This window comes from Thamnophis elegans, chromosome 13, assembly GCF_009769535.1.
Source record: "Thamnophis elegans isolate rThaEle1 chromosome 13, rThaEle1.pri, whole genome shotgun sequence".
NCBI classification, from domain to species: domain Eukaryota; kingdom Metazoa; phylum Chordata; class Lepidosauria; order Squamata; family Colubridae; genus Thamnophis; species Thamnophis elegans.
The window spans coordinates 766,879-829,710 of NC_045553.1; the positions used below are offsets into that span (position 1 = coordinate 766,879).

Below are 62,832 nucleotides of genomic sequence, written 5' to 3' on the forward strand. Positions count from 1 at the left end.
TGCAGGGCTGCGGAGAGGGAACGGGGCACAGCCGGCGAGCCCAGCCCCGTCACGGCCGGGCAGCCGAGCCTTTTCCAGCAAGCAGCCCACCTCGTGTCCCGACGTCTTTGCGGCCATTCCAGAACAGACACTGCCGCCTCCTTCCTCGCGCTCGTCCATCGGTCGGAGGGTCATCCATTCCACGGGATCCGTAAGACGCCAGGATCCCTGCCGGACTTCCTAGAATCGGGGACCAAAATTTCTTCATTTAAACACACACACACACACATTTGTTTTTTGTTTTTACTTTCAAGTTGCCAAAATCCAAAACTTTTTTTTTTATCCTTTGATTTTCATTTCTTCCTCTCTCGCATTTTTTTACAGTATTTTGTGTTTTTAATCTAAAAGGACGCTGTGTACTTGTGCCATCTGAGCAACAGAAAAGTTGTGTAGGCCTGTTTACTTTGGAGCAACTGGTGTGCCCCCCACCCCCCTCCCCTGCCAGGTCAAAAAGGCCCGTTTTAATCTTTCCGATTTCTGGTTCCCCTGAAATCTGCCTGGATTTGAGGAGGGGGGGGGAGGCAGCCTTGCTTTCCCACCCGCTGCCATTTCAAGGGACTGAAACCCCACCCACCCACCCACCCACCCCCACTTTCCCCAGAGCCTCCCTCTCTCAAATCTGGGGAGCCTTTATTCCAACATTGGTTGAGCTTTGGTTTAATCTTAATCATTGTGTCAAACTTTGGCATGTTGTGATTTGCTGATTTCTGGGTCCATGTTTCCTGCAGATGTTTGTTCTATTTATCATCCAGGTGTTACAAGGTTATAAAAAAATATATGATGAATTTGGACATTTAAGGACAAATGCACTAAATTTTGCAAGCTGTTGGGAAGCTCTTTGAAGTTATTTACGCGCACCTCCCTCCTTCCCCTCCTTCCCAACTTCCTTCCCTCCTTCCCTCCCTCCCTCCCTCTGCTCCAAGCTCAGGCTGACCTCCAAACCCTCAACGTCCCCCATGCTGGTGGCAAAAGGCCCTTCAGCTGCTAGAGAGCATCCAAACGGCCTCAAGTGCTCCCACGAGGCAGGCATGAGCCCGGGGCATTGGGGCAACTGAGACTTCCAGCCGTGGGCAGCCTTGGGAATGGAAGCCTGGAGTGTGTCCCGCTCTGCCACAGGACTTCCCAGTTGAGTGACAGGGGAGGGGGGCTTCCGGTGGCTCTCGCAGCTTCCTTGCTGGGTGCGGACGGGGGGGGGCTCTCCGTTCCTTCTGGTGGTCTCGGGGACCTTCCCATTCAAGCTGCCGCTCTGCAGGGGATTTTCCCCTCCCCCTCAAAGGGGCTCCGGACTTCACCAGCCCCTTTGATGGAATCTGGGGGGCACCAGGATGTTTAGAGGTAGCGGCTGCAACTGAGGGTGACTTTTCCATCAGGTAGAAGGGTTCCCCAGCTGCTTCCTTCTTCAGAACGCAAAAATACATCTCTAAATAGAAGGGTGAAATGCCTGCCTTCCTTCCTTCCTTCCTTCTTCCTTCCTTCCTTCCTTCCTTCCTTCCTTCCTCCTTCCTTCCTTCCTTCCTTCCTTCCTTCCTCCTTCCTTCCTTCCTTCCTTCCTCCCTCCCTCCCTCCCTCCCTCCCTCCTTCCTTCCTTCCTTCCTTCCTTCCTTCCTTCCTTCCTTCCTTCCTTCCTCTTGCCAAACACCCCACCCAGAGCTCTGCCTTCTTGAAGCTCCTGGTCTTGCTCAGAAGCGGCTCCTCGGCGCTCCCCACAGGGTGGGAGCCACGTGCCACGGTGCTGTGTACGGGTAGCTGGGAAGGGGAAAGATGGCAGCCTTGGGGGGGTGCCAGAGGACGGATCCCAAAGGCGAAACGCCAGAGGGGTTCTGGGAATGGGACGCTGTCAAAAGCCAAGAGACCTTTCAGGAAAGACCCTCATGGACACTGGAAGCCCCTCATACAGCTTTGAGCGTGGGGATGGCTGCAGAGAGATTTGGGCACTTTAAAGGCTAATTTGTGGATGAATATTTCTAAAAAAAAAACCTGTGGCTTTTGGTCAGCCGTGATTCCTCCTGAGCCTTCAAAGAGTTTCCAGTGGCTCAAACTCCTGTTAGCCTCTTTGCTCCAAGCATGATGTGCCTACCATGTTCTCTCTCTTCTCTGTCTCTCTCTGTCTGTCTCTCTCTCTCTCTCACACACACACATACCTGGCTTCATGACAGGGTTAAAGTCCCAACGGGAAGAGCTTCCTTTCTCCTCCACTGTCTTGGGTTAGGGTCCCTAAGATGGCCGTGAAACCCCCCTCCCCCCCAAAAAAAGCTTAGAAGGCAAACTTGGCGATGCGTCCCTCCGTCCCCGTGTGGGAAGAGAAGTCATGTGGATAGATAAGGAAATGTGGAGGAAGTGAGCTGGAGGTCCCAACGAGATAAGATAGTTGTAGAAAGATGATACGAAGGAGTGGGAAAGTTAGTGAACGTTGGCGGGGGTGGATTTTGTGTTTTTTGGGGGGGGACCTGGTTCCCTTGTGCTGGAGGTGGGTGAAGAGTTTTCAAAAGAGGGAAGGGCAATTTGCATCCCACCCACCCTCACTCCCGTTATTTATATACTGCCAAACTACGTTTTTCCAACTTGGCATCATCCGGTTTGCTGCTCCCAAGATTCCCAGCTGACGCCACAGAATTCTGGGACTTGTAGCCGAGAAGATGGGAAAAGCCATTATGTACATGGGATCAGCTTCAACCCGTGGGCATATTTTGTGTTTAACGTCCGCAGAAGGTTGGAGGCCAGGGAGGGGGGCAATTATGGCCCCTTTACAACCGGTGGACTTCAACTCCCAGAATGCCTGAGCTGGCCAGTCCACTGGCCACAAAGGGGGCATAGTTGCATATCCCTATGGGAGACGGAAGCAGCGAGATCCTCCTCTTTCCAAAACCTTCCTTCTGCCGCCACAGTTTCCCTGGTGTGATTCTTGCCCTTCCCCATGAGCAGTGTGGATGGAGGTCCCTCGGAAGCTCCTTGTGCCATTCATGTTTCATTTCACAGGACGCTGAGCCCGCAGCTTCTTGCTCCCTAGAACGTGGCCAGCCAGGGTCCCCCCGAGGGGATGTGCTGGTAGAAGACCTCCCCCACCCCCCATCATTGTGTCATGTCCAAATACTTGCCTCCAATTTCAAACAATTAAAACGAATTGCCAAACCCACACTCAACCAGCTGCTCTCTTCGTTTGCTTCCTTGTGTTAATAGCAATAGCAATAGCAATCGCAGTTAGACTTATATACCGCTTCATAGGGCTTTCAGCCCTCTCTAAGCGGTTTACAGAGTCAGCATATTGCCCCCAACAACAATCCGAGTCCTCATTTTACCCACCTCGGAAGGAGGGAAGGCTGAGTCAACCCTGAGCCGGTGAGATTTGAACAGCCGAACTGCAGAACTGCAGTCAGCTGAAGTAGCCTGCAGTGCTGCATTTAACCACTGCGCCACCTCGGCCCTACTTGAGTTCTGCCACCAGCTTGCTCTGAAAGAGGCTACTGGGAGTCATGGGGGTGACCGGTTGGTTCGCCAGGCCAATATAACTCAAGCCATCAAAAGGTGTTCAGAGCTGGCAGGGGGAGGCCTAGTTCCAGGGTGGGCTTATGCGATGGTGAAGAGTTGACTTTGGCCAAAGGTGAAGACACCAGTTTGGGCAAAAGGGGCCAAGATTGGCTTCCCGTATCTCAAGAAGGACAAGCTTGAGGACACCCTGTTAAGACTCCACTGCGACGCCAAAGTCTCCGGAGGGTGATGCTGTGTTCATCATCATCCTTTTGAGTAAGTCGGGCCAACGTGGGTCAAATCGATCCAACCGGGTCTCTTGTTGGCCTCCCGCCCTGCATGAAACCAGCTCGCCCCTTCAGGTTGAGTTGGTTGGAGCTCCCCTTCCTTGAACCACTCCCTGAGCCTGGAGGATGTGGGGACGATGGCTGTGGGGAAAGGTTCTCCGAGGTCGGAAAAATCCGACCAAGAGGGTGCAGGCGGTGCAGCCAGATTTGAGGCGCCAAGGGCCAATGGCAAGACGCCTGGGCGAGAAAGGAGATGGTGGTGGTGGTTTTTCATTCATTTGGGAGTGCAGAGCACTTAACCTGGAGAAGATCCAGGGCTGTGGGGGGACGGGACAGACTGCACGAGGGCTGGATCAGCACCCCAAATTTGTCCTGAACCGAACACTTAGAAGGTGTGATTGCAACTCATTTTCCACGCTTTGTGGAGGAGGGGAATCCCCCTATGTCCTGCAGACATTCATAAATCAAATTTTGAAAAAAACGGCATTGCTAAAAGGGCTCAGGTAGGTAGGAGAGCCGGTTCCACCACAAATGCGCGCACAACAAAAGCGCGCCTGACTAAACCGCGGTGTTTAAAGCGCGGTGACAAAACCGCGCGACGAATGAGCGACGAATTAGCCCTAAAGCGCGCCGACAAAAGCGCGCCGACAGAAGCGCGCTGTAACGTAACCCTAAACCTAACCCTAAACCTAACCGTAAATCTTACCTTAAATTAAATCGTGCTTCTGTCGGCGCGCTTTTTGTCGGCGCGCTGTTGTCGGCGCGCTTTTGACATCGCGGTTTCAGCACCGCGGTGTCGGCGCGCTTATGACGTTCGTGCTTTTGTCGGGTCACGGGAGAGCCAGAGGTATGACCTTGTGGTCTTTTTGAGCGAAGTGGTGTCGGCGACAGAACACGCTGTAAAGAGAGCAGGAGAAGAATTGGCAGAGAGCCGGTGTGGAAACCCTCTTGGAAGAAGATCTCATTCTGTCCTCCTGGAAGAGGCATAGGAACTCGGTGGGCTTACTTTCCAGGAAAACCGGCCGAGGTGAGACTGCCTCACCTGTCAAGGCAAAAGAAATTGGTCCTGCAAAAAATTGCACACCTGAGCCTCCTTTGTATGAAGTGATACTTGGTGGGTGACGCATCTGTTTCCCTTCCAGGCGTGGCAAGAAATCCCAACCCTCCTCTCCCAATTCAGGAGTTCTGCAGCGGTTCGCAAGGCCGGCACGGCTGAACGAGTTGCAGGCCAATTTCACAGCCCTTCTGTGTGTAAAGCTGATGCTTGCCCTACTTGCACCTACCAAATGCCTGGAGTATCCCCACGGCTTTGCCCCTCACCCCGAGACCCTTGCATGTCTTACCCAGCCGAGTTTCTCTCCTTACACCCAAGACTGGCCCGTCGCTATGATATCTCGGCCACTGGAACAGAACACAGAAACGTCCAGGTTTATTCTGACCAATTGGACACTACACAGTGGTGGCCCTTGGAGGCCTCAAGCAGGCATCTGGCCTTAGGCTGCCTTGGGCTGAGCCTCGACCTCTGTGAAGAGAGGTGTCGCCATCCAGATACTTCCCACCGAACCTCAGCTGGTAGTGCACCTCCTCAAAGCAGAGAAATCAACCCCAGAACCGCCTCCCCTCCTAAGCCCTGATCCGGTGCGAAGCCTTCTAACCACAGCTCTTCTTCTGCCACCCATACGCACGGCCTCCTTCCTCTCCCCCACAAAGGAAGCTGCATCATGTGTCCTCCAAACTGCTGCTTCTGATTTCGCATTCTCATGCTGCTCTGACACAGGGTTCCTGTTTCCTCTCGCAGCAGGTAAGACGGGCTTAAGCCAGAGTGGAATCTCTTGGCGTCTCTTTCTTGGAGTTGGGCTAGGAGAACCGGGCTGCTAGAAGATCCTGTGCTAAGAGTGGTTCCTGAGGTCTTCTCCTGCAGTTGAACCAAGCGGCTCTTTACGTTCCTGGCGACGTTTCCTTTGGGGGGGTAGCTGAGCTGTCTCGCTGTGGGGGAGCCCCTCAAGAGTAGGACATTGTAGTTAGCGGTGGATGATGGGGAGTAGAAGCAGCCTCAGGTTCTGGTGAGGATTAGGCTCCTGGAGGCAAACAGGGTTTGCTGAAGGTCTGATCCAGAACTTCGTTCCCAGAGATGGGGCTGGTGGAAAGTTGCTCTGGGCCCTCTGACTTCGTGAAGATAAGCAAGCCAACTTCACTGCGCTGCTCCCGTGCGTGGATCTATGCAAAGAACTTGTTGCTTTGAGATACAACTTAAAAGTTCTGAAGATCCCAATTGGTGGCAGCCGCTTGCTCGCTTTTTTGGGTGCTGTGGGGCACCATGGAAGTCAGTAAACGGGCACAACCACATCTCTGAAAAGATTGCAAGGCTGGATTGCAACTTGTGGTAAACCCGTAGGAAACTTTGAGTCAGTCCCGCTCCAGAAAGTTGAGATCCTGAGCTGTCTGTTGAGGCTTCCTTACGTGTTCTGTCCGTCATCTGTGTACAAGGCTGCCACCAAACATCCCCGTGGGGGTTTAATGTAACTATTGATATGACTGATCCTTCTCTCTGGTGAGCATCTCTCTTGACCCAAGCAAGAAAAGCTGCTCTCGTAAATGAGGATCTTGAAACTATGGGGGAAGGTGTAGCCCAAGCGCTCACTTCTCTGGCCTCCTTTAAGTTTACACCAGGGCCCATTTCGATAAAAGACTTTTTCCTACCCTAGATACATTGGGGTCGAGCCCCCTTCTTCCATGGTGTCTTAGCTGGGCTAGAGAGGCTTTCGTGAAGGAAAGAAATAGAGGTTGATTATTTGCAGTGGACACCTGATGACCTGCGTCTTTCCTCTCTCCCACTCCTGCATCAGGCAACATGGCTTCCTGGTGGACCTTCGTGGCCAGTGATTCTCTCAAGCTTCCTCCTGTCGGTGATTTCAAGAGTATCCAAGATGGCACCGGCACGAAGAACGTGGCGACTCCTGCCAACGTGGATGATTCAAAGTTGAAACAGCAGCTGAGGGAAGTAACGGATCCTCTCCGTTGCCCCATCAAGGAAGACGGGATCCAGAGAAGAAGCATGCCAAGGAGCCTCCTGCCCTTCCAACAGCTCCAGGCGTCTCCACGGAGCCTCTCAGGGAAGAGGCCACCTCCTTCCCCACGGAGATCGTGACCAAAATTGCATCCAAAGGTTCTCCAAAAAATGTGCTGGCAAAAAGCAAACCTCCGAAGTCTTCCCCCGAAAACGACCACAGTGTGGTCATGGCTGGTTGAAGTCACCTCCAAACCCTCTCAGGAGCCTGTTTCCACCCCGACATTGGAGAAAAAACTTGAGACTACTGGGCCTTCCTCCAAAGGACAGGAAGGCCTCTTCCGTTCTTCGTTGAAAAAGGTCACACCCACTTTGGCCTTCTCGGACGATCTGTCTACTGTGTCCTCTCAGGATCTGATGGATGATTCGAGGTTTTCCACAGCTATCCAGAAGCTCATCCCCAACACACCTAGGCCAGGCACAAAGTCGAAAATGAAACTTCCTCTCACAGCAGCTACATCTGCAATGCCACCACATCTGGATGAAATCTCATCCACATCTCAGACTTTGGTGGAGGACACGGAGTTTTCCACGGCCACCCAGAAGCCCAGCTTGGACTCAGGTAGGTCAGGCCTAAATCCAAGGGCAAAACCTTTCCTTGTCACAGGTACATCCGAGCCCCATAAAACACCGAAATACGGCTGGCTGGATGAAATGGAGTCGACCTCCTTGGCTTTTTCAACAAGGTCCCCAAGACGAAGCTTGCGTCTTACCACATCAGGTTCCTCAGCCACCACCCAAGGGACGTCTCCTCTCGCCGATGACGCCAGCCTTCTGATTGGAAAGTGTTTGCTGGCCATCCTTCTGCTGGCTTTGGTGGCCGCCATCTTCATTGTGTGCTCCGGCGTCCTGGCCATCGTGCTGTGGCGTCAGAAGAGAGCCTACCGACTGGGCCAGGCCAACCACACCGAGATGGTGTGTATCTCGTCCCTGCTATCTGCCGAAAAGGAGGAGGAGGAGGAAGAGGAGAGGAGGAGGAGGCCCAAAGTGAAGCGGGTACATCTTCTCGGGGAGACCGCATCTGAGACGGACGCGGACAACTTAACTCTGAACAGCTTCCTCCCAGAGCATTAATAGTGCGCTTTCTTGGTGCTAAAGACAACTTTGGCTCATCTCTTGGTCTTCTCCAAGAGTGTCACCTGAACTATATCTGTGGTACGTCCTTATCTTTTCATCTGGGTGGGCCCCTTGAACTGACTCATCCATTTGCTATAGAAACCCAACGTTTCTGCTCTTCAAACTCTTGTTTCTTGGAGAACTATTGTGGTTTGTTGAAAACAAGATTTAGCAACCTGCAGATCAGGTGTCTGGAAAGGGGCCCTTCTGAAATGTGTAAATTATTATTTTTTTAGTTAGATTTTTACTTAGTTTCCTCCCGGGAACTCAAGGCTGAGATCCTCCGTGCTTCCCCAGACTTTGCAGATCTTACTCAGCGAGGCCTCTGCCATTTCATTTCCTTTTTTGAAACCATCATGTCTAGAAAGTAATAACTGAACCTTGAAATCTCAGAACATGTCTACACATTTCTGCTTTTTTTGCATTTCACGACAGAACTAAGATTTCTAGAGTGTCTTTGAGATGGGGTTGTGTTTGAAATTGGGTTGACTGGAGGGGGGGGCGGCGGTCTTAGGTAATCCACCTTTAAAAATGATTAAATGTTTTGAAATGCAACAGTGGTCAGTAGCATCCCTGGAACCAATCAGCTGTTGCAGAAAACATCGTATTCTGGGCTCATCCCGGGTCCTCTTGTGGGAGGTTCAGAAACGATAAAGTCCCGTTTCCCTATTCCGGGCTCCTTGTGGGCTGGCTTGATTTTGCTCTCACCTCAATTTAAATGTTCTCTTCTCTCTTCCAGTTTTGCAACAAAACATAAAGGGAATGTTTCTCCCCTCCCCTCCCCTCCTCTTTTCTTCCCCATTGCTGTTTCATTCTTATCTCCATTAGTGAGGAAACCAATCTTATCCCACCTCAAGTATTTGTCTAACCCAGGGGGCAGCAACCTGTGGCTCTGGAGCCGCATGTGGCTCTTTCATCCCTCTGCTGCGGCTCCCTGTCGCTGGTCGGCTCCACCATTGATAGGGCTTTCGGTTAGGACAGGTAGGGGGAAAGGGACGCCGTGCTAGGAGGAGACTCTATGGTGGGGGAACCGGACTTCCGGTCGGCTCCACCATTGATAGGGCTTTCGGTTAGGACAGGTAGGGAGAAAAGGACGCCGTGCTAGGAGGAGACTCTATGGTGGGGGAACCAGACTTCCGGTCGGCTCCACCATTGATAGGGCTTTCGGTTAGGACAGGTAGGGGGAAAAGGACGCCGGGCTAGGAGGAGACTCTATGGTGGGGGAACCGGACTTCCGGTTGGCTCCAGAATTGAACGGGGGGCTTCCGGTTAGGACCTTTGTGGATCTTTGCGTGTTTAAGGTTGCCGACTCCTGGTCTAACCACACCAACTCAGGCTGCAGGGAAGGCCCATCCCATGGACTCCGATTCCATCGTCCCCTGACAAACTGCTCAGCCCCTCCTCACCCACCCTCCACTTTCTCCTTGTTTCCTGTTCCTGCTTCATAGTTTTCGATTTCTCTTCCTCATCCCCCAGACTCTCCGATGGGCACCACCTGCTTGCCACAAACTCTTTTTTTTTTGGCATTTAGTAGGACTTGTTTTACAGAAAAGTCCTTCGTTTTTCACTAGCTGGTTCCTCAATTTGAGATGCATTTTTTTTTTAAAACTTTAACTGTGCTAGTAGGGATGATCAATTAAACACATTGGAGACCATCGTAGGCAAAGAAAATAAGGACTTGTAAAAACAGTATGAATTAAGTGAGAACATTCAGAAAAAGACGGAAATAAAATGTCGCCAAAATCGCAGATGGGTTGTCTGTGGACTTCTCACTAAAACAGAGCGGAAAATGGGTGCCTAAACGAACAGGATTAGTTTCCCTTCATTGCAGAAAAGGAAACTGCAGGTTCTGAAGAAGCTCTCTAGAGCAGTGGTTCCCAAACTTGGCAACTTTTAAGACTTGTGGACTTCAACTCCCAGAATTCTCCAGCCAGCAGAGCTCTGCTGGCTGGAGAATTCTGGGAGTTGAAGTCCACAAGTCTTAAAGTTGCCAAGTTTGGGAACTACTGCTCTAGAGGTTCCTCCTCTGTGTGGGAGAGCGAGCATTGACGCCAACAGGCCCCTGAGTTCAAAGCAATGGCCGAACCTTTTAGCGTTAGAGATGGGCAGATTTTCTAAAGAAAAGCTCTGCTTGTTCCTTTTTCAAGATGCTTCTCTGCTGGGAATCTTGCAACATCAGCCCGAGAGGAAAAGATGTCGTTGGGCCCTTGGAGATGACTCACGCGGGGCCAGGCCTGCCTCTGATGCAAACCTGGGACGGAAACGGCCTTTGCAGAGCCCCCCCTCCCCTCCCCCCAGGAAGGTCTCGGCTGCTGCGGTTAAGGCAGGGTCTCGATTCTGCCAGATGCCCAGAGGGGCAGAAGCTGCTTTCAGGGAGAGAGAAAACTGCAGCTTTCAAAAGAGTCCCATCCCCCCCCCCCCGCCCAAGGAAGGGAGGAAGGAAGCTAGGAAGGGAGGGAGGGAGGAAGGGTGAAAATGGAGGAAAGAAGGAAAGAGAGGGGAGGGAGAGAGGGAGGAAGGAAAGAAAGAAGGGAGGGAGGAAGAGAGGGAGGAAGGGTGGAGGGAAGGAGAGGGAAGGGAGAGAGGAAAGAAGGGAGGGAGGGAGGAAGAAAAGAAGGGAGGGAGGAAGGGTAGAAGGAAGGAGAGGGAAGGGAGGGAGGAAAGAAGGAAGGGAGGAAGGGTGTAGGGAAGAAGAGGGAAGGGAGAGAGGAAAGAAGGAAGAGAGGGAGGAAGAAAAGAAGGGAGGGAGGAAGGGTAGAAGGAAGGAGAGGGAAGGGAGGGAGGAAAGAAGGAAGGGAGGGAGGAAGAAAAGGGAGGGAGGAAGGGTGGAGGGAAGAAGAGGGAAGGGAGAGAGGAAAGAAGGAAGGGAGGGAGGAAGAAAAGAAGGGAGGGAGGAAGGGTAGAAGGAAGGAGAGGGAAGGGAGGGAGGAAAGAAGGAAGGGAGGGAGGAAGAAAAGAAGGGAGGGAGGAAGGGTAGAAGGAAGGAGAGGGAAGGGAGGGAGGAAAGAAGGAAGGGAGGGAGGAAGAAAAGAAGGGAGGGAGGAAGGGTAGAAGGAAGGAGAGGGAAGGGAGAGAGGAAAGAAGGAAGGGGAGGGAAGGGAGGGAGGAAAGAAGGAAGGGAGGAAGGAAGGGAAGGAGGGAAGGAAAGGAGGGAGGGAGGACCGTGGAAGAGTCCTGGGGTCACCTGGTTCCTTTTTCTGACATTCTGGCAAGCAAAATCAATGGGGAAGCTGGATTCCTTTAACAACCGTGTTTCTAACTTAACAACTGCAGTGATTCACTGAATGTGGCAAGAAAAGTCGTAAAACGGGGCAAAATTCACTTAACAAATTTCTCACCCAGCAACATGCATTTTGGGTTGTAAGTCAAGAATTCTCTGTATTCCTCTCCTCTTTCTGTAGCTTTTGGCCTGCAAGGCTTTTTCCTGGCCATCCAGATCTTGGCCTTAATTTTATTTATTTATTCAATTGATAATTGCTTCCTGCAATTAGGCTTTCTGGAGCCACCCTTTTCGGCCAGCTTTTAAAACTCTGGATTAGATTTGATGAAGAAAAGGACTTTTGGCTCCTGATGAGTTGTTGGTTTGGAATAGAATCCTGCAAAACTGGAATATTCATCTGTGCTGACCGACTCCAGAAGGTCGTACTGCAAACGTTTTTTTTTTTCCTGTTGTGCCATCAGAGATTGGAAGGTTTTTGGCTTGGATTGAGAAATGCTCAGAGGTTTTTACAGGCAAATCTTTTATTGTGCAATTCTCTTCTTTGCCTTGCCTCTGTCCTGGGCATAACCCTTCACTTGCAAACTTGTTAGAAATGCCATGTGTCTCATCCACGTCTGGATTTTTTAATATATTCCAATTATTGTTTTTTAAAGGACAAGGTAAATATATATTTTGTAAGCACGGAAAGATTCCCAGATGGGTTGCTCAGATTTTGCATCACCAGGCTGTGGCTTCCCAGACTGAAAGTGCTCCTGAGGGTTGTGATGCCTCCTCGACTACTAACATTTTGGGAGAAGCTTTTGAAGAACACGCAAAGCTTCCTTGGACCAACAATAAAGTAAATAGCAACGCTCCTTGTTGCCACTACAGGAAGACCATCAGACGCAGCCAAAAGTCCAGCATCACTTTGATTGGTCTCTCAATCCCTATTTATATCCTATTTATTCATATTGCAGATGTTAATATATTTTAAGCTGGATGCATCTATAGATGTGGATGCACACAAAACGCATCAAGTGTGCATCAGATTAGGTGCACGTTGGACACTGGGCTGAATGCAATAGCAATAGCAGTTAGACTTATATACCGCTTCATAGAACTTTCAGCCCTCTCTAAGCGGTTTACAGAGTCAGCATATCGCCCCCAACAATCCATAGATAGATAGATAGATAGATAGATAGATAGATAGATAGATAGATAGATAGATAGATAGATAGATAGATAGATAGATAGATAGACAGACAGACAGACAGACAGACAGAGATATAGAGGTAGGTAGGTAGATAGATAGATAGATAGATAGATAGATAGATAGATAGATAGATAGATAGATTGCAATAGCAATAGCAGTTAGACTTATATACCGCTTCATAGGGCTTTCAGCCCTCTCTAAGCGGTTTACAGAGTCAGCATATTGCCCCCAACAACAATCCGGGTCCTCATTTCACCCACCTCGGAAGGATGGAAGGCTGAGCCAACCTTGAGCCGGTGAGATTAGAACCGCTGAACTGCAGATAGCAGTTCAGCTAAAGTGGCCTGCAATACTGCACTCTATCTACTGCGCCACCTCGGCAATGAGGACCTAGTCATCTGTAGGACCGAAACCTGCAGGAATGGCCTTCCGGTGTTATTCCCAGCTGGAGCAAAGTTGGCAAGGGGCTGGCATGGGGGGAATCTAACCGTCATAAATCCCTGGAATTTGATCCACTGCCTGTCCGGGAAAGCCCATCAACAGCCTCCTCCTGCCTGCCTGCCTGCTCTCTTTGCCCCAAATACTGACTGCCGTTGCAGTTGCGAGCCTTTGCTCTGTCTTGACAATCCAAGGATCCCACTGGGCTCCATGTCCCATGTTTCCCTCGGCAGCTCCTGTCTCCTCCCTTCCTTTCCTGCTGTTGATTTATCCCTGCTCTGCAATTCAAACCAGATGTGCTCCAGCCTAAACCCCCCCATTAGTGCTGGCACAGAGTCCGCTTTGTAAAGAGGGCGTATGGGTCTCGCTGGCCTCCCTCTGGAGCATCTCAGGGGCTGGTGCCCCTTTCTGTGAACCGCCGAGAGTGTGGGAATTGGCAGAGGAGAGCTTGGGGAAAAGGCCCAGATGCGCCACCGCAAAAGGAGAGGAGGACTCCCTGAGGATCAGCACCCATTATTTAAAAAGAAGAATTTGCTTTACCCTGGCATTTTGCATTTTCTTCCCCTTGAGGCACAGTCACAAGCGGGCACCATTTTCCAGGCATTTATCTCAGTGGGGCACTTCCCTTCGCAGAGGTAGCCGGTGCCAACAAAAGGGTAAAGGAGAGAAATGGGAAACGGCGATTCAAGAAGGAAACGTCCACCCTCCACAGTGCCACCCTGAGCAGAGGCACCTGAATTAGTCTATTAGTGTTCTGATCCCACCCGCGGCTTCCTTTAACCCTCTGTGCCCCTCCTGATGCCGAGGTGGCGCAGTGGTTAAATGCAGCACTGCAGGCCACTTCAGCTGACTGCTATCTGCAGTTCGGCAGTTCAAATCTCACCGGCTCAAGGTTGACTCAGCCTTCCATCCTTCCGAGGTGGGTGAAATGAGGACCCGGATTGTTGGGGGCGATATGCTGACTCTGTAAACCGCTTAGAGAGGGCTGAAAGCCCTATGAAGCGGTATATAAGTCTAACTGCTATTGCTATTGCTATTGATGCCCTCCGTGGGCACGCTTTCTCCAAATAAGTCTCCCTTGGAAGGAGTGGATCTGCCAGAGTGCCAGTGCTTCTGTTGCCAATCGTCCTTCTCTGGGTCCTGGGCTGGTTCCACCACAAAACCGTGGTAGACTAAAGCGCGCTCGATGAAAGCGCGTACGTGACGTCATCACAGCGCGACGAAAACATTGCGCTGTGAGCGGTAAATTTAAAATTAAAGCGAAAACCTTACCCTAACCCCCCCAAACCTAACCCTAACCCTAAGCCTAACCCTTAACCTAACCCTAAACCTAACCCTTAACCTAACGCTAAACCTAACGCTAACCCTTAACCTAACCCTAAACCTAACCCTTACCTTTATGTGAATCGGCTTGCTTTAATTTAATTTTAATTTAATTTATTTTTAATTTTATTTGTCGCGCTGCTGATGACGTCACATACGCGCTTTCGTCGGGCGCGCTTTAGTCGACCGCGGTTTTGACGGGTCACGCCTGGGCTCCCTCGCCCATTCAGCCCTGCCTAGAATCTGCCCGCCCTTCCTCTGTTGACACTGAGTGGGGGCACCCAGTGCCAGGGCATCCAAAGGAGAACCGGAACCCTTTCCCCATGGCTGTGACCCTGGCACCCCTTTGCCCCCTCTCCATTCCTTCCTTCCTTTCGGATTTACCCATCGGAGGCTCATTCCCGCCTGACCTCCCAGTGGGGGATGTCAACGCTCATTCCGTCTGGATGAATCAGCTCTCAGCTGCTCTGCTGCCAGGGAAAGCCGGCTGTGGCATCTCTTCCCGCCCAGCGATGGACGGAGCTGTTACAGGATTTTTGCCAGTGAAAACTCCAAGCAGAGAAAGGCCAGGCGTCAGCTGTGGTTGGGGGTGGGGGGGATTTCCACCTGGTGGTTCATGATGGAGCCGATTTGCACGCAAACTGGGGTGGGAATTTGAGAGCTGGCAAGAAGTCTCGTCTGAAGAGGCGATGCTGGGAATGCCCCAAAGAAAGTCTGGGCACCTGCCTTTCTCCCCTGACTCCCCAGCCAGGATGTGTCCCTATGCAGACAGTCCTGGGCTCTTCATTTGCACTCTTCCGGGCACTGCAAGTTGCCGTCCCTCATGGAGGACAGGCCCTGCTGTCTCCTAGGGTGGGGAAAAGGACCTGCAGTTCCCCCCCTCAAGTGATTTTCCTCCGGCACAGCCAGGGGCCCTTCCACCTCCAGCTTCATCGCCACGTGCAAAGTCTCGAGGCTCCGCAGAAGCTAAATTGCTCTGGGGAATGGAGCGGTTTGGGGGAGAGGACTCCTCCCTCGAGGTGGGCGTTTTGGGGGCACGGGTGGGTCCCTGGGCGGCCACAATGAAGCCTTGCAGAGCCAGCCTCAGACACATCAGAGGATCCCACAAGGCCAAGGCGGGCTCTCCTGGACTGACTGTCCTTTGAACTTCAGCCAGGAGGCTCCCTTGCTGCAGCCCACTTCCAAAGAAAGAGGATCGTGTGTGCGTGTGTGTGTTGTGTTCACTGAGCTGGCCCCCACCTGCAAAGCCAGCACTGCCTTCCCTGTTTTGCACCCTTGGCCCCTTCTAACCATCCAGGCTCCAGACTGACAATAGCAATAGCAGTTAGACTTACATACCGCTTCATAGGGCTTCCAGCCCTCTCTAAGCGGGTTACAGAGTCAGCATATCGCCCCCAACAACAGTCCGGGTCCTCATTTCACCCACCTCGGAAGGATGGAAGGCTGAGTCAACCTTGAGCCGGTGAGATTTGAACTGCCGAACTGCAGATAGCAGTCAGCTGAAGTGGCCTGCAGTACTGCACCCTAACCACTGTGCCACCTTGGCTCTTTCCCAAGCCTCATCCGCCCCACGGACTCTTTCCTTCACCTGCCTGGGGTGGGCTCAGGCCCCGGATAGGCCTCCAAACGCCCGCCAATGCCTGTGCTCAACGCCGGATCCACCCTCTGAGGCCGTGATGGTTAACCTGGTGGCACGGGTGCCAGAGGTGGCAGACAGAGCCCACTCTCTGGGCATGTCCGCCATCGCCAGCTGCTCTTCTGGTTTCTGATGGATACATGCCTTTCTCTGGCCAGCTGATCTTCACAGACACCGAAGCGTTGAAAAACGGACTGAAAACTGCCTGTAAAGTGGTCAAAAACGAGCCATTTTTCGGGCTGTTTTCGGGCTGAAAAATGGCTTGAAAATGGCCTGGAAAACATCTAAAAATGCCCCCAAAACAAGCATGCACGCCCTAGGCAACTGTATTTCCGGCACCCCACCACACACACACACACACACACACACACACACACACACACACATGTCCATGCACATGTGTTCCGGTTTGGGCACTTGGTGCCGAAAAGGTTTGCCATCGCTGCTCTGAGGCTTTGCCTTGGTGCCCGAAAGTTCCCTGCGGCTTCGTCCGTTTGGGAGAAGAAGAGGTTGCAAGAAGGCAGACCCTCCCTGCTCCTTCCAAGACCCAGAAATTGTAGTGAGGGTGGGGTGTGTGTGTCTCCAAAGCAAGTTGCAAGGTGGGCTTCCCCAGGACCCCCCTTTAGGATCCTGGACCCCCCACGGCCTGCGTGATCCTTGAGTGCTATCTCGGGAGGGTTTCCTAGCCCAGAATCCCTACCAGGGAATCCCTTTCCAAGCTGACAAGACGGATGATCTCAGTTTAAGGAAGGGATGATTTAAAATCTTCTGGATCTGGGTGTTTGTAATTTCCTGTGACCATTTTTTTTGTTACAAATGGAGCTCAAAGCAGAATTGCTCCTTCTGGGGATTATGAAGGGAAAGTAACCGAAAGAGATAAAATATTTAATCTTGCACATAATGACAGCAGCGAGAACAGCGCTCGGACAATGCTGGAAAAGGGAAACCTTGGATAATCCCAAAGATTTCTTGATTGCGCAGAGATGGATAAACTCACCTTGGGGTTAAGAAGGGACAAGGGAGACTCAGAATATTACACAGTTTGGAAAAAAACTGGCATCGATGGATAAATAGGAGGAAGATGAAATGTGCAGCTTAGAAACCTAGACGCATCGATACAGGAATGATTAGGAATGTATGAAAATGTATTTGAATAACAAAAAGGTTATGTTAGGACTGTCAAAAAGGATTGTCCCTTACACAAAACTGTTTTTGAAGGTATTTACATTTTAAAGCTTTTCATTTTCAATAAAGGTTTAAAAATAAAAAATAAAAATATCTTCTGGATCAGCAGATGCAGATCTTACCAAAGGCGCCTGCACCCTTCGGGCTGCTTTATTTGGTACCCCAGCAGCTGCTGTGAAAATATCCTCCCACCCCCCTCTTTCCCCCCCCCCCCCAAATCTCCTCCCCTCTCATCATCCTGGCTGCGGAGCCAAAGAGCCTTGGTTTCTCCGGTCAAAGCCAAGGCCGGAGATAACTCAAGAGCAGAGAGTCAAGATTAAACCCCCGTAGACCCAACAGTTCGTCTCCCGGCTTCGTCCACAGAGCGGAGGGAGCCCCAGAAGGAGACACAGTGTCCTCCTGCAAGATTAAAAACCCTCGAAGTGGCCCTGGGGTGGGCAGAGCAAGACGTTGAATCTCTAGCCTCCTCCTAATCTCGGCATCTGCTTTCAAAACATGTTTCTAGTCCTCGTAGGAGAGCCAGCTTCATCTGGGGGGGGGGGGGAGGAGGGAGAGCCTGGCAGCACTGGCAAATTTTACTTAAAAAGTCTTCATGAGCCGATGCCTTTTAATAAAATTTATGAGTCGGAGAAGGTTGGGAGAAGTTTTACACCCAAATATATTTTGTTCTTTATAGTGTTTCCAACTTCCCTTAAAATATTAACAGAACCCCAGGAGGGTCTCGCGCTGGATAATTGACAGGCAAGTTAATCGACTCAAATTAGCAAACTTTCTCAAACCCCCAAATAAGTTGCCCAGACCTAATCCACATTTCAAAGGATAAGGTTTGCAAACACAGAGTTAATTAAGTTAGGTCTCCCAGAGGAACTGCATGGTCATAAGAATATACATACATACATACATACATACATACATACATACATACATACATATATATATATATATATATATGAGCTAAATAGCTTGAAATAGATCTATACTAATCTCCCTTTATTTATTTATCAGCACAAATACAACAAAATGTAACAAAAAGGCAACAGTAAAAAATATTGGGTTTCTGTCTGGATGGTCTCTTATGACGAGCCGAAGTAGTGACCTTCCTCCCATATTTGGGCATACCGGGGGTTGTAAAATCTACTAGATACCTTTCACCCTGGCTTCACTGATAACGGATAAGACCCTGTGGCCTAATGGCTAAGAAATCTGCCTAGTATGCAATATAGCCCAGGTTCAAATCCCAGTAAGGGTATGTCTAGCTGATGAGAGCTAAATAGCTTGAAATAGATCTATACTAGTCTCCCTTTATTTATTTATCAGCACAAATACAACAACATATATATATATATATATACATATACACACATATATATATATACACACATACATACATACATACATACATACATACATACTCTCTCTCTCTCTCTCACACACACACACAGAAGCCCCTCAAGTGTCACCCAAGAACCCACACCTAGACACTTCAAGCTCCCCCTATGAAAATCAGCTGCTGTACCCCACTTCTCTGCGGCTGCCCCTAAAGGCAAAGAGTTTTGATTTTAGGAATAAACATTTCTTCTTTCCTCACAGCTCTCCGGGTCCCCCTTTTATTCATTCTTGCGCAGCCCCGGCTCCAGTTGGAACCCCAAATTATTCTTCTGACAAGGCGGAGAAGAATACATTGCGACGGGGCGGCCAGGCGACCCCCCCGGGGATGGGGGCTGCAGCCATGACTGACAGGGGCCGGTTGCAAATGCCCCCATGTTGATCCCGTGACAGAGGGGGAATGCTTCGACGGTCGTGAGTGCGAGGACTGCTCGTAGCCACTTGTGACGTCAAACGGAAGTTTGTGAGACCGCCTTCTGCCGATTACCTCCCTAAATCGACCAATTAGATCGCACAGATTGGGCCTCCTCCGAATCCCATCTGCCAGTCAATGTCGACTGGCGACCACACGGAGGAGAGCCTTTTCTGTTGCTGCCCCGACCCTGTGGAACGAGCTCCCCATGGAGATCCGTACCCTCACCACTATCCAGACCTTCCGCGCAGCCCTCAAGATCTGGCTCTCCCTGCAGGCCTGGGGATAGGTTCCAATTACCCGCCCGAGTGTTTGATTGCTGAATGAAAGTTGTGTTTTATTATTTTTTCTTTGTGCACATATTGTCTGTTTCTGACCTTGCACCCCCCTCCCCTGTGGTTGTAAGCCGCCCTGAGTCCCCTCAGGGAAAAGGGCGGCATATAAATCCCAATAAACCTAAACCTAAACCTAAAGCAGCCCTTGCCAGCCACGGGGGTGATGCCGCCAGCAGGCTCCTTGGAGCCAAATAATTTCCTTTGGGCGTGCAAAACTCAACCAAGACCGTCCTTGCAGCCAGTTAGCAGTTGGCCATCCCTGGGTGTGGAGCTGCTGAGTCAGCTGGAAGAGAGGGGTGGGGGGGATCCAGAGAGAGAGGGAGGGAGAGAGGAGAAATACATAAAAAAGAAACCAGCCCAAATTACAAGCAGATCCTGGCCAGAGAATTTAGCTAAATTGCCGGTTAGGGCCGTCCTTGAGCGTCTCCATAGGGCTGCAGCCGGGATGGTCTCTCTCTGCCGGGGCTAAATTAGAGAGTGGAAGAGGACTACAGTGACCCTGGGGCTCACCAAGCCACAGGCAGCATCGTTTTAGCCTGGGAGGTTCCCCCGTGTGGGGCGGCAAGCTCTCCAGCCGGCCGCTCTGCCAACCCACCTCCGCATGCTACGAAGCCGCTGCAAAGCCATGGATTTTGGAGAGAGACAAGCCCTTAGTTCAGTGTTCCTCAACCGTGGTAACTTTAAGCTCGCTGGACTTCAACTCCCAGAATTCCCCAGCCGACTTTAAGCTCCCTGGACTTCAACTCCCAGAATTCCCCAGCCGACTTTAAGCTCCCTGGACTTCAACTCACAACTTAAGCTCCCTGGACTTCAACTCCCAGAATTCCCCAGCCAGCATGCTTCCTCCGGGGAAGTGACTGAATGCTGGTGGGATGATAATTCCTAATGTTGCCAGGTTTGGGGTGCTGTATTCTTTAACCCTGCTGGCATTTCCAGGCCTGGCACCGGTCCTTTTCTCACAGGGGGGCAGGGTGGTCTCCTGCTGCACCCCTGGGGGATCTTTGCATCCTGGTCCATGGAGGGGGCGAGGAGGTTTATGACTGCCACTCATCAAGGCCTGCCAGCCTGCCAAGTTCCCCTCCGCCTGTGCCCTCCATCTGATTCCCACAATCGGAGCTTCTCTCCCTTAAGCTGCCTTCAGAAGCTGCGTCAGCTGAACGGCCACCTCGTTTTTTGGGAGGAAAAAAGCCAGGAAAACTGAAATATATATTTTGCAAACATTTTCCCAGCCTTCTTGGCTTCATTTGATTTTCCCTTCTGCCAGGAAAGAGTCCGTGTCTTGGAATTCTTTATGCGCTCCAGCGAGGGCTCCCCGGGAGGTGATCCTGATAAGGCATTTTAGAGCGGGGAGGGGGGGAGAAATCATTTTTGAAACTTAACCCTTCCTTGCCCTCTTTCTCCCAACCTCCTCCCCCTCCTCCCTGCGTTCTCCCGGGGTCCTTAAGAAACTCAGCGCAAAGGAAGGTTTCAAGTTTCATTTGCAGGCTTGACTGGAATAAAAGTATGGTTCTCTGGAAGAGCCTTAATCAGAAACCTCTGTCTCTGTGTGTGTGTGCGTGTGTGTGTAACACAACCGCCCATTACGGACTCTGGAAGAGGCAGAGAAGAGGAGGGATTTGCTGCATAATTTGAGATTCCTCCATTGTATGGACTAGAAATGCATCACCCTCATTTCATTTGCTGGCATCTAATTGAATGGAATTATCCAATTTGCCCAGGGATTGTGGAATAAGCCACAACAGGCCCCATTCACAACCATGTTTCTGCGACAGGCTAAACCAGAACCAAACCACACTCTAAGCTTAGCACGATGCCAAAAATCTGCCTTCTCCAGCAATCTTTCCTCAGTGAGACAGAAGAGGAAAACAAACTGGCTCTTTGAGAAGAAACTTGGTACGTGCTCAGATGCACCCTTGTTTCTCCTGGGGCAAATAATTTGGAAGAACGTGCTATGGACTTAGAACGTGGCTGCTTTGAGCCTTATCTTTTTTGCATCTACAAGTTTTCACCATCCTTTCCATTTCCATTCGAATGCCGGTTAGGGAGCCGTGCCTAACCACAGCCACAAACCGAGAGACAGAAATAGAAGTTTCCAAGTTAGAACAAACCAGCATTTTTTTTCCCCCCCCAGATGGCTTGTCCAAAACTATCGCGGGTATGAAAAGGAAGGAAGGAAGGAAAAGGAAGGAAAGAAAGAGAGAGAGAGAGAGAGAAAGAGAAAGAGAAAGAAAGAAAGAAAGAAAGAAAGAAAGAAAGAGAAATTTCCAATGTCTTTGGGAAGATGTGCAGGACATGAATCTCTCCCCCCCCCCTCCCGTTGTGCCTTGCACGGTCCCTCCCAGTGAGGGGGGGGGGCTCTGCCTCCAGAAGAGAAGAGGAGGGAAGGGACGGAGAGGGGAGCTCTTTGGGGCTGTCCTGCCCTTCCCCTCTTCCTACCCTCCCATTCCCACATGAAACCAGATTTAATGCAAACAAGCTGTCCTGGCTCAGAGCTGCCCAGGACGTTGCGGAGAGCAGAGCAGAGCGGAGCGGAGCCCATCCAGGCGCCCCGAACTCGGAAAGAAACTTCCCGTGAGGAACCAGCTGCCTTCCCACCTCCTCTTCCCCGGGTGAGTCCCTGCCAGGCGCTTCTCCTGCCCAGTTGGGCTCTCTCTGCCATTCTCCCTGGCACTGGGGAATCGTGGTGGGATCCTGTCACCCCTCCCGCCCTGCCAGGCACCCCGGGGCACTTTTAAAGACCACTGCAAGGGGGCCAAGAGCTGGCCTCCGCCCCTGATTTAATTCCAAGGATGAGGAAAGAGCCAGCAGGGCCTGTGAGTGCCAGTCAGAGAACCCCCCCCCCTCCCCTGCCGCTGCATCTGGAGGGTTGCCACTGTGAAGAGGCGAGAAGGGTGGGCAGTTGGGGGGATGTCCGGTAGACTTCAGAGGCCAACGGAGGCTCCCTGCTGACCGACTGCCTCTAATCAAAGTTTGGCACAGCCGCAAATGTTGGCTTTGATGCCCACAGCCCTTTTGCCGCCGTCTCTTGCCATCGTGTGCCCAGCCCTTCAGAGCTGCGAGACGGGCACCCACCTGCCTCTCCAAAGCTGCAAAGGTCGGGTCAGGGTAGGCAGGCTTTTGAGGGGAGGTCTGGGGATCCAAGCCCCAACACTCCCACTCACCTTGACCAGGTCTCTTCTCTCTCCATCCCTTCCCCGAACGGATAGGTTTCCACGCTGGGATTTCCTTTCTCCTGCACATGGGCAAAGGGCTTCTGCTTGGCTCGCAAGCGGGCCCTGTGGTGCCTCCCCTTCTGCAGGGGGAGCCTGGGGGCTGGAATGAGAGAAGAGCCCCCCCCTCCACCTGAGAACCATCCCCTATCGATAGCCTTTATGGCTGCATCCTTCCTCTGACTTCGCGGACTTTACAATATTAACAAGAAGTAAATTTAAAGGGATTTGCCTGTCTTTTCGAATCAGACATTTATAAATTCTTCTATCATCTCCATCTCTTTCTCTCTTTCTATTTCTTTATCTTTTCTCTTTCTCTCTCTCTCTCTCTCTTTCTATTTCTTTCTCTCTCTCTCTCTCTTTCTTTCTCTCTCTTTCTCTCTTTCTATTTCTTTATCTTTTCTCTTTCTCTCTCTCTCTCTATTTCTTTCTCTCTCTCTCTTTCTCTCTATTTCTTTCTCTCTCTCTTTCTCTCTATTTCTTTCTCTCTCTCTTTCTATTTCTTTCTCTCTCTTTCTATTTCTTTCTCTCTCTTTCTATTTCTTTCTTTCCTTCATTCTCTCTCTTCCTCTCTCTTATTTTTCTTTCTTCTCTGCTCTCTTTCTTTTTTCGTCCTTCTATTCTTCTCTCTCTTCTATTTCTTCCGCCTTCTCTCTTCCTATTTCTTTATCTTTTCTCTTCTTCTCTCTCTCTCTCATCTCTAGTTTCTGTTCCCTTCTCTCTCTATTCCTTCCCTCTCTCTCTCGCTTCTCCTCCTATTATTCTTTCTTCTCTCTCTCTCTTCTATTTGCTTTCTCCTCGCTCCTTCTTCTTCTTTCTATCTATCTATCTATCTATCTATCTATCTATCTATGCTATCTATCTATCTATCTATCTATCTTATTGTGATTCAAAAGCAGGCTACTGCTAGATCAGCAGGTCAGCGTGCAAATCTTCACCGGCTCAGGGTGTGACCTCAGGCCTTCCATCCTTCCGAGGTGGGTAAAATGAGGACCCAGATTGTTGGGGGCAATATGCTGACTCTCTGTAAACCGCTTAGAGAGGCCTGAAAGGCCTATGAAGCGGTATATAAGTCTACTGCTATTGCTTTTGACTCAGTGAGCCCAAGTACAGGTGGACGTGTTCCTGGGGGCCCCAGGGGGCTGGAAAGTACAGAAGCCCCCACCCCTGAAATAAAGTAGAGTTAAATATCCCCTGTTGTGGTCCGGAGTCTGCAGCTGGCTCTTTTGTGGGGGGGCTGGGGGGGGGGCTGGGATCCCGAGCAGAGTCTGGACCGTTGATTTAATTGCCATTTGATAATTTGTTCCTGCCAAGGAGAGTCAGAGAGATCTCAGATTACAGAAAGCTAAAGAGGGTTTAGAGAATATGTTATGCTTTTGGGGAAGGAAAGAAGGAGGGAGGGAGGGAGGCTGACAATGTATTTAGTCTGAGCAAAGCCACAAGGGTTGGAGACATTCCCAGCAACCAGGATTGAAGAAGGGAGGACTGCTTTTTCCCAGATGCTACAGCAGGGGGATAAAAAAAGTTGATTTTTTTTATTGGGGTGCTCTTAAGTTTGATGTTTACATCAAGTTTTAGACAGTGGAGCCTCCATCCTCAGCAGCAGCCTACCTGGGACTACCAGAAATGGGAATGGTGGTGCCTGAGCTGCTCAGAAACATTTGGTTGGCTCCTATTGGAGGAGGAGATCCTTAAACAGGGGAGGGGGAGTGCAAGGCAGACCTTCCCTCCCTTAACCTACAGTTCTTCTACCCTGGGAACGCAGAGGATTCGGGATGCCAGACAGGACTGGAAGCTAGTTTGGGGAGCCAGAGAGGTGCCTCTTCCGATCATCAAAGAGCTCCAGGCCCCCCGAGATGTCCCCCCATCCAAAAAATGTGGATGACCTTTGGGGGGGGGAGAGATAGGAAAGAAAAGGAGGAAGTTGGAAGATGAAGGGTGTTTTATCGCAGCATCACAGAAAATCCAATGAAAGAGGATGGAGATCAGGCAAAATGTGACCCATGGACTGCAGAGAAATCCTCCTTGGTGGCTCCTGGGGGTGGGGTGGGGTGAGGGGGCTGGCAAATCTCCCTGCAGATGCTCTTGGTCTCCTCCGATCCACCACGATCCCCAAAATTGTTTTAGGAGAGCTGAAAAGCCGGAAAGCAACTGCTGGAAAGGGGGAGAAGGGGGACCGATCACATCTGGCAGCTTGCCCAGGACCTTCCAGCTGTTCCAACCCCTCCCACCTCCAGATGTCCAGACCACCCACTCTGGGGGCTGCAGGAAGGCTCCAGGCTGGGCAAAGGGGGCGTGGGTGCATGTATTGCCCTCAGCTGGCCAAGAAAGGATTGGCTTTCAGTTTGGCTGCTTTTTGCAAAACATCTGGAGTTTGGAAAAGGTCTCAACGCCTGGGCAGTCTCCAGGGAAGGGCTAGCCTCTGACCATGTGCAGAAGGGCATCCCTGCGCCTCTCCCTGAGGCTTCTAGGCGGGACTTCTCAAGTCGTTTGAGTTTCCAAATTAAGACCAGGATGTGTGTCCTGAGAGAGAGAGAGAAAGGGAGACAGACAAGGAGAGAAAGAGAGAGAAAAGAAGGGACAAACAGAGAGGAGAGAAAGAAGAAGAAGAAGAAGAAGGGAGGAAGAGAGAGAGATAAAAAAGAAGGGACAGAGGGGAGAGAAAGAAGAAGAAGGGAGGAAGAGAGAAAGAGGGAGAGAAAAGGGAGCGAGGAGAGAAATGAGAGAGAGAAAGAGAGAGAGAGACAGGAAGAGAGAAAGAGAGAGAGAAAAGGGAGAGAGGAGAGAAATGAGAGAGAAAGTGAGAGAGACAGGAAGAGAGAAAGAGAGAAAAGAAGGGAGCAACAGAGAGGAGAGAAAGAAGGGGGAGAGAGAGACAGAGAAAGAGAAAAAGAGAGAGAAAAGGGGGAGAGAGAGAGAAAGAGAGAGAGAGAAAAGAAGGGACAGAGAGGAGAGAAAGAAATTGGAAAGTGGGAGAGAGTGAAAGAGAGAGAGAGAGGAAAGGAGAGAAAGAGAGAGAGAAAAGAAGGGAGCAACAGAGAGAAAGAAGGGGGAGAGAGAAATAGACAGAGAAAGAGAAAAAGAGAGAGTAAAAGGGGAGAGAGAAAGAAGGAGAAGGAATGGAGACATTTCTTCTTGAACTTTCTTTGTTTAGATCTACCGGATAGATTAATGGGGCCTAAAGTAAACCTCACCCAGCAGGGAAGAGCAATGGCGTTCTTGACTGTCTCAGCCCCGGCCAGCCGGCCGTTTCCGTTGAGAAGCTCCATGCTCAGGAATGTCTCCTGCTGCCAGCTGTGCTCCGCTCGGGCCAAACCGAGATCCTTAAACACCACCGTCCCAAGAATGATTGAGGGCAGCTGAGGCTGCAAACCGACTCTGGGCATGGAGCGGATTCCCAAATCCTTTGCAGCCCGGAAGTTCTCCCTCTCTGAAGACAGAGCCTAGCTCTTCTGAATCCGGACAGACCACAATAACTCCATTGCTCCCCCCGCCAATTGAAGAGACACCCCAAATGAACGGACAGATGTGTATGACTGCAGCTGCTTCTGAAGCTGAATCGGAGTTTGGGGCTGCATCTCTGCCCCCCGTGGAAGAATCTTAACCCTGGTCAGACCACCAACCCATGGGATGATCCAGGCTCCCTAGCTCAGTGTTTTTCAACCTTGTCAACTTGAAGATGTCCGGACTTCAACTCCCAGAATTCCCCAGCCAGCGAATGCTGGCTGGGGAATTCTGGGAGTTGAAGTCCGGACATCTTCAAGTTGACAAGGTTGAGAAACACTGTCCTAACCACTGCTGGGGAATTCTGGGAGTTGAAGTCCAGACATCTTCAAGTTGACAAGGTTGAGAAACACTGTCCTAACCACTGCTGGGGAATTCTGGGAGTTGAAGTCCAGACATCTTCAAGTTGCCAAGGTTGAGAAACACTGCCCTAGCTAGCTAGCTGCCTTTCTGGAATTGGGGGGAAGAAAGTCAGGGTCTTAAGCTTGGAAACCTCTCCACGCTCCCCTTTTGCCTTCTAAAGATCAGGGGCTCATTCTGAGACTCCCCTTCCAAGCACCCTAAGCTGGTGTGGCGAGGACTTGCTTTGGCCTGAGGTTTGAAAATTCAGGGTCCGTTTATTGTTCCAATCCCCGCAGATTTTAGATAGGATAAAGGAATATTTTTACGACCATCCCAAACCAGGATTGCAAACAAACAAATGAGCATTAGAAATCAAGGGAAGGCAAGATCAACTATTACAGTTGGTGGAGGCTCAAAGATTTTATACAAGAACAATGTAAAAATGGGCATTTGGGGCTGGGGGAGGCAGAAAAGAGACTGAGGGGCGCAAATATTTTGATTTTCCTGCCTGGTTGCAGTTCTTCGGAATGGTTTGTTTTAGCAGTAGCCATAGCAGTTCGACTTATATACCGCTTCATAGGGCTTTCGGCCCTCTCTAAGCGGTTTACAGAGTCAGCATATCGCCCCCAACAATCCGATAGATAGATAAATAGATAGATAGATAGACAGACAGACAGACAGACAGACAGACATATAGAGATAGATAGATAGATAGACAGACAGACAGACAGACAGACAGACAGATAGATAGCAATAGCAGTTAGACTTATATTCCGCTTCATAGGGCTTTCAGCCCTCTCTAAGCGGTTTACAGAGTCAGCATATCGCCCCCAACAATCCATAGATAGATAGATAGATAGATAGATAGATAGACAGACAGACAGACAGACATATAGAGATAGATAGATAGATAGACAGACAGACAGACAGACAGACAGACAGACAGATAGATAGCAATAGCAGTTAGACTTATATTCCGCTTCATAGGGCTTTCAGCCCTCTCTAAGCGGTTTACAGAGTCAGCATATCGCCCCCAACAATCCATAGATAGATAGATAGACAGACAGACAGACAGACAGACAGACAGACAGACAGAGATATAGAGATAGATAGATAGATAGATAGATAGATAGATAGATAGATAGATAGATAGATAGATAGATAGATAGATGATAGATAGCAATAGCAATAGCAGTTAGACTTATATACCGCTTCATAGGGCTTTCAGCCCTCTCTAAGCGGTTTACAGAGTCAGCATATCGCCCCCACAGTCTGGGTCCTCATTTCACCCACCTCGGAAGGATGGAAGGTTGAGTCAACCTTGAGCCGGTGAGATTAGAACCGCCGAACTGCAGATAGCAGTCAGCTCTAAACTTATTTTCTCTCTGGAAAGGAGAAATCCTTCCAGAAAAAAGGTTTCTTTGATTCAAAGCCCTCCGAAGAATAACAGGTCTGTCCCTTGTGCTTTTCCCCCCACTCAGAAACTTGTGTGTCCCTTGGAACCTTCCCATGGCGGCCATGCGTGACATCTGCCTGCTTCTTCTCTTGATGCTGCCCTTCTGCGCCTCAAGATCAGTTCAGAACCTGGCCCTGGAAGAGAGCGAGGGGAGCGGAGACAGCGAGGGGGCTCCCCCCGACCCCACTACTGCCAGGGCGGCGCTGAGTGTGAGCCCCACCTCAGGGAGCCTGGTGGTCGATTCGGTCAATGGAACCTTGCATTCGTTCAACCTCCTGGACGGCATCGTGAACTTCTTCCAGACCTACATGCTCCTGATCGTGGTGGTGGGCTCCCTTCTCCTCATCTTCCTCTCCATCGTGTGTGCGGCTGTCATCACCCAGCAGAAGCACAAGGCCTCCGCCTACTACCCCTCCTCCTTCCCCAAAAAGAAGTACGTGGACCAGAACGACAAGGCAGGGGGGGCCAAGGCCTTCAGCGAAGTCCCTGAGAAGCCCTCCGATGAGAGCCAAGAGGAGCCGGTAGATTCCACCAAACAATTGCAGGCGGACATCTTAGCTGCTGCCCAGAACCTCAAGTCTCCCACCAAGGCCGTCATGGCGAATGGGAAAAGTGGCCCCGTGGAAGACCCGCCAGTTGAAGGGAAAGAGGAAGGGGCCCCAAAAACAGAAGAGGCGGAGGAGGGCAGCTCCAAAGAGGAGGAAGAAGAAGAAGAAGAAGGAAAATCACCAACGGAGGCTGAGATGCCTCCAGAGACATCAGCTCCAAACAGTTTGGTGGATGCGGAGACCAGAGAAGAGGAGGTCCCACCTGGGGTGGAGACCCATCCATCTCCACCTGAGGAGTCCAAGGAAGCCCCACCCACCGAGAAACCTGCCGTTCCTGTCTCAGAAGGCCAGGAGGAGCAGAAGGAAGAGCTCAGTGCTCCACTGACTCTTGACCCCACAGAAGAACCCCAAAACTGAATGGGGTCAGTTCCCATCACTGGCGGGACAGCTTATAATATGAAACCTACAGGGATCTGTTTATCAAACAGAGGGGAAGCAGATCTTTACCTTACCTGTAAAGGAGACACGTTAGCCACCTCCCACCCTCTCAAGAAACACCTGAAAGGTCTACATTGTTGTGATTTTGCTTTAATGGACTTTCTTCAGTTATGACAACTTGCCCAAGTCTTGCGCCCTCCAGGTGTGGAAGACCAAGACTTCCATCATCCCCTGCCAACCTGCCCAGGGAGGTGATGAGAGTCGCTTAACACATCTGGGGGGTGGGTGGGAGGGAAGCTGAGTGACCGCAATGTCATAATGTAGCTACTCAACCAGATATCATTGAGCAGGTAAGGTAGAACTTATTTTAGAAGACCAGTTGAAGACACATTGACCTCAACGTGCTTCCAGGATTCTTCTGGAGGAACCATCCTAGTTTCGTCCTCCAGGACTTTCCCACTTTCAGGGAGAACATATCTGCACATACATAATATTTGAGGTGGGCCCTTTGGGTGAGCATTTAATTCTATTTATATCAATCCTTAATTCTGGACCAAGGTTGTGTGCAGAGATGATTGGTCAACCTTTCTGTCAACTATGAAGTCATCCAGATCTTTATTTCCCCCCCCTCTCCACTGCTGATGAGATGGTCTTTGGGCAAAGGTGAAGTTATTTCATACCTGTCCTTCTTTTAAAGCCAACCTTGGCTCAACTCTGTTTAGTTGTCCCTTATATCAATCATTAGTTCATTTACTTTTGTTAGTATCAGCTCTGAAAGTTGAACCCGGGGCCCGTATATAGTTTCAGAATGGCCAACCTGAATTCAGTTTTTTTAAGTACAATTTCCGCCCAAGCGATGATAATGATGTACAATGGATCCACCATTCAGTCCAATTTTTTTTTTTTTAATCTGGTTTCTGAGAATCCTTAACTCCCAAATTCTACAGCTGCTTGAGGAGATCTGATTATCCAACCAACTTTGCAAGGAATCTGATGACATTTTTGAAAATTATTCCTCTTTAAGGTCAACAAATATTCAGACTTTTGTGTGGAGGGGAAGAAAGACGGTGAGGACTTTCATGAGTGAATGAAGCCCAACAAAGGTGGATTTTTATGTATGTTCAATCTGGAAGTTCTTCACTTGTCAAGATCTTCAGAGGAGAGAGATTCAAACCCATTGAAAATGTTTTCTGGGCTTTTCAAAAGTCTGTTATGGGTGGGGAGGGGGGGGAAGACTTTGGGTCTTTTTAAAAAAAATGTTTTTATACTTTGACGGGGGACATTGGATTTCAGATTCCCAGGTCCTAATCTTTCTGGGTCAACTAGAAAAAAACGTTTCAGCAAGCCTTAGAGCTGAAGAAGCAAGTGAGATTAACGTGGTTTGGGACAAGCCTTGAAGAAGCTGGGTGCCAGGGAGAACACATTTGCAACAACCAAAACACACACACACACACACACACCACCCTTCTTAATTTTTCCCAGCCTCTTTGCAAAGGTTCTGCTGATATTTATGACTTTCCCTCCCACTGGGGATCTCCCAGGCTGACCCTTGTAATCCTAGTAAAAACATCTATAAATTTAGCTGACCAAGAGATTTATTGTAGTTTTGAGGACTTATCAGGGATGGGGTTTTAATAGGCTGACCCTCTCTGGCAGAATCTCTGCAGCCCTACACTTTCAAGGCTTATTTTGGAATGAGGGACTCTAACGAGGCTGTAAAAAAGCCACATTTGCAACCAGCTGAAGTGGGTTAGCATGAAGAGGGTCTGGTGAACCTCTCGGCAACTTTTTCTAAGGGCTCCCTAAACCTTGAAACGCCAGGAAGGACACAGTGTGGATTAAAAACACAAAATAAAACGTCTTCACAGCCCAGATGTTCCAACCCAGCCCATGTGCGGCTAATGTCCAGGTGTGGCAGAAACCAGATGCCCAAACATCTGGAACTGTGTCCCTCAAGCTTTAAGGCAGTGTTTGTCAACCTTGGCAACTTGAAGATGTCCGGACTTCAACTCCCAGAATTCCCCAGCCAGCATTCGCTGGCTGGGGAATTCTGGGAGTTGAAGTCCGGACATCTTCAAGTTGCCAAGGTTGACAAACACTGCTTTAAGGTGTTGGCACTTCAACTCCCAGAATTCCCCAGCCAGCAGGGTTAAATGGGTTGGGGTGGCCAATGATTTTTTTAAAAAATGGCCCAAATTTAAAGAAATGCCGTCACTGTCATTTTCCTTCCCCTTGCCTTAAGCCTACAATGAGTCCACGTGTATTTTTCTCCATTATAGACGTATGTTTCATTAAAAAGAAATGATAAAGCAGGCTTGTGTGGATGTGTGAATGAGGACTGGGTAGTTTTCATGCCTCTGAATTTTCCAGGCGGCGTATCTGAAATAGCAAAAGGCTTCTTGGTTATAGAAATGGAAGGAGGTCTCTCCCTCCCACACCCCACCACCAAAAAAAAAGACAGTTCTTGCTTAATATGCAGCTCATAAAATCTCGCGTCTTTCTTGGAAATGGTCCCTCCAAGTCTCGGATTACGCCCAAATCACTCCTCAAAATCTGAATTACTGGATTTGCACAGTTCCTCCTTGACCCACTGGATTATTTGTCCTCCCTCGTCATGCCGGTTTTTTGCTTTAAAAGCATCTCTTGGGATGCTTCTCATGCTTTGGGGCGGGTTAGCTTTTCGGTCTTGGTGGCTAGACTGGAAAAGGGGGAGCAAAGATTGTTGTGAAACGTCTTTCTCTCCTCCTGGGATTAAAAGAGGAAATAGCCGGCATTCTTGGGCCAGAAAGAGAGCATCGCAGGGGCCTCCGGATGGAGATTTCCCCCTTCTTCCAATCGGGTGTTCCGGATTCTGCCGTGCTGTGGTATTTTGGGGGGATTCTGCCTTCTTTGAAGGCTGCAAGCAGCTCAGCTAAGGCAGGGGAGGACTGGGGTGGAGGGAAACAGGCCTTGAGGGTGGTCTGGGGTCTTCTAGCAGGCACCAGAGGTGACGTGATGCTGCTTTCCTGCCCTAATTGGCACTGCCATGCCCTCTCCTTGCCAGCTCTGTCTTCCCTCTTCTGCTTGCAATGAAACAAGGGCAGGCAGCCCTACTTGGGAAGGGTGGCAAAATATTTGGGCCCCTCTCCTTCAGGATTGTCCCAAAGGCGTTTTTCAAAAGGCTGCTAGTTCTATTTCTATTTCTGTACCCCACCGTTCAATCAGAACCGAAGAGGCTTCTTGGATGAGAAGCGAAATGCTTTCAAAGAAAAAGAAAAGTCTAGTTGTCTTTTGAAAAGCATCTTTGGGACCCGGATGATTGACAATCTCCGTAGAGATTTATCCTTCGAGATGTTCCCCATCGTGGAGGGGAATCTCCCAGCCCCTCACTTTCTTGACTGTTGCTAAATTCCCAGGGTTCTTTATATATATTTTTTGGTTTAAGTGCTCTGTCCAAATGCAAATCACACAGAATAACGGAGTTGGAGGGGACCTTGGAGGTCATCTAGTACAACCCCATGCTCAAGCAGGAGGCCCTTTCCGTCCTCTAATCTCTTCTTGAAAACCTCCAGTGATGGAGAGCATCCACAACCTCTGGAGGCACATCGTTCCACGGATGAATCGTTCTCACGGTCAGGAAATTTCTTGGTTCGAGGCTGGATCTCTCCTTGTTCAGATGTGGGTATCATATCCACTTAGCTGAAAGCGGAGACGGCCTTCCTTGCTGGGTCCTTTAAGGGAAGCTGCAATCCTTCCTCACACCTTTGGCCCGTGACGGGTAACCTGGAGTCCAGTTTGGGACCCTTTTCATCAGCAAGAGGGCGGAAGACTGGGGTGCATCTCTCTCCCCTCTGCATGCTTTCAACCCTGAAGGCTCAGCCCTGATTTAAAACCCCCCGAGTCTTGATCTGCAGGCACAGCCTGTCTCCACTTTACGTCAAGGCCCTCCAGCAGAGAAAGCCTTAACATTTGCAATTTGCGTAATTTCTCAGAAGCAGAAGCAACAACCCCGTGGCAAGGTCAGTTGCCCGTGTGCGAAGGAGAGATAGGAAGTGTGCAAAACTAAACAACCCTCCCCAATTATTCCCCCCCCCTTCCCTTTCTCTGAGCACAAAACAGCTGAACTTGGAAGCATTTGGTCAGGCTGTTTTTAAGGAACAAAACCTGCAACACTTTTTGAGCATCACCGAGCAGGGAAAAACTCTGTTTCCTAAACGTTTTTTCCCCCTCTGGACTCGGAGAACTTATAAAAGGGGGGGGACATGTTTTCTGAGGAGGTGAGGGGGAAGGTGGAGATGTTGGCCAGGTACTGGAGGCACCACCGGCCACTTTTGATAGTGCTTGGGGTGGGGGTGGTGGGGGAAAGAGAGCCCGATTCAAACTTCTGCCGTTCAGCAAAGACGGCACGAAATGCTGATCCTGAATTCAGGAGAAACCTCAAGCCTAAAAATGGCTGCTGGGAGCACCGAAGGTTTGGGCCGTTCCTGGAACAAAGGGAGGCTTGTAATTTAGCAGTTGCTGTGGGTTTTCTTGTGGCCGGCATGGTCCAGATTTAGAGAAATCTGCCCAATATTTGTGGCGTCGCAGAGAGAGTTTCGAGAACATCCACTCCTTTCATTTCTGACCGCCTTCCTCCAAGGAGAGCTTCGGCCGAAGGCTTCTCGGCCTCCCTCCCTTGCACTGTGGTGGCCCCTTCCCATCCCAGGGCTATTGAAAGCAAAAGCCCCTTTGGCCTTGTGGGTCTGCCTTTGAACTGGGCTTGTCATAAACCAGGATCTCGCCCCAACTGACATGCCACCGGAACAAACCGTAGGAGAACTTGGGGCAGCAAGGATGCGTTTGTTGAGCATCCAGGAAGATTGAAGAGAGAAAAGCAATGTCGTCACTATCTCGGCATCGTTTCTTGGAGAGCTTTTCAAAGGGGAGAAATAGAAATAGCAATAGCAGTTAGACTTATATACCGCTTCATAGGGCCTTCAGCCCTCTCTAAGCATATCGCCCCCAACAACAATCCGGGTCCTCATTTTACCCACCTCGGAAGGACGGAAGGCTGAGTCAACCCTGAGCCGGTGAGATTTGAACAGCCGAACTGCAGTCAGCTGAAGTAGCTTGCAGTGCTGCATTTAACCACTGCATCACCTCGGCTCCTTGTCATCTGCTTTGGGGAAGGAAAACTCGATTCTAAAACTCGGGGCAGCCTAGAAATGGGTCGGGTCCATCCCTTTCGGCCAAATCTTCTCTTCGCCAGAAGGGGCCCTTCGGAGGCAAAATATTTCAGGAGGGTTTATTTTTAAGCGTCTCCTTTTTGCCTTTGGATGGGGGAGGCCTATTGTTGACTGGGGAGTGGATTATCCAGTTGCTGGGTTCAGTGGCTGGCTGGCAGGCAGGCAGGCGATGCTTCGGCAGCTGCGGACTGTTTTGGTTGGAAACCTGAGCTGCTGATTAAAATGGCCCCAAAATACAGGGTGGCAGCTGGCACTAGGCGGGCAGGCAGGGGTGGAAAACCTTCGCCTGCTTGTCAGCATGCACTTCTCCCGGGCCCCTCAAGAATGCAGGGGCAGGTTTCCCTGGCTTGGGTAGCCTTTGCAGAAGAGAATTGCCACATTGGGGACTGTCTCCATCTCATCACCAGCCTAGACATGTCAATGGACGCCTAATTTAAAAAGACTCCCTTCTGGTGCCTTCAATAGAGCCTCTTATTCTCATTAGGTAGATTAAAAAAAAAGAATCAAGAGGAGCAGCTGCCGTTTTGCATGTGCTGTTAGAGTGCAGCAATGCAGGCTACTTCAGCTGACTGCAGTTCAGCGGTTCAAATCTCACCGGCTCAAGGTTGACTCAGCCTTCCATCCTTCCGAGGTGGGTGAAATGAGGACCCAGACTGTGGGGGCGATATGCTGACTCTGTAAACCGCTTAGAGAGGGCTGAAAGCCCTATGAAGCGGTATATAAGTCTAACTGCTATTGCTATTCTCTCATGCTGGTTTTCCAATCTATGCCAGACAGTCCAGTTCTATCAGATTCTGGGGACGAGCACAAGCTGATAGATACCACCAGCCATCAGGGTGAAAAATGCCAAAAAATGTCATTAGGACTGATTAAAAAAAAAATGTGGTGCGGTATTTCTCAAGCTTGGGCACCTTGAAGATGTGTGGACTTCAACTCCCAGAATTCCCCAGCCAACAAGCAACTGTTCGCTGGCAGATGGGTAGTTTGGCCTGGTGGTTAAGTCACCAGGCTAGAAGCCAGGAGAGATGTGAATTCTAGTCCTGCTTAGCCCTGAAAGCTGGCTGGATGACTTTGGGTCAGTCCCTATCTCTCAGCCCAACCCACCTCACAGGGTCCTTGTTATAGGGCAGTGTTTCTCAACCTTGGCCTCTTGAAGATGTCCGGACTTCAACTCCCAGAATTCCCCAGCCAGCGAATGCTGGCTGGGAAATTCTGGGAGTTGAAGTCCGGACATCTTCAAGTGGCCAAGGTTGAGAAACACGGTTATAGGGAAAAGAGGAGGAAGGAGTACTAGGTATGTTCTCCACCTTGAGTTACTTATGAAAATAGTAACGGTGTGATATAAATGAAGAAAACACAAATTAAAAAAAACCCTCATCATTCTTCAGAACAAACATATATTATTATCTCTGCATGTGTTACACAAGCTGAACAACAAACAAATCTGAAATTTGTGTATTAACAATCAGGTGAAATAAAATATATATTTCCTTCTTTATAATTCTAATCTAGAAAATAGCAGAGACACCTTTCCTGTAGTTATCAGGTCTATCCCTCGTGTTAGGGGAATTTAAAGCAGCAACATAAAACCACACTGCTCTTACCTCCCCCCACCCCCGAAAATCAAGGACCAGAATTTTAGTTGTAAGCCCAAAGAGCCTCCATACTGCTCTAAATCTACCCCTGGAGGGAGAACACTGGGGTGTCATACATCATTGCCCGTCCCTGTGGACTCAAGGGTCGTACCTGGGACCTTGCTTTGGAACTAAGAGACAACTTTAACCCCCTCCCTCCCTTTTCGGTGGCCATCCCTAAGGCTACAAATCAAATCTCAGACGAAGATCTTTCACACAGATAAAAGGAAAAAAAAGCCAAGAGCAAAAAGCTGCGGCAAAGTCAGTCTGTCCTGTTGGCTCTAGTACAGTCTTAACATTGTGCGTATGAGTTGTGCGTCTCTCCAAATGGCGGATGGGTGAAGCTCCTAAGATATCGTGCTGAGGCTACAAGTGGGATGAAGGGAAGCTGGCTCCCAGGTCTTGAGAGGCAGAGGAGCCCTACATACTGGCTGCGCTCTTCCCAGGTCCAGACGGGTTTGACCCCTGCTTCAACTTGTAATCTGCCAAGGCAGCCTTGATGGCGTCTTCCGCTAGCACTGGAGGGAAGGAGCGGGAGACAGAGAGAGAAACGGTCAAGAGCTTGGAAACATGGGATGCTCTTTGTTTCCCCTTTGTGGGGAAAACAAAGGGTTCCAGGAACGCAATCAACAGTGAAAACCCTACTCACTTGAGCAGTGCAGTTTCACTGGCGGCAGGCAAAGCTCTTTAGCGATATCTGTATTTTTTATCTTCAAGGCTTCGTCAACCTGAAATTGACCCAAATTGAGAGTTTAGCAAGGCCGAGATAACTCTTGCCCAAGGATCTCGGCTTACAAAGCGTTTCTCGCTTTATTTTACATGAGAATATGCCCCACCAAGGATGAAGGTTCAACAAATGTCCTCGAGGAAGATGGGTGACGGGGCCGGGACTCTATAATCAGATACGGCCAAGGATTTGAAATGGAGAGCACGTACCGTCTTCCCTTTCACCCACTCCGTCGCCAAAGAACTTGAAGCGATTGCTGACCCGCAGCCAAACGTCTTAAACCTGGCGTCAATGATTTTTCCGTTCTCGTCCACCTCGATCTGAGGGCAGTTACAAAGACCCCCAATTACTGGTCTGTTGGCAAGGCTAAACCTAAAGGGGGCAGGCTGGGGAGGCCTGAGAAAAGCAGGGATTTTGCTTACTTGCAGCTTCATGACGTCACCGCAGGCTGGAGCCCCCACCAGGCCAGTCCCCACGTTCTTCGCCGCCTTGTCCAGGGATCCGACATTCCTGGGATTCTCGTAGTGATCTACCACCTGAAAGGGAAAATTCAGGGCGAAAATGGGACAATCCTTCAGGAGGCTGAGAGAACCCTCCTCATAGAAGAGGGGCAAGGGAAGCCTCCCTTGGATAACAAGGGATTCCTCTCTTCCCCCTTTCAGCTTGTTTGGAGGTTGTGACAGGTGATTGACAAGCTCCCTACCGTGTTTCCAAGAAAATGAGACAGGGGGTCTTATTTTCTTTTGAGCCCTGAAATAAGCGCTTGGCTTTACTTTCCAAGGTGGCGCAGTGGTTAAATGCAGCACTGCAGGCTACTGCTAGATCAGCAGGTCAGCGGTTCAAATCTCACCGGCTCAGGGTTGACTCAGCCTTCCATCCTTCCGAGGTGGGTAAAATGAGGACCCGGATTGTTGTTGGGGGCGATATGCTGACTCTCTGTAAACCGCTTAGAGAGGCCTGAAAGGCCTATGAAGCGGTATATAAGTCTACTGCTATTGCTATTGCTATTTCAGGGAGGTCTTGCTTATTTTTGAGGTGGCGACTGTGGCCACCTCATGGATGCTGCTGTGCTGCGATATTTCCGGGGAGGGCTTATTTTAGGGCATGGCTTATTATCCGGGGGAGGGCTTATTTTCAGGAAAATGGGGTGGAAAGTGAGGTTGGGAGGCTTTTTCGCACCACCAGCGGCTGAAAAGCAAGCCAAGAAGGGATCCCAGGCAATCGGGACTCTTTCTGTCCAGCCCCCCCCCCCCCCAAAATCAGGATCAGGCCCAGCCGATCTTGGGGCAGTTTTGAGTTTCGCTCAAGGCCCTTTTGCTGCTTTTGAGGGCGAGGCAACCGGGGAGAAGGAAAACTCGGCACCTCCGGCTCCTTCTTTTTCTTCTCCGCCCACAGGAGGCAGAAGGCGCCCGGCCCTTCCCTGCGTCCTTCCTTCTCGAGGGAGGCGGCGGGTGGACGGGGATCCTTCCAACTCCCCGCCCCACAAGGCCCGGCCGGCACCCAACCCATACTCCCCTCCTCCCCGTGTCTATTTTGACGGGAACCCGCGTCCTCAAAAGCCTTTTGACAGCCTGGGCCGTGAAAGGGGGCGGGGCTGCGGCTCCCGTTATCGGGAGCGATGGGAGTTGTAGTCCCTCCAGAAGTGGGGGAGGAACGTCTCACGCCTCCGCTCTCCAAGCCCGGCCCACCTTCTCGTGGTAGCCGGCGGCCGGAGGAAGCCGAGCCAGGCCGGGCCTGAGGAGCGCCGCGGCCCTAACGCCGCTCGCCCGCAGCGCCGCCATCTTGTCCGCTTCGCAGTCGCTATGGGGGGGAGGGACGCACGCAGGGTCAACAGAAGGGGCGTGGCGACGCGCCCGTGACGCCATCACGGCCGCGCCAAGGAGGAGAAGGCGCGGAGCCGCCAAGCCACGCCCCTCTTGGCCTTCGAGGAAGGGAGCTTAACCGCTCGCTGCCTGCCAGGTATTTCTTGCGCCGCTGAGGCCGCGGGGGAGAAAAGCAGCCGAGCCTCCGTGTTCAGGAGACGCAAGCGCTGCCTCCCCCCCACGAATGAGAAAATCCGGGCGTTTTCATTTTATATCGGTTTTATTTCGTTTTCATTCTGCCCCCTCGTGGTGCGTGGGTTAGCCCCGCCCCCTCGTTGCACGGTGGGGGGGGGCGCTCGCTCCTCCCAGGGGTCTTTGCGGCAGCCAGAGACCGTCCCTGAGGCCCCCTTCCCCAGGGCTGTCCTCCGCGAGTGCCTGTCTGGAGCGGGGCCTAGCACTGTCCTTCCCGGAGCTCTTCCCACGCCCGCTCGGCCTGCAGCGGAAGATCCAACTTCAGGCCGAAAATCGCCTCTCTTTAAAGGCTCAGGCGCCCGGCTGTCTTCTGGCGGGGTTCTCCCCGGGTCAGGCGCCGCTCGGGGCAGCCCGGAGGAGGCTCGTGGCGCGGAGGTCCTTCCAGGGAAGGCGGCGGCCGCCGGCGGGCGCGATGTCGGACGGGGAGGACGCGGACGCGGCCCTGTCAGCAATCGTCGAGCTGTTGGGGGAGGCGAGCGATTCCGACGAGCGCTGCCCCGCCGACGACCACGAGGACGACGAGGACGATGACTACGACTGCGACCGGCTCTATCAGGAGAGTTTGGAGGACGGCGAGATCGTCCGCCTGGAGGACCAGGTGAGGGGCGGGGCTTCTGGCAGGTGGGCCACGCCCACTCCCCCTCTTTTCCTGCCCCCTTGGGTGGGGGGGGGCGCCCGGGGATAGGAATGAATTGGGGGGGGGACCGACGAGGAAGAGAGGCCGCCTACGAGGCTGCTGCTCTTCGCCAGGAGCCCCTGCCCTGCCCCGAAGGCCTTTGGAGGGGAGGGGTCGGCAGGGACCCCCCCCCTGGTTCCCCAACACGGCTAGTCCTCGACTTGCGACCCCAACGGAGCCCGAAATCTCCGTGGCCGAGCGAGGCAGTTGTTAAAATACTGCTTTGCCCTGCTTTGCGACCTTCCGTGCCGTCATTAAGTTAGCGACGCATTAGTGCAGCGTTTCTCAACCTTGGCGACTTGAAGTCCCGTGGACTTCAAGTCGCCAAGGTTGAGAAACACTCCATTAGTGTAAATTCACCGTGGTTGCTAAGTCAAGTCACCAGGTCCTTAAGTGAATCCGGGCCTTCCCCGTCGACTTTGCTTGACGGAGGTTTGCAAAAGGGGATCACGTGAAGCTGCAGCCGTCGTAAACGTGAACCCAAAGTTTTTGCTTGTTTTTTCCTGTGTATTTTTTTAAAAAAAATTTCCATCACCACTTTTCCCTCATTAATCTTACGGTGTGTCATCTGAGTACAATTTTTGTGTCATCACTTTTAACATTTACATCACTTTTAATATATTCTTATCTTTCCATTTACCTTTACATTTCGATTGCTTTTTAATAGCAGTAGCAATAGCAGTTAGACTTATATACCGCTTCATAGGGCTTTCAGCCCTCTCTAAGCGGTTTACAGAGAGTCAGCATATCGCCCCCAACAATCTGGGTCCTCATTTTACCCACCTCGGAAGGATGGAAGGCTGAGTCAACCCTGAGCCGGTGAGATTTGAACCGCTGAACTGCTGATCTAGCAGTAGCCTGCAGTGCTGCATTTAACCACTGCGCCACCTTGGCTCAAATAGCAATAGCAGTTAGCAATAGCAGTAATAGCAATAGCAGTTAGACTTATATACCGCTTCATAGGACTTTCAGCCCACTCTAAGCGGTTTACAGAGTCAGCATATCGCCCCCACAGTCTGGGTCCTCATTTCACCCACCTTGGGAGGATGGAAGGCTGAGTCAACCCTGAGCCGGTGAGATTTGAACCGCTGAACTGCAGATAGCAGTCAGCTGAAGTGGCCTGCAGTGCTGCACCCTAACCACTGTGCCACCTCGGCTCTAGATAGATAGATAGATTAGATTAGATAGATAGATAGATAGATAGATAGATAGATAGATAGATAGATAGATAGATAGATAGATAGATAGATAGATAGATAGATAGATAGAGAGAGATAGCAATAGCAATACCAGTTAGACTTATATACCTCTTCATAGGGCTTTCAGCCCTCTCTAAGCGGTTTACAGAGTCAGCATATTGCCCCCACAGTCTGGGTCCTCATTTCACCCACCTCGGAAGGATGGAAGGCTGAGTCAACCCTGAGCCGGTGAGATTTGAACAGCCGAAGTGCAGATAGCAGTCAGCTGAAGTGGCCTGCAGTACTGCACCCTAACCACTGCGCCATCTCGGCTCTTTAATTCAACTCCTCCCCAATAATTCTCTTTCCCAATTTATTCAGTTTCCTGTTTGTCTTTGCCTATGTTCATTTTCTATCCAACGATAAAAAACACTCCCATATCTTTTAATACGCCAATTCGTCCTTCCCTTTTAATTGCCAATGTTAATCAGTTCATTTCTGCAGAGCCTAATATTTTTTTTAATTACCGCTCCTTCTGAGGGAGTTTTTCCCATTTTCCAATTTTGCGCGAATACAATTGTGAGCCTGAAGTTTGATTACGTGACCGAGGGGAGGCTGCAAAGGTTTTAAGTGCAAAAAACCAGCCCCCCAGTGGCTGTTGTAACTTTTGAAGGGTCACTAACAAGCTGTTGTAAGTTGAGGACTGTCACATGCAACAATGATTGATGGCAGAGCAACTTTCACGGATTTTGCCTCCTCTGTAAGTCGGAGCGGAGCTCACCTAAATTTGCTAGTCATGATATTCTTCATCAGTCGGTGGGAACTCTGCATTTAGCCCTTTTTATCTTGCAGGGACTGAAATTGGAAGTCTAAGGGGGTTAAGACTCCGCTGAGAGTTGCAAGTACAGCCAGGCGGCCCAGAAAAGGATTTCTTTCCTTGGCTCCACTCTAAATAGCCCATAAGCTGCAGGCGTTTCTTGGTCTAACACCAGATTAGGGATCTCTGGTGAAATCCGCTTTGGGACCTTGGCTATGAGACTTTCCCACGCAGTGGCACATTATGCCTGACCCAAGATAATGTACTGCATTGGAAACCCCTCGTGGTCTTTGTCCCTGGGTGGCCCTCATCAGTAGCTTTTAGCTAGGCTTCTATAGAACCGTGTGAATAAAATGGCTGTTTTGACAATGTTTTTTTAGCTGTCCGTCAATCCCTACGATTACAACTGTAACGTGGATCTGATAAAACTTCTGCGGAAGAAAGAGGACTACTATGGGCTTCACAGAGCCCGCCAAAACATGAGCAAGATTTTCCCTCTCACTGAAGGTAGGAAAAGATTCTTGGTCTTGCAAAAACTCAAATTCTGATATACTCTTGTTTTGTTTTGTAAAACATAAATTGAAATCAGATAGTGAGTGATCACCAAAAAAAAAAAAAATTACTCCGTAAATGAAATTGTTGTTACTGGTAAAGTTTGCATATAGAGTGTGTTTTCTATTGAAGCGTTTAATAAAAATAAACAGCTGGGCAAACACACACACACACAAACACACAGAGAGTTATATTTCCCCATCTCCCTTCCTATTAAAATGTTTTTATTTTCCATTTTTCATTTTCATACAGTCACATATATACTGTGCATAACCGGGGCCATGCAACATTAAACAATAATCACAGCAGTTCCTCTTGTCAACAATACCCCCAGAAATATAAATAAAATAAGACTCAAACTCAAATAGAAACCCAATATACCTCTTCCGCTCTCCATACACCTTTCTTCCGACCCCCTCCAACTTACTGTCTTCCCTCCATCATTCCCCTCTACCCTACTTCTCCTCCCCCTCTATCACTCCTCTCTCCCAGTCCACTCCCTCCCTTCCTTCTCACCTTCCCTCCCACCCTCTCTACCCCTCTTCCTTCTATCCCACTCCTCCTCCCCTTGGTGTATTTCTACTATATGTCAATGTTTTCAGCTTGTCCTATTTTTACGGAGAAATTAAAGAGAAACAGTATACATGTGAAATCGCATTACGTTGAAATCTAACATAGAGTATATGTCCCCCCCTCCCCTCCCCCCAAACACCCCCCCTCCCTCCCCCCGACTTCCCAGAGCCCATACACGGTATGGATTTTTAACAATCACAGTCTAAAATATATTTCCCCATCTCCCTTGATGTTACAGCAGAGTTTTTTTTTAAAAAAAAATACTGCTCTGTTGGTCTTAGGGACTCTGTTGAAAATAACCAGACTTTATATTCCTCCAGAGACTCCAAGATTACTTATGGGGAGATATATACAATCCTGCTGATGTGCTGGGGATGGGGCCATGTTCACTACATTTACTTAAATCAAATTTTGTACTGTACAGGCTAGGTCTGCACCGACACTGAGGTGGAATTGCTTGAAAACCTTAAAAGAAAAGCAGACTTGCATTCACACTGGTCCAGTTTTGACAGCATCAGAGAATACATCCCTGGGTGAAAATGTACAGCAATTTGTACTGCTGTGGATCCTGTTAAATGTGCACATGCTGCTGTTTTTTAAACAAAGGTGGTTTCTGTGCCATTGCCTTTGCTCGTTCCTCCATATCGGGGGGGGGGATTTTTTTTGGCGGGGGGACAATTTGAAGTGGGGAGTAATATTCGAGATTGGCTCAACCGCCAAACCCCCAGCGAGTAGAAGCTTTCCTGGCAAACATTTTGTGGGGCTTTTAAATGAAAGCTGAGGTTTCTTAATTAAGTCACCCGTTTTATCTTCCGTTTTCTGGGATGCATTAAAAATGGCAGCCTTGCTGTAATTTTAGTTAGAATGACTAGTGATTTACTTGTGGCACCACTTAATTGCCGCCAGATGTTTGGCGCCATCATGATGGAAACCAAGCAAAACTCCAGAGCATTTACTTTAGAGAATTATTTAGGTTAAATTTGTTTCAGAGAAGATTTGGGTTTCTTGAGATGTAACTGTGTGAACATCTGTTCAGACGTAAACCCTCTTGAATTTAGTAGAACATGCACACACATACATACGTACATATATTCTACTAATAATCGTTTTTAATTTTAACCAAAACTGCATATATTTTTGGCCCTGCCTTAGTAATATGTTATTTAGCAGTATCTTTTTCCAGATTAAACTCTGGAAACCCACTTTGGCTTCGTCCCGTGTTCACAGATCTATGGTTGGAATGGCTGAAGGATGAGATTGAGCTGGCTCGTGAAGACTCGGACCGGGAGAAGATTTACGAACTTTTTGAGAGAGCTGTGAAAGACTACATCTGTAAGTTTACTCTTAAATGGATATTCTTTCAGGCAGACTCAAAACAAGCGGAGATAAACGGCACCAAAATAGGCAGATTCAAGGTGCAACAGGTTCTCCGAAGAACTTACTCTGCTGGCGGAAATGAAAAATGCAGACTCAACTTCAGCTTCTTTCCCCAAAAGCACCCCAAAGTGATTCCCCCTCCCCTCCCCTGGTTGTTTCCTAGGTCCTAAAATCTGGATGGAGTACGCCCAGTACTCCATTGGGGGCATCGGTCAGGAAGGAGGGATCGCGAAAGTTCGCGCAATCCTGGAACGGGCGCTCATCGCGGTAGGCCTCCACGTGACCAAAGGAGCTGCTATTTGGGAGACCTACCGGGAATTTGAAAACGCCATGTTGGCGACCATGCAGGTAAGCCCTGGCATGCCGCCCTCCGCTACCGGGAGTTTGGTCAGGTGGTGATTTCCCAGAGAGCGTGCGTGTTTTGTAGGAAGCGGCAGAGAAAAGATAGTGGCATTTTAGCCTTTAGGCCAGTGTTTCTCAACTTTGGCCACTTGAAGATGTCTGGACTTCAACTCCCAGAATTCCCCAGCCAGTGAATGCTGGCTGGGGAATTCTGGAAGTTGAAGTCCAGACATCTTCAAGTGGCCAAGGTTGAGAAACACTGCTTTAGGCTACAGTTTTCCAGCGCCCTCTGGGCGGTTTACCGTCTTGAAGTATTATTCGCATGTTGCAAAGCCCAACTATCCGGGTCCTCATTTTACCGACCTCGGGAGGATGGAAGGCTGAGTCAACCTTGAGCCCCGTCGGGACCGAACTCCAGGCTGTGGGCAGAGTTTTGCCTGCAGTACTGCGCTTTAACCAGTGCTCCACCAGAGTCCCTGGACATCTGGAATGGCAAGGGCTCGCTCAGCAGTGACCCAGGATTGGGAGGGGTCTTTTTTAAATTATTCCTGCAGGTGCTGCATCTTTTAGCTGCTTTGGGGGGGACTCAGCTGCTCTTCTCCTGCTGCTGGTTAGGACAGAGACTGATCCGTGTCCTTTGTTCCTCCCCTGGCAGCCACCACCGGGCAGCGTCCCGACCCCTGAGCAGCAGCAGAACGTCAAGGCACAGCTGGAGAAGATCCACTCGCTCTATCGTCGGCAGCTGGGGGTTCCCTTGATAGGTAAGGATCATTTATCGCTTGCCTCTCAACCCAAGGCCTTCCCCCAAATCCTTCAGCTTCTTTTTTTTAAAGAAATAAATTTAATAGAATTTTTATTAATTACATTTCTTAGTGCTTAGCAATACAGATTCTATTCTTAATCTCCATCCTTTTTTCCCCCCAACCACTGGTAAAATAAGTTCTATGTTTGATAATAATCTGTGTCTTCTTTCTGTTTGATTTTCAATACAAGTCTGTTTACATTCTTCACAATCTAGTCTCTTTGTCTTGTTGCTTCTTCTTTCTTCCAATATTGTGCAGACAACCCTCGCTGCTGTTAAGGCATGTAATATTAAATACGTACTTCTCTTATCAGGTTTTTTCCTGATATCATCCCTAAAAAAAAACAGTCCAGATTTAAAATCTACATGTTTCCCTATTATCTTTTCTAGCCATCTGTGTATTTTTGCCCCAATTATTATTATTATTTTTTTGCTTTAACCCAAACCCACCACATGTGATAAAATATGCCCATTTTTTTCATTACGTTTCCAACATTTGCTAGACATATTTTTAAACATTTTAGCTAAAATCCTTTGGCTTGTTGGCTGAGTTTTGCATAGGGCACCAAAGGCCGAAGCAGCCACAGGGGGAGGCTTAAGGCGAGGGAAGGGCTTGGGGAGTCCGCATTCCCCTTCTTGGCTGACGCGGGCTTGTCTCTCTCCCTGGAGATATGGAATCGGCATTTTTGGAATACGAAAGCTGGTCCGAGGAGCCGATCCCGCAGACAGCTCTGCAGAACTACGCCAAGGCCTTGAAGCAGTTGCAGAAATACAAGCCTTACGAAGAGGCTCTGGTGAGTGGCTCCCCTCCCAAGCCCTAAGCTTCCCCAGGGCTGTGTCGCCCACCCTCCCTTTCAGGCGCTTCCTTCCTTCCCTTGGTTCTTGGGCTGGGCTTCCAACTCTCCTTCGGGAGGTATTTTTATAGGGCGACACCGTGGGAAGACTCTGGGAATTGCCCTCCAGCTTGTCAGGGAAGGAGGAACAAAACTGCTTTTAAGTCTGGGTCAGATTGGTGGCATCTAAATGGTCTTCTTTTTCAGAACTTTCTGGGATTGTGTCCCCCCTCCTTTTTTTTTTTAAAAAAAAGAGAGTTTTACCCTGACTAATGCAGCCTTTTTTGGTCTTGCTTCTTAAAGGTTTCTTTTCCCTGTTCTACTTTCCCTAAATAGCAGTTCGACTTATATACCGCTTCCTAGGGCTTTCAGCCCTCTCTAAGCGGTTTACAGAGTCAGCATATTGCCCCCACAGTCTGGCTCCTCATTTCACCCACCTCATCTGAAAATGAACCTGCTCAGCTTTTATAATAATGGTTTCAAACTAAGGCTGATGTTCAATTCAACTAGAGAAGCAGATCTCTGGTTGCTAAACCTACAATTTGGTCTGCCTATATGACCAAATCATTGAACCAGATGAGATTCTAACAGAAAAATAGCTCCCACGTGACCACTACAAGGTTACATATCAATAAATTAAAATCAAAAAATTCAATAATAATGAATATATTGATGAAAAAATCTCCCAACTTAACAGTTATTACAATTCTATGTCATAATACTAATACTACTACAACTACAACTAATAATAATAGACCAACTATTTATTTATTTATGCCTTATTTTTACAAATTTAATTTAATTTATAAAATTTATATGCCGCCCAATCCCGAAGGACTCCGGGCGGCTTACAACGAAGAGGGAAAAAAAAGGTTTAACGGTTAAATCAAGATTGTGCACATATCCAACACAATTTCCTATTTTTCCCACAACAACAACAACTGAGTGAGGTGGGATGGGCTGAAAGAGTGAGTGACTGGCCAGGTCACCCAGTTGGCTTTCATGGTTAAAGCGAGACTTAAACTCACAGCTTTCTTCCTCTCTCGTTGTTCCAGCTGGTAGCTGAAGCCCCAAAGCTGTACGAATATGCAGCTTACATCGGCTTCGAAGTAAAGCTGGGGGATCCAACTCGCATCCAGCTGATGTACGAGCGTGCCCTGGCCGAGAACTGCCTCGTGCCTCACCTCTGGGTGCACTACACTCAGTACTTGGTAAGCGCCTCCCATCAGCCAGCTCCCTCCTCCAGCCTCTCCCGTCCTCCTGCGAAAAGAGCTTTCCTGGTCCTAGTCAGCCGTTCGGGTTCGCCAGAGTCATTCTTGCTAAAAGAACTTCAGAACCTCAGGAAATCCGGCTCTGTGGGGCACACAAAGGGTAACAGATCTGCACAAGTGCTTTTATCCCTGATTGTTTGATACTGCTAGCTCTGCAAATTCAAATTTAATGAGTTTATATGCTGCCCAATCCCGAAGGACTCCGGGCGGCTTACAGAATACAGCTCTAAAAAGGATAAAAATTAAAAATAGGGAAAAGAAGCAGATTAAAAAAAGAAACACATCATGCACTCAATCTAGGCCGGGCTGGACCTCATTCATGAGGTCAACAGCCCCAGGCCTGCCGGAATAGCCAGGTTTTAGTGGCCTTTCGGAAGGCCGGGAGAGTGGGAATGGTCCGGATCTCTACGGGTAGGTCGTTCCACAGGGTCGGAGCAGCTACAGAGAAGGCCCTCCCCCGAGGAGTCGCCAGCCGGCATTGTCCGGTCGACGGCACCCGGAGGAGGCCCATCCTGTGAGATCTTATCGGCCGTTGGGAGGTATGTGGCAGAAGGGACACCTGTCCACTCGATGTAGTCTTCGGCCTTTCCGTGGCTTCTGAGGTTTTAATAGAAGCCCCCTCCCCTCTTTCCGATAGCCTTTCTCTATGAAGCGCTCACGGTGCCTCTGAGCAGGGATCCTCAGCATCCAATGCCCCCTTCTGTGTGGCACAGAACCACACAGTTAGCCCGGCTTCCATCCATCTTTAAACCCGATTCCCTTTGTAGGACAGGCAGTTGAAGGTGAAGGAGGTGGTGCTTTCCGCTTACGAGCGAGCGGTGAGAAATTGCCCTTGGGCCGTCAAGCTGTGGAGCCAGTACCTGCTGGCCATGGAGAGGCATCGCATGGAACATCAGGCGATCTCAGGTAGGATCAAAAGAACCATCACGGCTACGGAAGCCTTCTCAGGTGGGGGCTTCACAGCCTCGGAAGCCACACAACCCTCCCAATCCGGTTTGCAGGAGCTTCTCCAAGCTGCAGGCTTTGTCGGGAGACATTGGCCGGTTTCATTTATTTTCTTCCCCCGGAGCCTCTCTGCCTGCTCCCGGGAAGGAAGAGGGTGTGGGCTGTGTCCCTCTGTCTGTGTGGCCCCCGCCTGGCTCCGACGGGGAATTCAAGGCTGGGGCGAAGGAAGGGCTGCCGAAGCTGCGCTTGGCCTTATTTCTTCTCTCTCCACCTCTCTGCATTAGAAACGTTTGAAAAGGCTTTAAAAGCCGGATTCACCCAGCCCACCGATTACGTGGAGATCTGGCAAGCGTACCTTGACTACCTTCGGAGAAGAGTGGACTTTACCCAAGGTGACAACTGGGGGAGGAAGATGCTAATCACAGGCACTCTGAGGCAGCCCCACTCTTCCAGGACTTTTGCCCTAGGGCAACATGGCCTGAATGCTCCCCCCCCTTTGGAGGGAAAAACACCTTGCTTCTGCATGGAAAGTTTTTATTTTCCATTTTCATAGCATATAATCACATGTATACTATTACATAGTCACTATCATGTTGTATTATTAGGCACTTACATCAATTCATCTTACCATCAACTACCAAAGGGGGGGAAAAACCAGTTATTGGCTCTTCTGCTCTCCATACACCATATTTAGACCTTATCCGACACTTTCTTCCCCCTCTCTCCTCCCCCTTTCTACATCCTTTCTTCCCTCCATCCTTTTCTACTCTACTTCCCCTTCCTTTCTCCTTCTCCTCTCTCCCCTTACCATTCCTCCTTATACACCTCATCTTCCCCCTCACCCTCTCTCCTGTCCCTCTCTTCCTATCTTTCTTCTCTCCTCTGCTTCCCACACTTCTACAGCCTTTCTTCCCTCCATCATCCTTTTCTACTCTACTTCCACTTCCTTTCTCCTTCTCTCTTCATTCCACTCCTTCTTATCCTCCTCACCTTCCCCCCCCCTTCACCCTCTCTCCTATCCCTCTCTTCCTCTCTTTCTTCTCTCCTCTACCTCCGACTCTTCTACATCCTGTCTTCCCTCCATCATTTTCTACTCTACTTCCCCTTCCTTTCTCCTTCTCTCTCTCCTTACCACTCCTCCTCATACACCTCATCTTCCCCCTTCACCCTCTCTCCTATCCCTCTCTTCCTATCTTTCTTCTCTGCTTCCCACTCTTCCTCTAATTCACTTGGTGTATTTCAGCTTCTGAGCAGACTCCCTTTTGTGTTGATGGTATTTATAATTCCATTTCAATATACATAGAAAAGAAAAAAATAGCAGTATACATGTACAATCATACCACCTTTAAATAAACTCCATAGCATATAATCACATAGTCAATATCATGTTGCATTATTAAGCACTAACATCAATTCATCTTTTACAATTGACGTAAAACACCTTGCCTCTGGAAAGCTAGTACTCCAGGGATGTCTTCTGAACGGCCACGCTTTCTCCTCGCTGTTTTTCAGACTCCAGTAAGGAGCTGGAAGAGCTCCGGTCGGCCTTTGGCCGTGCCATCAAATATTTAAAGCAAGACGTCGAGGAACGTAGGTTGCCTTTTATTTAGAAAACAAGGGTTTTTCTGCCGCAGGCGTTGGCGTCGCTAGCAGAAATAATTGTGGCTTATTTCTGTTTGCCTGCAGGGTTTAATGTGAGCGGAGACCCTTCCTGTAGTCTCATGCAGGCCTGGGCCAGGATTGAGGTGACCTTAGCTCGTTTTTATTTGCTCACCTCGGTGGGGGGGAGTGGGGGTAAGTTTACCCGTGGATATTTTCAGACTGTATTAATCGGGGGGGCCTTCCCCCTCCCTAGGCTCGCTTGTGCAACAACATGCAGAAGGCGCGAGAACTCTGGGACTTCATCATGGTGAAAGGGAACGCGAAATACGCCAACATGTGGCTGGAGTATTACAACCTGGAGCGGTAAGAGGGAGCCTCTCTTCCTTTCCGCCCGTGTGACCAGCGCTCGGTTCTTGCTGGGCTTGTCAGGTGGTTGGAGGCCCCGCCCTCTTGGGGGTCAGAGGCCCCGCTTAAGTCTTCCGGGCTGGAAGGAAGAGCCAGTGGCATCCCTGTTGCCTGGGAGGTGCTCGGATGGGCCTCCTTTCATGTCCTCGTCAAGGAGCTGGAGCGAAGGGTGGGCGCTCATTCCGCCGCGCACTCGGGTTTCAGGCGCGGGCTTTGCTGACCTCCGGCCCAGCGTCCTAAGCACGGGGCCCACCATGCTCCAATGTGCTGGGAGAGGGCTGGAAATGCGAGCTTAAGTCAGGGCTGGTGTGGGGCTGACGTAGGGAAAACCCTCCCAGCCCTTGGGGGTGCGGAAGTGGAGCCATTGACCCTACACAACCCAGGAAAAAAATTCATTCTTCACTCCCAAAGGAGGAACAGAAGGTTTTGCTCGGTGGGCCCAGCCGGGAGGTCTTGTGAGTTTGAGTTTATTGGTTTCGTATGCCGCCCACTCCCGAAGGACTCCGGGCGGCTTACAATAAAAGAAGTGGGATAAATAAGACAACACAAAATATAAAATACCACAACATTCACAGTTAAAACGGGGCTGGGTGCTTTAACAGCCCCCAGCCTGCCGGAACAGCAAGGACTTGGTAGCTTTACGGAAGGCCGGGAGGGTAATAAGGGTCCGGATCTTAACGGGGAGATCGTTCCAGAGGGCCGGGGCAGCAACAGAGAAGGCCCTCCTCCGGGGGGTCGCCAGCCGGCATTGGCTGGCAGATGGAATCCGGAGGAGGCCACGTCTGTGCGATCGAATCGGTCTTTGGGAGGTAATTGGCAGGAGGCGGTCTCTCAGGTACCCCAGATTGTGGGGTGCTGCACACCTGCTGTTTTCCCACCAGGGCCTCCCCAGTTTTCCTTTCTTTGGGGGGGGGGGAGTTTCCCAAGGTTTGGCTCAGCTGTGTCTCCTTGGCTGTTGATGACTGCATCCCTTCTCCTGTCTCTCCTCTCCGGCTGCAGGGCACACGGGGATACCCTCCACTGCAGGAAGGCGTTGTACCGGGCCGTGCAGTGTACCCAGGACTACCCTGAACACGTCTGTGAGGTGCTGCTCACGCTGGAGAGAATCGAAGGTGAGCAACCCCCCTCCCCCCCTGCTCCTCCACTTCCTGCTCAGGTTGATATACGGGAGCTTTCTCGAAGGGAGGAGAGGGCCGACCTCCCTTTCCTGTCCTCTCGCAGGCACTTTAGAGCACTGGGACGCGGCGGTTCAGAGGACGGAAACCCGTCTGGCTCGAGTGAAAGAGCAGAGAGAAAAGGTGAAGGGGCCACTGTTGGATAAAACAGACCCCCCCCCCCTCTTGAAAGCAAAGGCAGGGTGGGGGGGGGGTGTCTTACCTGATCTTTGAAAGCCTCCTGTAGTTATGAGCAGAAAGAGGGGGATAAAGCTGAACAGTGAGGGACGGAAGCTTTGCTGCTTCGGAGTCCTGGGCGCAGTGGATGAGAACCTCTCCCCGTTGGAAGGATCCAGGGAGGGTTTCACGCTTAATTCTCTTCCCCTCGTGAATGAGCCCCCAAAGGCCTCCCACCTCCCCTTCCTGCATTGCTCCCAAGCGACGCCTCAGAACGGGCTTGGCGGCAGCAGCAGCAACAAAGGGGGGCTGCGAGCACCTTTCCGGGGGAAGAAAGGACCGGATTGGAGCGTCTGCTCATGGGGGCCGCTTGTCCTGACAGGCGGCACAGAAGGAGGCTTCCCTGGCCAACCAGGAGGAAGAGAGAGCGGAGCAGCACAAGGAAGCCGAGGCGAAGAAGAAAGCCGACAGAAAGACGGCCAAAGCCGGGCTCAAGCGGAAGGCAGGCGGCTGTGGAGAATGGGGGCAGGAGGAGGAAGGTAGCGGTGGCAGTGTGGCTGGGGTCCTGGGCTCTGCTTCGGGGTTTGGGGGTTTGAACACCCCGCCCCCAAATGGGAAGCTTCTGGGTGAGAAGGAAAGTGGAATCGGGGGGTGGGAGGGGAGAACCCGAGCGTGGTCTGAGCTGGCCTTTGGGCAAAGCACACGGCATGGGTGAGGCCCTTTCAGAGGGTCTCCTAAGCCATCGTGTAGGGATGCGTCTGAGTGGGCGCAGAAGCAGCCTGGGCAGGAGAGAGGGGCCCTCATGCCTAAAACGCCTGGGAAAGGGCTGGGCCCAGGCAGAGGATGCACCAGCAGGGCCCCTGCCAGCTCCCTTTGCACTTGTGGGGCAGTGGCTGGGAGGTGGAGGGGAGCAGCCGCACCCTTCACTTGGGCTTCTTCTGGGGCTTTGAAAGGGAGAAGCCGGGTCCGACTTGTAGGAGGCGGTGCTGGGAGAGCCAGTGGTTCTCCAAGGACATTTCTGGGGTCGGGGAACCAGTGGGACTCGATGCCAAAGTGTCACCTTCCCTCTGAAGCCTGGTCCCTGTCTGTTGGCATGGGGTGTGCTTTCAAACGGCTGGGTGCTGGGGAAATAACGGGAGCTCAGCCCGTTGCACGGGTCTCGAACACGGGCTGTCAGCTTTCCAGCTGGCAGGCTCTGGGTCTTTAACTGCTCCTTCGCAACCTCTGAATTGCTTCCTGTCCCCCTGAGCAGTCGAAGTGCCCGTCAAGAGGATGATGGGGACCTCCGACTACCTGCTGTACGAGGAGGAGATGGAGCGGTTGGACGAGTTGGAGCTGCAGAGGAACACGGAGCTGGAGGTGGAGCTGGGCCTCTTTGGAAGGAAGGGCGACCCCAAGCCAAAGGAAGAGGGAGCAGCGGCCAAGTGGAAGGACACCCCCAAGGTCCCTCACGACAGCACGAAGGAGCCCTTCACCGTCTTCCTCAGCAACCTCTCCTACAAAATGACCGACCCGGAGGTCAAGCTCCGAGCCCTCTTTGCCAGCTGCGGGGAAGTGGCCGAAGTCCGCTCCATCTACAGCAACAAGGGGGCCTTCCGCGGCTACTGTTACGTGGAGTTCAAGGACGAGAAGTCGGCTCTGAAGGCCTTCGAACTGGACCGGACCGTGGTGGAAGGCAGGCCCATGTTCGTCTCTCCCTGCGTGGATAAAAGCAAGAATCCGGATTTCAAGGTGCCCCTCCTGCTGTTGCCCAGGGGAGTTGGGGGAGGGGGGGGTTAGGGTCAGCCAGTCTGCGGAAGCACCGAGCCAGAGCAGATTTGCAGGGTCACTTCGGTGGCCTGGTGTACAGGAAACAGATGTGGGGTTTCCCTTGAGATCGGAGGTCTCCAAATGAGGCAACTTTAAAGACTGGTGGACTTCTACTCCCAGGATTCCCCGCACAGCAGCAGGGGAAACATCCCTTTGCTTTGCTGATGGGGATTCTGGGAATTAAAAGTCCACAAGTCTTGAAAGTTGCCAAGTACACACACACACACACACACACACCCCTCCTCTTCAGGCCTGTGCTTGAGTCCCCTTCCTTGGTGTCCTTGCCAGGTGTTCAAGTACAGCACAGCTCTGGAGAAGCACAAGCTCTTCATCTCCGGCCTGCCCTTTTCATGCACGAAACAAGAGCTGGAGAAGATCTGCAAAGCCCACGGGACGGTGAAGGAGCTCCGGCTGGTCACCAACAGAGCTGGCAAGCCCAAGGTGTGCTTTTGGGGAGGGGGGCTGCTCTGCCCTGCTCACCCAGGGTGGGACGTTGGTCTTGCTAAGGTTCAGCGTTGGAGTGCTGCGCTTGGAAAAGGAGGAGTCCCGAGTGTTAGCAACAGCAATAGCAGTTAGACTTATATACGGCTTCATAGGGTTTTCAGCCCTCTCTAAGCGGTTTACAGAGTCAGCATATTTGCCCCCAACAATCCGATAGATAGATAGACAGACAGACAGAGATATAGAGATAGATAGATAGATAGATAGATAGATAGATAGATAGATAGATTGCAATAGCAATAGCAGTTAGACTTATATACCGCTTCATAGGGCTTTCAGCCCTCTCTAAGCAGTTTACAGAGTCAGCCTATCGCCCCCCACAGTCTGGGTCCTCATTTCACCCACCTCGGAAGGATGGAAGGCTGAGTCAACCCTGAGCCGGTGAGATTTGAACCGCCAAACTGCAGATAGCAGTCAGCTGAAGTGGCCTGCAGTACTGCACCCTAACCACTGCGCCACCTCGGCTCTTTGAGTGTTGATGGTCTGTCTCCCGGTCATTCTCCTCTCAGGGCTTGGCCTACGTGGACTTTGAAAACGAAGTGCAGGCCTCCCAGGCGCTTCTGAAAATGGACGGGATGGACATAAAGGGCCACGTCATCAAAGTTGCCATCAGCAACCCTCCGTCTCGAAGGTTCCCCGAGAAGCCGGAATCCCAGAGTCAGAATCAGAATTTCCGCACAGCTCATGGCCGGTGAGTGTCTTGAACCCAGGACTCCAGACCAAAAAAAAAAAGGGGGTTTCTCGAACCTTATTTAAGCAAAGGGTATTTATTTAACCGAAGCCTCTCGGAGGTTTTCCCATTGTGGAACTTTTCAGGTGGCTGGGAAATCAGTTGGTTTTTTTTTTTTTTATGTATTAATACTTATACTTTATACTTATTTACAACATCGGCTAGATTTTTTTTTTTAAAAAAAAGATAAATTACGTGGCACAGGGAGGCAGAAACGTCTCTTTGGAAACTGAGAAGATCTGGATTGCTCAGAAGGGAAGCACCTCGCAGCTCAAGGAGTTTTAAAACTAGGGTTGTGAGCTAGTCCTTTTTGGGAGAAACGGCAGCCTGAGCTCCGTCACTCCGCAGCGCTGAGGCTTTTATCTTCTGCGCCCCTTTTGCAAGCGCCCTCAACCTGCTCTTTCCACAGCCGCCGCAAGGGAAGAACCCAGCTGGAGATGGTCCCTCGTGCCTTGCAGCGTCACAACAACCCACCAAGCAAGGCAGAGAACGGCGGTGAGCAGAGCCCGTCCGCCCCGCCGGCGGAATTGCCCAAGAAGATGACCAACGCGGACTTCGCCAAGATGCTCCTGAATAAGTGAGCCGCTGCCGAGGGCCCCCCTTGGACGTCCTCGGCTGTTTTTTCCCCCCCGTAGCGGCCGCTGCGGCTGATCATGGTTCCCCTCCGATCCCAATTTGGACTTCTTACATCTGCCAAATGCCCGAAGAGGGAGGTGTCGATTCCCCACCTCCCCCGAAGTACCCCAGGGCAAAAGTTAATTGAGTTTGGGAGGGGTTGTTGTGAGGAATTTGTGGAAAAAATGGCTTTAAATGCTTTCCTCATATTGGGGGTTTAATGTGGCGAGCGCTCACTTTTTGAGGCTGAACACAGTATGTTTTAATAGTTGGGTTTTTTTCAGCTGTTATTCTCCAAATGAAGAGTTTAATGTGAATTGTGTCTCGATCTGGTTTATACAAATCCCACCACGGGCGCTGAGCGAAGCCGGGCAGCGCTGCGACGCTTCCTCCGTCGCGCACAAAATAAGCCCCGGACGAGCCCAGCGCCTTCTTCTCGTGCGCAAAAAAGGAGCATAGAGAGATGACGTTCACCATAATAGCCTATTTCAGCCTTGGGGTAGAAGGGGAGGCGTTTCCACCGACCCCTTTGCCGAGTCTGTTTTTTGATATAATCCGTACCTCTCTCTCTCTCTGGGCGTGACCAGCACATGCCGGCTACTTTTGAGCTTTCTCTGACCTGGCACTGGAGGGACGGACGCCCTGCTCCGCTCCGGTGTTTCTGTTTCCCCGGCTCCTGTAAGGGTCTCTAGCCAGGCCCCCTCTTGGTTCTCGAGGTGTTTGCCTTGCAATGTTTTCGTTTTTTTTATACAATGTAAAGCGTGAGCCTGCGGCATTCCTCCTCCGGGTTCATTAAAGTTGATCTTGCAAGTTGAGTGTGGTTGCTTATTTGGCCTGCTGAATCAAGCCGAGGGCGGTGGGCCCTGCTGTTGAGGGCGTTTTGTTAAACAAGAGTTTGCCTTTTGAACCTTTAAGCAGTTCCTAGGGAGACCCTCCCTCACCCTGGGCTCCTCCCGTTCGTTGGACTTCAAGCCTAGCGATCCTGTTTCGTAGCTAGGCAGGCCCTGGATGCCCGAAGGGGTCACCTGGGCTGCTGCCTTTCCCACTTGTGTTGTTCCTGCCTCAGCAGGAACGAGCCAATTGACAGATGATGGAAGCAGTTAGCTTCCTCCCATAATTGGGGCTTACCAGGGGTTGTGACACTAAATATATACCTTCTTCCCTGGCTTCAGCTGATAAGGAGGAGACCTGTGGCCTAATGGCTAAGATGTCTGCCTAGTATGTAATATAGCCCAGGTTCGAATCCCAGTAAGGGTATGGCTAGCTGACGAGAGCTAAATAGCTTGAAATAGATCTATACTAGTCTCCCTTTATTTACTTATCAGCACAAATAAAACACATTTTATATATATATAAAAAGAACCAGAGTCGGGAAATCTCTTTATTGCAACCAACCAAATATGCACAGGCTTTGCAAAACGGTTTGTACAAAAAGCATTTTTGTGAGGCGCTGCTCCTATTTCACACGCTGCCTTATGGGTGCACCTGCCCGGCTTGCCTCCGAAGTCGACTTTTAAGAAGGGCAGAAGTCTGGACCGACTTTTAAGATCGGGTCACGCCTGCCCCAAGGCGTGCGGGCTCTTCCCAGGGGCAACCAGGATGGCAAGAGGTTTGAGTCAAGACTGTGAGCAGAAGAGGGGCAGGGGCGCATTCAGGCGCATCGGTGGTGCGTGGGGATGTCATGTTTTCAGCTTAACAAAAACACACACACACCCCTCAACCTTTTCTCCTTTGAAATCTCAGGCAACAACCTTTGTACGTTCCAAGTGGAATTAAAAGTAAAGTGCTATCAGAGGAGGAGTTTAAGAAGCCCTTGGAGGCTTTTTCCACAATACCACACCAGAACCAACCAGCAAAGATGGTTGATAGGAGGGTAAGACCCCCAGCTTTCAAAGAGCAGGCTCTGCTGTGGCATTGCGTAGTCAGTTTCTTACAGTTGTGCTTCGGTCTGTCTCTAAGGAGCAGCCCAAAGCCCACGAAGACCACAGGCCTTCTCTTTTAGGTTCTGGCCTGGACGGAGATGCCCTGGAGTGGTTCTGCTGGAAGGGGGGGGCTGGGCAAGAGCTAAGGCACAATTCAGATGAAAGTCAAGGCACTGGCAGGCAGAGGAAGCTGGTTTAGTTTGAGATGTGAAACTGCCACAAACACAAAGAGCTGGGGGGGGGGGGAGGTGAAGTTGCAGCTTTGTGGGCTTCACACAAGCTTCCCCCCTTCCTCAACAGGTGGGAGGGAGGCTGGGCCCTTTCCAAGCATTAGCAAACTGAACAATACCAAAACTGCACCAGTTCACCAAGGACACGGGTGAAATCCTCAACCGGGCTTGGCTGGGCAAAGTTAACAGCCGCATTTTCCATATCTGACCATCTTTAGCCGGAAAGCTGGCCGTGGGCTGGATTTTTCCAGCTGAAGCAGTCCTGATTGGTGCTTAAACCAGCCAGAGAAGCAGCTCTGTGGTGTTAAGATCTGACCTGTCCCCTTTTGCAATGAAATTAAGACAAGTTACTCGGGGCCTGTTGGGGGGGTAATAAATACGGAGAGGCCGCTGCATTAAACGATTTAACTTAAAAAGACATAAATAAATGAAATGTTTTACAGAAAGTGCTTTTCCAGCTCTCCTCCCACAGGGGGCCTCCTTCGCTACCAGCGTTCGGGTTCAGGTCCGGGTTTTGAGCGAGATGGTCTGCTTGCAGCTGGCACTGCAGCTGCCGCCACCGCCCCCATCCTGCGCTTCGGGGAGCCCCACGGAATGCTCCGTGGTGGCGAAGAGGAGCATGTCGAGGGTGGTCTCCGTGCATTTGGCAATCAGGCGGATGAAGGGCCGGATGTCCCCTTCGTTGGCCACCTCCAAGGCGTGGTAGTACTCGGCCCGCTGCTCCTTCCGGATGGTGATGGGTGGGTAGCCGGCCTGCATGAGGATCAGGTTCATCAGGAGCCGGGATGTCCTCCCGTTGCCGTCCACAAACGGGTGGATGTACACCAGCTTGTAGTGAGCCAGAGCGGCGAACTCAACGGGGTGCAACCCCATGGCGTCCTCGGAGTTGATCCACTGCACGAACTCCAGCATCTGCTTCTCCATGTCGCGAGGGTGGGGCGGGACGTGGTGGCCGACAAACACCTGGGTAGTCCTCAATCGGCCCGCTTCGATGGGGTCCACATAGCCCAGGACTCTCCGATGAATCTCCAGGATGTCCGGCAGGGTGACGGAGCCGATCCGGGAGAGAAGGGTGGTGTTGACGTACTTCATGGCGGCGTGCATGCCGATGACCTCGTTCTGCTCCTCCAGGCTCTTCCCGGGAACAGCGTATCGGGTCTCGATGATGTGCCGGATCTCGGCGAGCGTCAGGGTGTTGCCCTCGATGGCCACTGTGTGGTAGATGTGGTGGTAGTAGGACTCCTCCATCACCCTCCGCAGGGCGGAGTTGCCTTTGGGGATGGAGAGGACCTTCCGGACTTTGCTGTCGATGATGCTGAAGAACCTCTGGTCGATTTCTTCCACAAGGGGTAACGTCCTGTCCCGGCTGACCAGAGCCTTTTTGTTGTGTGGGGAGATGGTCAAGGCTTTGGAGTACAAATAGTCGGCCTGTATGATGTCCTTCTCCTCCTCGGAGAAGAGGCCAAACTCGGTCAAGGCATCCACGTAGTCGGGGTCCATTTTGAGGGCGTGCATGAAGAGCTTCTGAGCTTTCTCACGCTTCCCTTGCCTCTTCATCTCCAACGCCTGATGCAAGGCTGCCTTGGCTTCTAATCTGACCTCTGAAACGAAGCAAAACCAGCGTTAAAAGCTTTTGTTCAAGCCACACGTTCTGCAGAGACCCCTCTAGATCAGGGGCGTCCAGCTTGGCAACTTTTAAGACCTGTGGGCTTCAACTCCCAGAATTCCTCCGCCAGCAATGCTCGGACGCCCCTGATGTGGAGGCAAAGAGAGCCGAGGTGGCGCAGTGGTTAGGGTGCAGTACTGCAGGCCACTTCAGCTGACTGTTATCTGCAGTTCAGCGGTTCTAATCTCACCGGCTCAAGGTTGACTCAGCCTTCCATCCTTCCGAGGTGGGTGAAATGAGGACCCGGATTGTTGTTGGGGGCAATATGCTGACTCTGTAAACCGCTTAGAGAGGGCTGGAAGCCCTATGAAGCGGTATATAAGTCTAACTGCTATTGCTATCTATCTATCTATCTATCTATCTATCTATCTATCTATCTATCTATCTATCTATCTATCATCTATCTATCTATCTATCTATCTATCATCTATCGGATTGTTGGGGGCAATATGCTGACTCTGTAAACCGCTTAGAGAGGGCTGAAAGCCTATGAAGTGGTATATAAGTCTAACTGCTATTGCTATCTATCTATCTATCTATCTATCTATCTATCTATCTATCTATCTATCTATATATATCATCTATCGGATTGTTGGGGGCAATATGCTGTCTCTGTAAACCGCTTAGAGAGGGCTGAAAGCCCTATGAAGCGGTATATAACTAACTAACTAACTAACTAACTAACTAACTAACTAACTAACTAACTAACTAACTAACTAACTAACTAAACAAAGCATTCCTACCCTCCATTATTAGACCGCTCAACCTAACCTCAACTGGATGCTGAATTTCATGCTCTTTCAGTTAGCTTTGGATATTCTGTGCTTTTTATGAAGCGTCTACGGATTCTTTCCTGCACCTTCGCAACCCCAAAGTTAAGGTAAGTTTGAAATCAGCTGGCTAAGAAATCCAGGAACAGCAGCTAAAGGAAACTGCTTCTCAAAATGCAGCCTAAACACGAAAAATAAGGGGGGGGGGGAGCCTCTTGTTAGGTTCAACTTCCCCCCACTGGACGCCTCTGCGTGAAACTGAGGAGGAGCGCCTGACCTTCTCCGTCAGAATTCTGGGCTCCGAAGTTCCAACACGTCAGCAGAGAGATAACAGGAGGGAGAGATAGGTGAGATTGTTTACTTACAACCTACCAGGCACCACACAACCCAACACACCCGAAACAAAGGAGCACCAGATGCCAGAAGCAACAGAGAGAAGCCTTGTGGGTCGCCCCAGAGGTAAAACTCAATCTTTAGAGATGAGGGAGGGCTCCTTGTGCTCCTGAGCTTGCTTTTTTGCAGACGTTTCATAACCCAGCTAGGTAACTTCATCAGTGGGAGTAGCGTATCATCACCAAGGACCCCCCATTTCCGCCCACAATTACTCTCCTGGATTGGCTTTCTTTTAGGGAGCAAATTGGAGTGGGACACTCCAGGGACAGACCTGGGGAGGCTTTGGGCTTCAGCACCATCAGCTCCAACCCGCTGGAGGTCACACTGAGCTCGGTGGTCTGCCCCGTGTAGGTGGCGATGCCCATGTAGCCCAGGCCCAGCTTGCTCCTCAGGAAGGCCCAGCCCTTCAGGACCGCCTGGCACTGCCCTTCCACCAGCAGCACCGGAAGCAGCACCACCAGGAGAGCCGCCAGCACCGCCGCCAGCACTGCTGCCCAACGGGCCCGGAGCCAGAGGGAGACCCATTTCAGGTCCGGCTCCACCACCGTCACCGCGGCGGCTGCCATGGAGGCCAGCTTCATCTGGGCGCCAGGAAGAGCGGGTGCCGCATCGTCCTTCTGGAGGGTCTCACCTGAGGAAGGAAGGAAGGAAAGGGGGGAGGGTTAGCAAGGAGTCCCCCGAGTGGCTCTCCTCGCCCCGTTCACACAACCCGTCTGACCCGGATCTTGGCTGGAGGAGCCACCACTAACTAGGCTCTGGCAGCAGAGGCTGACCTGGCCCCCAGCCTGACCCCCCCTCCCCTCTCCAGGAGGCCCCAACTCCCCCTCCTCTCCCCCCCCCAAGTCTGACCCCTCCCCAGCCTCCCCCCCTCCCCATATTCCCCCCCTCCCGCCCTTACCTAGAGCCGGCTCGCTCTGCCCCACATTCCTCCATCACCCACCAAAGTTTCTCTTCCGGCTCCGCCTCTCAACACGCCCTTCCTCATTATCCCGCTTTGCGATTGGCCGCCGCAAGGCTCACTTCTTCTGCCCCGCCTTCACCGAGGGGCCCCTCTTCGCCTTCCATTGGCTGCTCCGGCCTGTCCGTCTCCCTTCGTGTCCCGCCCCCTTTCGGGGAGGGAGGGGGAGGAGGCGAAGACGCAAGGCCCGAGAGGCTTGTCTTCGTGGAGGAACGCGATTGGCTTATTTCCACGCCCATCGGAAAAAAGGCGCCTTTGGGCCAATGGGGAGGAGGCGGAGGCGGGGCGCGCGGATTAAAAAAAAAAAGAGGGAAGTGCGTTGTCAAGGAGACGGGCGAGGTGGGAGGAAGCGGAGGGTGCGCCACACTTTGTGGGCGCAAATTGCCCCTTTTCTCTGGGGGGGGGGACGGGACAAAGAAGGGGCGCGGGGCGGCCCGAAAGACCCCCTTGCCTTATCTCCCGAGCACCACTCGCTCCAAACAGGACAACTTCCGCTGCAGAAAGCCGGCGCGGCCATGTTTGTTTTGGGCAGAGAAGCGAAGTATTTCGTCACATCCGGAAGCCTATGACGCAATTTTCCCCAAACTTGCCAGGGCTAACACGGGATCCGCGTGGCACGTCGGGAAGCGGGGAGAGAGAGACGCGCTTCTTCATGTCAGAGACTCGGTTTTATAATGAAATCCGCGTCTTTGTCGCTTTCTTTTTATTTCTTTTTAAGGAGAGCCCTTGGCAGGATTGATGATTGAATGAAACAATAATCAGCAATTAATACACGTTATGTGTGTGATATGATTTGTGGCACGCTTGTATCATATTGAATGCAGATGTTCTGTTTTGTTTCTAAATAAATATATATAGGAAAAAAAATCTGGGTAGTCGCTTGGGGTTGCAAATGGCTTCATCATGGTACCAAGTTATTCTATTTAAGCAGCTAGTGAAAATTCAGAAGAAGCTGCAAGATCTGCAGAGGGGAAAATCAAAATACTGGATATTGGAAGGGCAAAGGAGCAGGTGGAAATAAAAACCTCAGGGATTCTCACGCTTGCTGGCTGGCAAAGCTCCCCTCTCCATCTACGGATTAAGCAGAGCGAAATTGGCACCACAAGAAGGGGATTTTCAAATTAACAACCATACAAATGAAAAAGCTGATACATCTATGAATTGAATACTTTAGAATTTTTTGCTTTAAAAAAGGATAAGGATAACAACGGTTTCATGCATACTTGATAGAGGATTGGTGATATAATGTATAACCTTAAGAACATATTACAATGATATCTCGTTGATAAATAATTTTAATAAGGGGATAATTAAAAATTGTAGCGACTATTTAGAATATTTTGTTGAAAAATGAAGGAATAAGATCTCTGTTTGAAGGTATGAGGTACAAGGATAACAATGAACATAAGCATACCTGATAGTTGATTGGTGGAATTATGTATAATGGAAAATAGTGATATATATAAATATAAATGGTTGGTTAAAAAAAAATCTTTTCTTTCACATGGGGATTATATAAAGGTATACTGTTACCAAATAGATAATCAAGAATGTAAGGGAACTATGATTTATTGGGGGAAAAAATAATACTAATCGTAACTGAACATAAACTGTACAATGAAAGTGAGGCATTTAGTTATACTAGATGAAAAATCTGAGATGGTAAATGTTATTCGAGAATATGGATGTTAAAACACCTGTAACCAAACAACATGTGTATGTGATGATGCTTTTTTTTTATGTATGTGTTGTCTGTGTAATAAAAATAAAAATTTATATTAAAAAAAAGGGAGATTTTCAGGCCGGAGTCCCCTTCCGAGAGAGGGCAGCAGACACTGGCATTTCTGAGCTGCTTCCTACACCCTCCCTTGACTTAGCCAGTTACGGATCTCAACATTGCCACCAGAGTGAAAATGGTTGGCAAGAAACGAGGAAGCTTCTCTACTTGGCTTCAACCAGGAGAGGCAATAAAAACGATGACGTTTATCGACAGGGGGATTAATTGTGGGAAAAGGCTTAGACTGCACGATTCGTTTACCTGCCAGGCTGATCCACGACATATTTCAAACATGCAAGGTTTTTCTTCCTTAAGGGAAATGAACAAATAAAACCCAGGAAGCTTCGCTTGTCTCTGATTTCTCTTGAGTTCCTCCAATGGAGAGAAGGGAATTTGATAATTGATCTGCTTTATCGCTTGCAGAAATATCTGCTTGCCAAATATCTTTTTGCCAAAGCGTGAGATTTTCTGGTGGGGGTCCCAGTTTCCACGTTGTTAGTGCTTCTCTGCATCCCTGGCCAATCAGGGCATTTCATTTCA

At 50.4% G+C, this 62,832-nt stretch overlaps 6 protein-coding genes across 6 annotated transcripts in view; 4 read left to right on the forward strand and 2 right to left on the reverse strand.

Annotated features, from left to right (window-relative positions):
• CORO1C (coronin 1C) overlaps positions 1-866 on the forward strand; it is a 32,151-nt gene extending 31,285 nt beyond the window's left edge. The window contains exon 11 of the mRNA XM_032229622.1: positions 1-866. This exon is cut by the window's left edge and continues 203 nt beyond it. The gene's annotated coding sequence lies outside the window, so the exon portion shown is untranslated.
• Positions 867-4,586: 3,720 nt separating this feature from the next.
• SELPLG (selectin P ligand) lies at positions 4,587-8,917 on the forward strand. The gene is made up of 2 exons (XM_032228904.1): positions 4,587-5,592; positions 6,638-8,917. The coding sequence occupies exon 2, from the start codon at positions 6,970-6,972 to the stop codon at positions 7,930-7,932; it is 963 nt and encodes a 320-aa protein (XP_032084795.1). The 5' UTR covers positions 4,587-5,592; positions 6,638-6,969; the 3' UTR covers positions 7,933-8,917.
• A 12,616-nt stretch (positions 8,918-21,533) lies between these two features.
• TMEM119 (transmembrane protein 119) lies at positions 21,534-30,596 on the forward strand. Its single transcript, XM_032228913.1, has 2 exons — positions 21,534-21,710; positions 27,638-30,596. Exon 2 carries the CDS (start codon positions 27,666-27,668, stop codon positions 28,575-28,577), a length of 912 nt encoding a protein of 303 aa, XP_032084804.1. The 5' UTR covers positions 21,534-21,710; positions 27,638-27,665; the 3' UTR covers positions 28,578-30,596.
• Positions 30,597-35,181: 4,585 nt separating this feature from the next.
• ISCU (iron-sulfur cluster assembly enzyme) lies at positions 35,182-38,043 on the reverse strand. The gene is made up of 5 exons (XM_032229146.1): positions 37,852-38,043; positions 36,586-36,699; positions 36,373-36,483; positions 36,086-36,164; positions 35,182-35,954 (listed from the first exon to the last, which is right to left on the reverse strand). Exons 1-5 carry the CDS (start codon positions 38,026-38,028, stop codon positions 35,857-35,859), a joined length of 579 nt encoding a protein of 192 aa, XP_032085037.1. The 5' UTR covers positions 38,029-38,043; the 3' UTR covers positions 35,182-35,856.
• On the forward strand, positions 38,043-55,391 carry SART3 (spliceosome associated factor 3, U4/U6 recycling protein). Its single transcript, XM_032229145.1, has 20 exons — positions 38,043-38,122; positions 38,507-38,815; positions 41,269-41,395; positions 43,241-43,345; positions 43,554-43,738; positions 44,388-44,493; positions 45,204-45,328; positions 46,423-46,578; positions 47,406-47,544; positions 47,868-47,975; positions 49,096-49,173; positions 49,270-49,328; positions 49,439-49,548; positions 50,590-50,702; positions 50,812-50,888; positions 51,304-51,460; positions 52,174-52,652; positions 53,019-53,171; positions 53,741-53,922; positions 54,371-55,391. Exons 2-20 carry the CDS (start codon positions 38,630-38,632, stop codon positions 54,540-54,542), a joined length of 2,817 nt encoding a protein of 938 aa, XP_032085036.1. The 5' UTR covers positions 38,043-38,122; positions 38,507-38,629; the 3' UTR covers positions 54,543-55,391.
• A 552-nt stretch (positions 55,392-55,943) lies between these two features.
• FICD (FIC domain protein adenylyltransferase) lies at positions 55,944-60,515 on the reverse strand. Its single transcript, XM_032230128.1, has 3 exons — positions 60,456-60,515; positions 59,829-60,188; positions 55,944-58,329 (listed from the first exon to the last, which is right to left on the reverse strand). The coding sequence occupies exons 2-3, from the start codon at positions 60,136-60,138 to the stop codon at positions 57,230-57,232; spliced, it is 1,410 nt and encodes a 469-aa protein (XP_032086019.1). The 5' UTR covers positions 60,139-60,188; positions 60,456-60,515; the 3' UTR covers positions 55,944-57,229.
• Positions 60,516-62,832: the final 2,317 nt, after the last annotated feature.

Bases quoted from the DNA above. Each gene is read 5' to 3' on its own strand.
- SELPLG (XM_032228904.1), top strand. From the start codon at position 6,970: ATGTGCTGGCAAAAAGCAAACCTCCGAAGTCTTCCCCCGAAAACGACC.
- TMEM119 (XM_032228913.1), top strand. From the start codon at position 27,666: ATGGCGGCCATGCGTGACATCTGCCTGCTTCTTCTCTTGATGCTGCCC.
- ISCU (XM_032229146.1), bottom strand. From the start codon at position 38,028: ATGGCGTCACGGGCGCGTCGCCACGCCCCTTCTGTTGACCCTGCGTGC. The intron at 36,700-37,851 runs GTGGGCCGGGCT...TTTCCCTTTCAG, and splicing joins CCGCCGGCTACCACGAGAAG to GTGGTAGATCACTACGAGAA. The intron at 36,484-36,585 runs GTAAGCAAAATC...AACTGCCCTCAG, and splicing joins GTGACGTCATGAAGCTGCAA to ATCGAGGTGGACGAGAACGG.
- SART3 (XM_032229145.1), top strand. From the start codon at position 38,630: ATGTCGGACGGGGAGGACGCGGACGCGGCCCTGTCAGCAATCGTCGAG. The intron at 43,346-43,553 runs GTAAGTTTACTC...GTTGTTTCCTAG, and splicing joins AGCTGTGAAAGACTACATCT to GTCCTAAAATCTGGATGGAG. The intron at 53,172-53,740 runs GTGTGCTTTTGG...TTCTCCTCTCAG, and splicing joins ACAGAGCTGGCAAGCCCAAG to GGCTTGGCCTACGTGGACTT.
- FICD (XM_032230128.1), bottom strand. From the start codon at position 60,138: ATGAAGCTGGCCTCCATGGCAGCCGCCGCGGTGACGGTGGTGGAGCCG. The intron at 58,330-59,828 runs GTCTGTCCCTGG...GCTTCGTTTCAG, and splicing joins GAAGCCCAAAGCCTCCCCAG to AGGTCAGATTAGAAGCCAAG.